At 43.1% G+C, this 72,089-nt stretch overlaps 1 long non-coding RNA gene across 1 annotated transcript; it reads right to left on the reverse strand.

Annotated features, from left to right (window-relative positions):
* Positions 1-22,797: 22,797 nt before the first annotated feature.
* On the reverse strand, positions 22,798-47,820 carry LOC142486575 (uncharacterized). The gene is made up of 14 exons (XR_012799035.1): positions 47,726-47,820; positions 46,380-46,490; positions 43,862-43,981; positions 42,746-42,841; positions 41,198-41,301; positions 39,852-39,962; positions 37,336-37,455; positions 36,220-36,315; positions 34,667-34,778; positions 30,921-31,040; positions 29,837-29,934; positions 28,162-28,272; positions 24,740-24,849; positions 22,798-23,368 (listed from the first exon to the last, which is right to left on the reverse strand). It is a non-coding gene; the product is annotated as an uncharacterized LOC142486575 (long non-coding RNA).
* Between the last annotated feature and the right edge of the window lie 24,269 nt (positions 47,821-72,089).

Raw genomic sequence — 72,089 nt, forward strand, 5'->3', positions numbered from 1 at the left:
TTTTCGTATTCCCCTATAACCCTGGGCCAAACAAAAATAGAAAAATAATCCTAAATGTCAACCCTAACTTTCAACCCTAACTTTCAACCTTAACTTTCAACCCTAACTCTTCTCTGATTGGTTAGTACCCAAATGAGTCACATACCTAAATTTTCGTATTCCCCTATAACCCTGGGCCAAACAAAAATAGAAAAATAATCCTAAGTGTCAACCCTAACTTTCAACCCTAACTTTCAACCCTAACTTTCAACCCTAACTTTCAACCCTAACTTTCAACCCTAACTTTCAACCCTAACTCTTCTCTGATTGGTTAGTACCCAAATGAGTCACATACCTAAATTTTCGTATTCCCCTATAACCCTAACCCTAACCCTAACCCTAACCCTAACCAGTGTCAACCCTAACTTTCAACCCTAACTTTCAACCCTAACGCTTCTCTGATTGGTTAGTACCCAAATGAGTCACATACCTAAATTTTCGTATTCCCCTATAACCCTGGGCCAAACAAAAATAGAAAAATAATCCTAAGTGTCAACCCTAACTTTCAACCCTAACTTTCAACCCTAACTTTCAACCCTAACTTTCAACCCTAACTTTCAACCCTAACTCTTCTCTGATTGGTTAGTACCCAAATGAGTCACATACCTAAATTTTCGTATTCCCCTATAACCCTGGGCCAAACAAAAATAGAAAAATAATCCTAAGTGTCAACCCTAACTTTCAACCCTAACTTTCAACCCTAACTTTCAACCCTAACTCTTCTCTGATTGGTTAGTACCCAAATGAGTCACATACCTAAATTTTCGTATTCCCCTATAACCCTGGGCCAAACAAAAATAGAAAAATAATCCTAAGTGTCAACCCTAACTTTCAACCCTAACTTTCAACCCTAACTTTCAACCCTAACTCTTCTCTGATTGGTTAGTACCCAAATGAGTCACATACCTAAATTTTCGTATTCCCCTATAACCCTGGGCCAAACAAAAATAGAAAAATAATCCTAAGTGTCAACCCTAACTTTCAACCCTAACTTTCAACCCTAACTTTCAACCCTAACTCTTCTCTGATTGGTTAGTACCCAAATGAGTCACATACCTAAATTTTCGTATTCCCCTATAACACTGGGCCAAACAAAAATAGAAAAATAATCCTAACTTTCAACCCTAACTTTCAACCCTAACTTTCAACCCTAACTTTCAACCCTAACTTTCAACCCTAACTCTTCTCTGATTGGTTAGTACCCAAATGAGTCACATACCTAAATTTTCGTATTCCCCTATAACCCTGGGCCAAACAAAAATAGAAAAATAATCCTAAGTGTCAACCCTAACTTTCAACCCTAACTTTCAACCCTAACTTTCAACCCTAACTTTCAACCCTATCTTTCAACCCTAACTCTTCTCTGATTGGTTAGTACCCAAATGAGTCACATACCTAAATTTTCGTATTCCCCTATAACCCTGGGCCAAACAAAAATAGAAAAATAATCCTAAGTGTCAACCCTAACTTTCAACCCTAACTTTCAACCCTAACTCTTCTCTGATTGGTTAGTACCCAAATGAGTCACATACCTAAATTTTCGTATTCCCCTATAACCCTGGGCCAAACAAAAATAGAAAAATAATCCTAAGTGTCAACCCTAACTTTCAACCCTAACTTTCAACCCTAACTTTCAACCCTAACTTTCAACCCTAACTCTTCTCTGATTGGTTAGTACCCAAATGAGTCACATACCTAAATTTTCGTATTCCCCTATAACCCTGGGCCAAACAAAAACAGAAAAATAATCCTAAGTGTCAACCCTAACTTTCAACCCTAACTTTCAACCCTAACTTTCAACCCTAACTTTCAACCCTAACTCTTCTCTGATTGGTTAGTACCCAAATGAGTCACATACCTAAATTTTCATATTCCCCTATAACCCTGGGCCAAACAAAAATAGAAAAATAATCCTAAGTGTCAACCCTAACTTTCAACCCTAACTTTCAACCCTAACTTTCAACCCTAACTTTCAACCCTAACTTTCAACCCTAACTTTCAACCCTAACTCTTCTCTGATTGGTTAGTACCCAAATGAGTCACATACCTAAATTTTCGTATTCCCCTATAACCCTAACCCTAACCCTAACCCTAACCCTCTGATTGGTTAGTACCCAAATGAGTCACATACCTAAATTTTCGTATTCCCCTATAACCCTGGGCCAAACAAAAATAGAAAAATAATCCTAAGTGTCAACCCTAACTTTCAACCCTAACTTTCAACCCTAACTTTCAACCCTAACTTTCAACCCTAACTTTCAACCCTAACTTTCAACCCTAACTTTCAACCCTAACTCTTCTCTGATTGGTTAGTACCCAAATGAGTCACATACCTAAATTTTCGTATTCCCCTATAACCCTAACCCTAACCCTAACCCTAACCCTAACCCTAACCCAAATTTTCGTATTCCCCTATAACCCTAACCCTAACCCTAACCCTAAGTGTCAACCCTAACTTTCAACCCTAACTTTCAACCCTAACTTTCAACCCTAACTCTTCTCTGATTGGTTAGTACCCAAATGAGTCACATACCTAAATTTTCGTATTCCCCTATAACCCTAACCCTAACCCTAACCCTATCCCTGGGCCAAACAAAAATAGAAAAATAATCCTAACTGTCAACCCTAACTTTCAACCCTAACTTTCAACCCTAACTTTCAACCCTAACTTTCAACCCTAACTCTTCTCTGATTGGTTAGTACCCAAATGAGTCACATACCTAAATGTTCGTATTCCCCTATAACCCTGGGCCAAACAAAAATAGAAAAATAATCCTAAGTGTCAACCCTAACTTTCAACCCTAACTTTCAACCCTAACTTTCAACCCTAACTCTTCTCTGATTGGTTAGTAGCCAAATGAGTCACATACCTAAATTTTCGTATTCCCCTATAACCCTGGGCCAAACAAAAATAGAAAAATAATCCTAAGTGTCAACCCTAACTTTCAACCCTAACTTTCAACCCTAACTTTCAACCCTAACTTTCAACCCTAACTCTTCTCTGATTGGTTAGTACCCAAATGAGTCACATACCTAAATTTTCGTATTCCCCTATAACCCTGGGCCAAACAAAAATAGAAAAATAATCCTAAGTGTCAACCCTAACTTTCAACCCTAACTTTCAACCCTAACTTTCAACCCTAACTTTCAACCCTAACTCTTCTCTGATTGGTTAGTACCCAAATGAGTCACATACCTAAATTTTCGTATTCCCCTATAACCCTGGGCCAAACAAAAATAGAAAAATAATCCTAAGTGTCAACCCTAACTTTCAACCCTAACTTTCAACCCTAACTTTCAACCCTAACTTTCAACCCTAACTTTCAACCCTAACTCTTCTCTGATTGGTTAGTACCCAAATGAGTCACATACCTAAATTTTCGTATTCCCCTATAACCCTGGGCCAAACAAAAATAAAAAAATAATCCTAAGTGTCAACCCTAACTTTCAACCCTAACTTTCAACCCTAACTTTCAACCCTAACTTTCAACCCTAACTCTTCTCTGATTGGTTAGTACCCAAATGAGTCACATACCTAAATTTTCGTATTCCCCTATAACCCTAACCCTAACCCTATCCCTAACCCTATCCCTAACCCTAACTTTCAACCCTAACTTTCAACCCTAACTTTCAACCCTAACTCTTCTCTGATTGGTTAGTACCCAAATGAGTCACATACCTAAATTTTCGTATTCCCCTATAACCCTGGGCCAAACAAAAATAGAAAAATAATCCTAAGTGTCAACCCTAACTTTCAACCCTAACTTTCAACCCTAACTTTCAACCCTAACTCTTCTCTGATTGGTTAGTACCCAAATGAGTCACATACCTAAATTTTCGTATTCCCCTATAACCCTGGGCCAAACAAAAATAGAAAAATAATCCTAAGTGTCAACCCTAACTTTCAACCCTAACTTTCAACCCTAACTTTCAACCCTAACTTTCAACCCTAACTTTCAACCCTAACTCTTCTCTGATTGGTTAGTACCCAAATGAGTCACATACCTAAATTTTCGTATTCCCCTATAACCCTAACCCTAACTTTCAACCCTAACTTTCAACCCTAACTTTCAACCCTAACTCTTCTCTGATTGGTTAGTACCCAAATGAGTCACATACCTAAATTTTCGTATTCCCCTATAACCCTGGGCCAAACAAAAATAGAAAAATAATCCTAAGTGTCAACCCTAACTTTCAACCCTAACTTTCAACCCTAACTTTCAACCCTAACTCTTCTCTGATTGGTTAGTACCCAAATGAGTCACATACCTAAATTTTCGTATTCCCCTATAACCCTGGGCCAAACAAAAATAGAAAAATAATCCTAACTTTCAACCCTAACTTTCAACCCTAACTTTCAACCCTAACTTTCAACCCTAACTCTTCTCTGATTGGTTAGTACCCAAATGAGTCACATACCTAAATTTTCGTATTCCCCTATAACCCTGGGCCAAACAAAAATAGAAAAATAATCCTAACTTTCAACCCTAACTTTCAACCCTAACTTTCAACCCTAACTTTCAACCCTAACTCTTCTCTGATTGTTTAGTACCCAAATGAGTCACATACCTAAATTTTCGTATTCCCCTATAACCCTGGGCCAAACAAAAATAGAAAAATAATCCTAACTTTCAACCCTAACTTTCAACCCTAACTTTCAACCCTAACTTTCAACCCTAACTCTTCTCTGATTGTTTAGTACCCAAATGAGTCACATACCTAAATTTTCGTATTCCCCTATAACCCTGGGCCAAACAAAAATAGAAAAATAATCCTAACTTTCAACCCTAACTTTCAACCCTAACTTTCAACCCTAACTTTCAACCCTAACTCTTCTCTGATTGGTTAGTACCCAAATGAGTCACATACCTAAATTTTCGTATTCCCCTATAACCCTGGGCCAAACAAAAATAGAAAAATAATCCTAAGTGTCAACCCTAACTTTCAACCCTAACTTTCAACCCTAACTCTTCTCTGATTGGTTAGTACCCAAATGAGTCACATACCTAAATTTTCGTATTCCCCTATAACCCTGGGCCAAACAAAAATAGAAAAATAATCCTAACTTTCAACCCTAACTTTCAACCCTAACTTTCAACCCTAACTTTCAACCCTAACTTTCAACCCTAACTTTCAACCCTAACTCTTCTCTGATTGGTTAGTACCCAAATGAGTCACATACCTAAATTTTCGTATTCCCCTATAACCCTGGGCCAAACAAAAATAGAAAAATAATCCTAAGTGTCAACCCTAACTTTCAACCCTAACTTTCAACCCTAACTTTCAACCCTAACTTTCAACCCTAACTTTCAACCCTAACTCTTCTCTGATTGGTTAGTACCCAAATGAGTCACATACCTAAATTTTCGTATTCCCCTATAACACTGGGCCAAACAAAAATAGAAAAATAATCCTAAGTGTCAACCCTAACTTTCAACCCTAACTTTCAACCCTAACTTTCAACCCTAACTTTCAACCCTAACTTTCAACCCTAACTTTCAACGCTAACTCTTCTCTGATTGGTTAGTACCCAAATGAGTCTTACCTAAATTTTCGTATTCCCCTATAACCCTGGGCCAAACAAAAATAGAAAAATAATCCTAACTTTCAACCCTAACTTTCAACCCTAATTTTCAACCCTAACTTTCAACCCTAACTTTCAACCCTAACTTTCAACCCTAACTCTTCTCTGATTGATTAGTACCCAAATGAGTCACATACCTAAATTTTCGTATTCCCCTATAACCCTGGGCCAAACAAAAATAGAAAAATAATCCTAAATGTCAACCCTAACTTTCAACCCTAACTTTCAACCTTAACTTTCAACCCTAACTCTTCTCTGATTGGTTAGTACCCAAATGAGTCACATACCTAAATTTTCGTATTCCCCTATAACCCTGGGCCAAACAAAAATAGAAAAATAATCCTAAGTGTCAACCCTATCTTTCAACCCTAACTTTCAACCCTAACTTTCAACCCTAACTTTCAACCCTAACTTTCAACCCTAACTTTCAACCCTAACTCTTCTCTGATTGGTTAGTACCCAAATGAGTCACATACCTAAATTTTCGTATTCCCCTATAACCCTAACCCTAACCCTAACCCTAACCCTAACCCTAACCAGTGTCAACCCTAACTTTCAACCCTAACTTTCAACCCTAACGCTTCTCTGATTGGTTAGTACCCAAATGAGTCACATACCTAAATTTTCGTATTCCCCTATAACCCTGGGCCAAACAAAAATAGAAAAATAATCCTAAGTGTCAACCCTAACTTTCAACCCTAACTTTCAACCCTAACTTTCAACCCTAACTTTCAACCCTAACTTTCAACCCTAACTTTCAACCCTAACTCTTCTCTGATTGGTTAGTACCCAAATGAGTCACATACCTAAATTTTCGTATTCCCCTATAACCCTGGGCCAAACAAAAATAGAAAAATAATCCTAAGTGTCAACCCTAACTTTCAACCCTAACTTTCAACCCTAACTTTCAACCCTAACTCTTCTCTGATTGGTTAGTACCCAAATGAGTCACATACCTAAATTTTCGTATTCCCCTATAACCCTGGGCCAAACAAAAATAGAAAAATAATCCTAAGTGTCAACCCTAACTTTCAACCCTAACTTTCAACCCTAACTTTCAACCCTAACCCTTCTCTGATTGGTTAGTACCCAAATGAGTCACATACCTAAATTTTCGTATTCCCCTATAACCCTGGGCCAAACAAAAATAGAAAAATAATCCTAAGTGTCAACCCTAACTTTCAACCCTAACTTTCAACCCTAACTTTCAACCCTAACTCTTCTCTGATTGGTTAGTACCCAAATGAGTCACATACCTAAATTTTCGTATTCCCCTATAACACTGGGCCAAACAAAAATAGAAAAATAATCCTAACTTTCAACCCTAACTTTCAACCCTAACTTTCAACCCTAACTTTCAACCCTAACTTTCAACCCTAACTCTTCTCTGATTGGTTAGTACCCAAATGAGTCACATACCTAAATTTTCGTATTCCCCTATAACCCTGGGCCAAACAAAAATAGAAAAATAATCCTAAGTGTCAACCCTAACTTTCAACCCTAACTTTCAACCCTAACTTTCAACCCTATCTTTCAACCCTAACTCTTCTCTGATTGGTTAGTACCCAAATGAGTCACATACTGCACCGACACACTTTATTCGAGCAAATACCCAGTATGTACCTGGCAGATACCTGAAATGCGCCGCTCCTCACCTCTGACAAGCCCCGTTGCGTTTGCCTTCCCAGCCTGGGTTCATGCCTGGCTGATGGGCGGCTGATCTGTTAAATGATAATGATTAGGATTTAATAGGCTGCAATGCTTTGCGTGTCTACCAGATGGCATAAATTCATGAATTGTAATGCAGTATATATATATATACTGTGCAGTATTGCAGCCAGCGGGAATAAAATGCTTCAATCCCAGCCTGGAAAATAACCCAATATACTCGGGCAGAAAACAGTCACAAACCTCAATACACCCGGGTATACCCGAATTCGTGGGACTAGCCGAGCTCGAATAAAGTGTGTCGCCAGTGTACCTAAATTTTCGTATTCCCCTATAACCCTGGGCCAAACAAAAATAGAAAAATAATCCTAAGTGTCAACCCTAACTTTCAACCCTAACTTTCAACCCTAACTCTTCTCTGATTGGTTAGTACCCAAATGAGTCACATACCTAAATTTTCGTATTCCCCTATAACCCTGGGCCAAACAAAAATAGAAAAATAATCCTAAGTGTCAACCCTAACTTTCAACCCTAACTTTCAACCCTAACTTTCAACCCTAACTTTCAACCCTAACTCTTCTCTGATTGGTTAGTACCCAAATGAGTCACATACCTAAATTTTCGTATTCCCCTATAACCCTGGGCCAAACAAAAACAGAAAAATAATCCTAAGTGTCAACCCTAACTTTCAACCCTAACTTTCAACCCTAACTTTCAACCCTAACTTTCAACCCTAACTCTTCTCTGATTGGTTAGTACCCAAATGAGTCACATACCTAAATTTTCGTATTCCCCTATAACCCTAACCCTAACCCTAACCCTAAGTGTCAACCCTAACTTTCAACCCTAACTTTCAACCCTAACTTTCAACCCTAACTTTCAACCCTAACTCTTCTCTGATTGGTTAGTACCCAAATGAGTCACATACTTAAATTTTCGTATTCCCCTATAACCCTGGGCCAAACAAAAATAGAAAAATAATCCTAAATTTCAACCCTAACTTTCAACCCTAACTTTCAACCCTAACTTTCAACCCTAACTTTCAACCCTAACTTTCAACCCTAACTCTTCTCTGATTGGTTAGTACCCAAATGAGTCACATACCTAAATTTTCGTATTCCCCTATAACCCTGGGCCAAACAAAAATAGAAAAATAATCCTAAGTGTCAACCCTAACTTTCAACCCTAACTTTCAACCCTAACTTTCAACCCTAACTCTTCTCTGATTGGTTAGTACCCAAATGAGTCACATACCTAAATTTTCGTATTCCCCTATAACCCTGGGCCAAACAAAAATAGAAAAATAATCCTAAGTGTCAACCCTAACTTTCAACCCTAACTTTCAACCCTAACTTTCAACCCTAACTTTCAACCCTAACTTTCAACCCTAACTCTTCTCTGATTGGTTAGTACCCAAATGAGTCACATACCTAAATTTTCGTATTCCCCTATAACCCTAACCCTAACTTTCAACCCTAACTTTCAACCCTAACTTTCAACCCTAACTCTTCTCTGATTGGTTAGTACCCAAATGAGTCACATACCTAAATTTTCGTATTCCCCTATAACCCTGGGCCAAACAAAAATAGAAAAATAATCCTAAGTGTCAACCCTAACTTTCAACCCTAACTTTCAACCCTAACTTTCAACCCTAACTCTTCTCTGATTGGTTAGTACCCAAATGAGTCACATACCTAAATTTTCGTATTCCCCTATAACCCTGGGCCAAACAAAAATAGAAAAATAATCCTAACTTTCAACCCTAACTTTCAACCCTAACTTTCAACCCTAACTCTTCTCTGATTGGTTAGTACCCAAATGAGTCACATACCTAAATTTTCGTATTCCCCTATAACCCTGGGCCAAACAAAAATAGAAAAATAATCCTAACTTTCAACCCTAACTTTCAACCCTAACTTTCAACCCTAACTTTCAACCCTAACTCTTCTCTGATTGTTTAGTACCCAAATGAGTCACATACCTAAATTTTCGTATTCCCCTATAACCCTGGGCCAAACAAAAATAGAAAAATAATCCTAACTTTCAACCCTAACTTTCAACCCTAACTTTCAACCCTAACTTTCAACCCTAACTCTTCTCTGATTGTTTAGTACCCAAATGAGTCACATACCTAAATTTTCGTATTCCCCTATAACCCTGGGCCAAACAAAAATAGAAAAATAATCCTAACTTTCAACCCTAACTTTCAACCCTAACTTTCAACCCTAACTTTCAACCCTAACTCTTCTCTGATTGGTTAGTACCCAAATGAGTCACATACCTAAATTTTCGTATTCCCCTATAACCCTGGGCCAAACAAAAATAGAAAAATAATCCTAAGTGTCAACCCTAACTTTCAACCCTAACTTTCAACCCTAACTCTTCTCTGATTGGTTAGTACCCAAATGAGTCACATACCTAAATTTTCGTATTCCCCTATAACCCTGGGCCAAACAAAAATAGAAAAATAATCCTAACTTTCAACCCTAACTTTCAACCCTAACTTTCAACCCTAACTTTCAACCCTAACTTTCAACCCTAACTTTCAACCCTAACTCTTCTCTGATTGGTTAGTACCCAAATGAGTCACATACCTAAATTTTCGTATTCCCCTATAACCCTGGGCCAAACAAAAATAGAAAAATAATCCTAAGTGTCAACCCTAACTTTCAACCCTAACTTTCAACCCTAACTTTCAACCCTAACTTTCAACCCTAACTTTCAACCCTAACTTTCAACCCTAACTCTTCTCTGATTGGTTAGTACCCAAATGAGTCACATACCTAAATTTTCGTATTCCCCTATAACCCTGGGCCAAACAAAAATAGAAAAATAATCCTAACTTTCAACCCTAACTTTCAACCCTAACTTTCAACCCTAACTTTCAACCCTAACTTTCAACCCTAACTCTTCTCTGATTGGTTAGTACCCAAATGAGTCACATACCTAAATTTTCGTATTCCCCTATAACCCTGGGCCAAACAAAAATAGAAAAATAATCCTAACTTTCAACCCTAACTTTCAACCCTAACTTTCAACCCTAACTTTCAACCCTAACTCTTCTCTGATTGGTTAGTACCCAAATGAGTCACATACCTAAATTTTCGTATTCCCCTATAACCCTGGGCCAAACAAAAATAGAAAAATAATCCTAACTTTCAACCCTAACTTTCAACCCTAACTTTCAACCCTAACTTTCAACCCTAACTCTTCTCTGATTGTTTAGTACCCAAATGAGTCACATACCTAAATTTTCGTATTCCCCTATAACCCTGGGCCAAACAAAAATAGAAAAATAATCCTAACTTTCAACCCTAACTTTCAACCCTAACTTTCAACCCTAACTCTTCTCTGATTGTTTAGTACCCAAATGAGTCACATACCTAAATTTTCGTATTCCCCTATAACCCTGGGCCAAACAAAAATAGAAAAATAATCCTAACTTTCAACCCTAACTTTCAACCCTAACTTTCAACCCTAACTTTCAACCCTAACTCTTCTCTGATTGGTTAGTACCCAAATGAGTCACATACCTAAATTTTCGTATTCCCCTATAACCCTGGGCCAAACAAAAATAGAAAAATAATCCTAAGTGTCAACCCTAACTTTCAACCCTAACTTTCAACCCTAACTTTCAACCCTAACTCTTCTCTGATTGGTTAGTACCCAAATGAGTCACATACCTAAATTTTCGTATTCCCCTATAACCCTAACCCTAACCCTAACCCTAACCCTAACCCTAACCCTAACCCTAACCCTAACCCTAACCCTAACCCTAACTTTCAACCCTAACTTTCAACCCTAACTTTCAACCCTAACTTTCAACCCTAACTCTTCTCTGATTGGTTAGTACCCAAATGAGTCACATACCTAAATTTTCGTATTCCCCTATAACCCTGGGCCAAACAAAAATAGAAAAATAATCCTAAGTGTCAACCCTAACTTTCAACCCTAACTTTCAACCCTAACTTTCAACCCTAACTCTTCTCTGATTGGTTAGTACCCAAATGAGTCACATACCTAAATTTTCGTATTCCCCTATAACCCTGGGCCAAACAAAAATAGAAAAATAATCCTAAATGTCAACCCTAACTTTCAACCCTAACTTTCAACCCTAACTTTCAACCCTAACTTTCAACCCTAACTTTCAACCCTAACTTTCAACCCTAACTCTTCTCTGATTGGTTAGTACCCAAATGAGTCACATACCTAAATTTTCGTATTCCCCTATAACCCTGGGCCAAACAAAAATAGAAAAATAATCCTAAGTGTCAACCCTAACTTTCAACCCTAACTTTCAACCCTAACTTTCAACCCTAACTTTCAACCCTAACTCTTCTCTGATTGGTTAGTACCCAAATGAGTCACATACCTAAATTTTCGTATTCCCCTATAACCCTGGGCCAAAGAAAAATAGAAAAATAATCCTAAGTGTCAACCCTAACTTTCAACCCTAACTTTCAACCCTAACTTTCAACCCTAACTCTTCTCTGATTGGTTAGTACCCAAATGAGTCACATACCTAAATTTTAGTATTCCCTTATAACCCTGGGCCAAACAAAAATAGAAAAATAATCCTAAGTGTCAACCCTAACTTTCAACCCTAACTTTCAACCCTAACTTTCAACCCTAACTCTTCTCTGATTGGTTAGTACCCAAATGAGTCACATACCTAAATTTTCGTATTCCCCTATAACCCTGGGCCAAACAAAAATAGAAAAATAATCCTAAGTGTCAACCCTAACTTTCAACCCTAACTTTCAACCCTAACTTTCAACCCTAACTCTTCTCTGATTGGTTAGTACCCAAATGAGTCACATACCTAAATTTTCGTATTCCCCTATAACCCTGGGCCAAACAAAAATAGAAAAATAATCCTAACTTTCAACCCTAACTTTCAACCCTAACTTTCAACCCTAACTTTCAACCCTAACTCTTCTCTGATTGGTTAGTACCCAAATGAGTCACATACCTAAATTTTCGTATTCCCCTATAACCCTGGGCCAAACAAAAATAGAAAAATAATCCTAAATGTCAACCCTAACTTTCAACCCTAACTTTCAACCCTAACTTTCAACCCTAACTTTCAACCCTAACTTTCAACCCTAACTTTCAACCCTAACTTTCAACCCTAACTCTTCTCTGATTGGTTAGTACCCAAATGAGTCACATACCTAAATTTTCGTATTCCCCTATAACCCTGGGCCAAACAAAAATAGAAAAATAATCCTAAGTGTCAACCCTAACTTTCAACCCTAACTTTCAACCCTAACTCTTCTCTGATTGGTTAGTACCCAAATGAGTCACATACCTAAATTTTCGTATTCCCCTATAACCCTGGGCCAAACAAAAATAGAAAAATAATCCTAAGTGTCAACCCTAACTTTCAACCCTAACTTTGAACCCTAACTTTCAACCCTAACTCTTCTCTGATTGGTTAGTACCCAAATGAGTCACATACCTAAATTTTCGTATTCCCCTATAACCCTAACCCTAACCCTAACCCTAACCCTAACCCTGGGCCAAACAAAAATAGAAAAATAATCCTAACTTTCAACCCTAACTTTCAACCCTAACTTTCAACCCTAACTTTCAACCCTAACTTTCAACCCTAACTTTCAACCCTAACTTTCAACCCTAACTCTTCTCTGATTGGTTAGTACCCAAATGAGTCACATACCTAAATTTTCGTATTCCCCTATAACCCTGGGCCAAACAAAAATAGAAAAATAATCCTAAGTGTCAACCCTAACTTTCAACCCTAACTTTCAACCCTAACTTTCAACCCTAACTTTCAACCCTAACTCTTCTCTGATTGGTTAGTACCCAAATGAGTCACATACCTAAATTTTCGTATTCCCCTATAACCCTGGGCCAAACAAAAATAGAAAAATAATCCTAAATGTCAACCCTAACTTTCAACCCTAACTTTCAACCCTAACTTTCAACCCTAACTTTCAACCCTAACTTTCAACCCTAACTCTTCTCTGATTGGTTAGTACCCAAATGAGTCACATACCTAAATTTTCGTATTCCCCTATAACCCTGGGCCAAACAAAAATAGAAAAATAATCCTAAGTGTCAACCCTAACTTTCAACCCTAACTTTCAACCCTAACTTTCAACCCTAACTTTCAACCCTAACTCTTCTCTGATTGGTTAGTACCCAAATGAGTCACATACCTAAATTTTCGTATTCCCCTATAACCCTGGGCCAAACAAAAATAGAAAAATAATCCTAAATGTCAACCCTAACTTTCAACCCTAACTTTCAACCCTAACTTTCAACCCTAACTTTCAACCCTAACTCTTCTCTGATTGGTTAGTACCCAAATGAGTCACATACCTAAATTTTCGTATTCCCCTATAACCCTGGGCCAAACAAAAATAGAAAAATAATCCTAAGTGTCAACCCTAACTTTCAACCCTAACTTTCAACCCTAACTTTCAACCCTAACTTTCAACCCTAACTCTTCTCTGATTGGTTAGTACCCAAATGAGTCACATACCTAAATTTTCGTATTCCCCTATAACCCTGGGCCAAAGAAAAATAGAAAAATAATCCTAAGTGTCAACCCTAACTTTCAACCCTAACTTTCAACCCTAACTTTCAACCCTAACTCTTCTCTGATTGGTTAGTACCCAAATGAGTCACATACCTAAATTTTCGTATTCCCCTATAACCCTGGGCCAAACAAAAATAGAAAAATAATCCTAACTTTCAACCCTAACTTTCAACCCTAACTTTCAACCCTAACTTTCAACCCTAACTTTCAACCCTAACTCTTCTCTGATTGGTTAGTACCCAAATGAGTCACATACCTAAATTTTCGTATTCCCCTATAACCCTGGGCCAAACAAAAATAGAAAAATAATCCTAACTTTCAACCCTAACTTTCAACCCTAACTTTCAACCCTAACTTTCAACCCTAACTTTCAACCCTAACTTTCAACCCTAACTCTTCTCTGATTGGTTAGTACCCAAATGAGTCACATACCTAAATTTTCGTATTCCCCTATAACCCTGGGCCAAACAAAAATAGAAAAATAATCCTAAGTGTCAACCCTAACTTTCAACCCTAACTTTCAACCCTAACTTTCAACCCTAACTTTCAACCCTAACTCTTCTCTGATTGGTTAGTACCCAAATGAGTCACATACCTAAATTTTAGTATTCCCTTATAACCCTGGGCCAAACAAAAATAGAAAAATAATCCTAAGTGTCAACCCTAACTTTCAACCCTAACTTTCAACCCTAACTTTCAACCCTAACTCTTCTCTGATTGGTTAGTACCCAAATGAGTCACATACCTAAATTTTCGTATTCCCCTATAACCCTGGGCCAAACAAAAATAGAAAAATAATCCTAAGTGTCAACCCTAACTTTCAACCCTAACTTTCAACCCTAACTTTCAACCCTAACTTTCAACCCTAACTCTTCTCTGATTGGTTAGTACCCAAATGAGTCACATACCTAAATTTTCGTATTCCCCTATAACCCTGGGCCAAACAAAAATAGAAAAATAATCCTAACTTTCAACCCTAACTTTCAACCCTAACTTTCAACCCTAACTTTCAACCCTAACTTTCAACCCTAACTCTTCTCTGATTGGTTAGTACCCAAATGAGTCACATACCTAAATTTTCGTATTCCCCTATAACCCTGGGCCAAACAAAAATAGAAAAATAATCCTAAGTGTTAACCCTAACTTTCAACCCTAACTTTCAACCCTAACTCTTCTCTGATTGGTTAGTACCCAAATGAGTCACATACCTAAATTTTCGTATTCCCCTATAACCCTGGGCCAAACAAAAATAGAAAAATAATCCTAAGTGTCAACCCTAACTTTCAACCCTAACTTTCAACCCTAACTTTCAACCCTAACTTTCAACCCTAACTCTTCTCTGATTGGTTAGTACCCAAATGAGTCACATACCTAAATTTTCGTATTCCCCTATAACCCTGGGCCAAACAAAAACAGAAAAATAATCCTAAGTGTCAACCCTAACTTTCAACCCTAACTTTCAACCCTAACTCTTCTCTGATTGGTTAGTACCCAAATGAGTCACATACCTAAATTTTCGTATTCCCCTATAACCCTGGGCCAAACAAAAATAGAAAAATAATCCTAAGTGTCAACCCTAACTTTCAACCCTAACTTTCAACCCTAACTTTCAACCCTAACTTTCAACCTTAACTTTCAACCCTAACTCTTCTCTGATTGGTTAGTGCCCAAATGAGTCACATACCTAAATTTTCGTATTCCCCTATAACCCTAACCCTAACCCTAACGTTTATCTCTATGGCAATGAACAGACCCGCTTATTGCCCCCCGGTCCGACCCCCCAGAGATGGACTCCAACTGGACAAGCACAGTCTCACCAAGTATGTGGAGGGCACTGATCGGATTGACATGTTTCTAAGGAACTTTGAAATGCAGTGCCGGCGGTACGGGGTGCTTCCCCAGCATAGGGTTGCACGCCTGGACCCGCTACTCTCCAGCTTGGCTAAACAGACTTTGATGGCGCTTACAGAGGAGTTTGCTGATGACTATGACCACCTGAAAGAACTTTTGCTGTTTCAGCATGGTTTTACCCCTGAAGCTTACCGGGGTAAGTTCCGGCTGGAGGAGAGGCACCCTCAGGAGAACTATGTCACTTATGTGACCCGCATGGCTTTGTATGGGTTACACTGGGTGGAGGGCTCTGAGGCCAAGACTTACCAACGCCTGCTGGACCTCATCTTTCAGGAGCAGCTCATGCAGCAGTGCCCGCCGGCGGTGAGGGCTTTTGTGTATGATAAAAAGCCCAAGACCTACACCGAGGCGGCGAGGATGGCAGATGACTATGTGGTCAGCCGGTCCCAGATGACCGCCAAGGTACCAGCCAAAGCGGTAACCCCACCGGCGCCGGCCAAGAAAGCTGTGAGTACCCCCCAGTGGACCCAAAAGCCGCCTGCGGGCAGCGGGTCACAGAAGGCGGGAGAGCTCCGGCATGAGCGCCGGTGCTACAATTGCAACAGCACTGGTCACATCAGACCAGATTGCCCGGAACCCCTGCGTTCCAACGGACCCTATCGAGGGCAACGCACCCCAGCTGCAAAGCCGGTAGCCCGCGTGCGGGTGGCTTCCACCAAAGAACCAGGACCGGTCATGGAAACAACTCCCAGCGAGACGTCCCATGTCACCCCTACCCCGGTTTCTTCAGTGCCTACAGCCAGGAGTGAAGGACATCACAGCGCAGACCTGCAGCAGACGGACGGCAGGAGCAAGCATCTCACCCCGGTCACAGTCGGTGACCGGCAAGCAGTTGGCTTACTTGATTCAGGAGCTGCAGTGACCCTGGTCCGACCTGATATGGTCCGGCCAGAGGAATTGATCCCAGGCCCTGGGATACAGATCACTGTGGCTGACGGAGAGCCACGTTTCCTGCAGGTGGCCCGCATTTTTTTGGATTGGGGGGTGGGCAAGGGTGTGCGGGAGATGGGGGTTTTACCAGGTTTGGATGCTGAAATTCTTTTGGGCAATGACCTGGGACCGATGACCTGCACCTACGACCGTGTGCCCCAGCCCGCTGCAGTGGCGGCGGTTACCCGGAGCCAGACCGCGGCAATGTCGGCGGTGGCCACCCCAGTCCCCCAGCCTTTGGGACCAAGGTTAGCGGAGGGCACAGAGGAGCCCAGGGAGGTAAGCCAGGATCAGTTGCAACCACAGGCTGACTTACTGTTCCCCCTTACCGTGTCCCCTTCCCCTGACAATGACATGACTGGGGGGGGGCAGATTTAGGAGCCCAGTTTAGGGAGGCAGTGAAGGCAGACCCTACCCTGGCCGGCGTGAGACTTCGGGCGTCCGAATCTCAGGCAGGGGAGGGCACTGAGCGCTGCCTATGGCATAAGGGACTCCTATACAGAGAAGAAGGGAACCCGAGAATAGAGAAGGGATTGACCGGTAAGCGACAGCTAGTAGTACCCCAGGGGTACCGACAGCAATTGTTATGGGTAGCTCACTCTATTCCGTTAGCGGGACATCAGGGGGTCACCAGAACGCGAGCCCGGTTATTGCAGCGTTATTTCTGGCCGGGGGCATCCAGGGATGCGGCTGATTTCTGCCGCTCCTGTGATGCCTGCCAGCGAGTAGGTAAGGCGGGCGACCGTGTGAAGGCACCCCTGAGACCCCTACCGATAATAGGGGAACCCTTCCAGAAGGTAGCGATGGACCTGATAGGACCCCTCATGATTCCTAGCAGGTCAGGGAAGTGCTACATCCTCACGGTGGTGGATTTTGCCACCCGGTACCCTGAGGCGGTAGCGCTGGGCACCATAAGTGCCAAGACAGTGGCAGCAGCTTTGCTGAACATTTTTGCTAGGGTAGGTTTCCCTAGTGAGATCCTAACTGATCAGGGGTCGCAGTTCATGAGTGAACTGTTACATTGTCTCTGGGATGCCTGCGGTGTACAGCACCAGCGCACTACCCCTTACCATCCCCAAACAAACGGATTATGTGAGAGGTTTAATGGTACCCTGAAGCAGATGCTTCGGACCTTTATAGAGGCGGAGGGGAAAGACTGGGAGATTCACCTGCAGCACTTGCTGTTTGCATACCGAGAGGTACCGCAAGAATCTACAGGCTTCTCCCCCTTCGAGCTACTATATGGCCGCAGGGTACGTGGACCTCTGGACCTCTTCCGTGAGGGATGGGAGGGGAAGACTACTGCTACTGATGCTTCAGTGATCCAGTATGTAGTAGATCTCAGAGACCGGTTAGAGATGCTTATGGGGGTGGCCCAGGACCACCTCAGGGCTGCTCAGACCAAGCAGAAGCAATGGTATGACCAGCAGGCCGTAGCAGAGAATTCATCCCAGGACAGCAGGTGCTTGTTCTCAAACCCACTCGGGAGAACAAGCTGATGGCTGCCTGGTCGGGACCGTACCCGGTTATCCGAAAGGTGAATGAGTGCAACTATGTTGTACAGGTAGCGCCTGAGAGGCACAAGACATATCACATTAATATGTTAAAGGAATACAGAGCACCGAGTATGGGAGCAGTAATGGCCATTTGTAGCCCACTGCTGGAGGATCCGGCGAGCAATGCTCTGCCTGATCTCCTAGGGGAGGCAAAGCAAGGAAACACTGTTGAGCAGGTAGAGATCGGGGCACAGTTGAGTGCTAGGCAGAAGGGAGAAGCCAGGGACATGCTAGCTCAGTATAGCGCCCTCTTCACTGACATGCCAGGGACCACACATCTCACCAAACACCCAGTACACACAGGGGACCTGCAGCCTCTGCATAAGCACGCTTATAGAGTGTCAGCAGAGGTCAAGACAAGTATGGAGAGAGAGATTGAGGAGATGCTGACCCTAGGGGTAATTACTCCGTCCCAGAGCCCTTGGGCAAGTCCAGTAGTCCTAGTGCCTAAGAAGGACAAAACCACCCGGTTTTGTGTGGACTACCGGTTGCTCAACGCTGGGACGGTGTCAGATGCTTACCCCATGCCCCGCATGGATGAGTTACTAGATGAACTCGCGGGGGCAAAGTATCTGACCACCATGGATCTGAGCAAAGGCTACTGGCAGATTCCCCTGACCCTGGAGGCTAGGGAGAAGTCAGCATTCTTCACTCCAAGTGGCCTCTATGAGTTTTTGGTGATGCCATTTGGGATGAAGAATGCCCCGGCTACCTTCCAACGCCTGGTCAATAGGTTACTGGAAGGGATGCAGAGCTATGCCAGGGCTTACTTAGATGACATTGCTGTCTTTAGTAATTCCTGGGAATCCCACATAGGACATGTAGCTGCGGTGCTGGATAGAATCAGGGAGGCTGGGCTTACCTTAAAACCCACTAAGTGTATGGTAGGTATGGCAGAAGTCCTGTACTTAGGGCACAGGGTGGGTGGAGGGCATTTCAAGCCAGAGCCAGCCAAGGTAGAAGCCATAGTTCAGTGGCCTGTTCCAAAAACCAAGAAACAGGTCATGGCCTTTTTGGGCACCGCAGGGTACTACAGGAAATTTGTCCCACAGTACAGCGCCGTGGCCAAACCCCTGACTGATCTGACTAAGAAGCAACTGCCTGTGCTTATTACCTGGTCTCCTGCTGTGAAACTGCTTTCCAGGCACTGAAAGCTGCGCTTGCTGAGGCCCCCATCCTGGCTGCCCCAGATTATACCAAGCATTTTCTTATTCAGACTGATGCCTCAGACTTTGGTGTGGGGGCTGTGTTGAGCCAGGTGGGGGACGACGGCAAAGAGCACCCTGTGGTGTATCTCAGTCGCAAACTGCTCCCCAGGGAGGTGGCATATGCCACCATTGAAAAGGAGTGCTTGGCCATTGTGTGGGCACTCAAAAAGCTCCAGCCCTATGTCTATGGGAGGGCTTTCACGGTCATTACCGACCACAATCCCCTGAGCTGGCTACAGAGGGTATCAGGGGAAAATGCCAAACTGCTGAGATGGAGCTTGGCTTTGCAAGAATTTGAATTCACCATTCAGCACAAAAAGGGTAGTGAAAACAGCAATGCTGATGGACTTTCACGCCAGGACTATCCCTCTGAGACTGAATTCATTAATGGTGCCAGCAGTGCCCCACTCCCCGTCAGGGCCAGTGGGCCACAGGACACGCATTAAGAAGGGGAGGTGTAGAGGGAGAGAGGGGGTGGCCCGGTATTAAAGGGGTTGCACCCCATTTGGCCACCCCTGACCGCACCAGGGAGACAAGGGGTTAACTGGGCTGAGGTCCAGAAATGTGATGTAACCCTTGTTATGACATGTAAATGTATTTTCCCCTGTTCCATTGTAATGTCTGGTTACTCAGTGTTTGCATCACACACACACTAGAATCCATCCGGGAGCACAAGGGTTAATAATTCTTTAATGATTATAGCTCTTTGTGTAAGTTTCCCGCCTTTTCGGGCACCATTTTGCAGGTCCCCATTGGCCGCCATTAGGGCTCAATGCATTTCAATAGGAATTTGTGCTGTTTTCGTCCTGTTTCCTGTAGTAACCAGCAGGTGGCGTCCGAGAGGGAGAGCGGCGGTTTCCCATTGAAAGTCAATGGGCTCATTGACTTCAATGGAGATGCCTCGAGGTAACCTAGTTGGCTGCCGTCCAGACCGCAAACCGCAAAGCGGATACAATGTCCTTCAAAAGAGCTAAAATCACTGGGTCAAGTTCAACGTCAATTAGCGGGGAAATAAACTGTTTTAGGGCACCTAGGGATAAAATTCTTTTTGCCCCTAGTTCCTAAGCGTCCCCCCACTCGACCACCACCGGGTCCCCGAATCCTGGACCCCCGATAAGGGTCGAACCAGATAGAGCGGGTCGCGCCATAGGCTTTGCCGGCGGCGGCAGAAACGGCTCAGAAAAATGACTAAGTGAGAAATGCTGAATTTTAGGAATCCATATCTCCGGTTCCGGAGGGTTCAGCGGATCAGGGTTTGGGGTATCTGTAGCCACTGCTCCGGCATCGCTGCAGAACCATCCTTGACCCGCTTGGACCAACCCGACGGAGTATGGACCCCCTTGAAGTTCGGGACTTTTCCCATAAACTTCAATGGCAGAAAACCCCCATTGACTTCAATGGCGGCGATTTACCATTGAAAGTCTATGGCGGAGCTGCCCGTTGTTTTCAATGGGGATTTAGTGAAAAGCTGAGATTTCTTTTTCAATGGAGATTTTTGTATTAAAATGATTTAATGTGCATTGGTGTAACTCCGGTTTCTTAGGTCGTAGCAAGTCGCTTTTTGGACCATATAGTGTCCCAGTTCTGGCAATGCGAACTGGGAAGTTTGGACCTGCTAAACCTAACGGAACCGGATATTTTAATACGTTTATATTTTATGCTTAATAGTGTATCTTAAGGTATGGACAAAGACCCAGAAGAGATTCTTTTGGGCCATAAGGTAGCAGATGGCCCTGGGGACGCCGCTATGTCTAGGATTTAAGTGCTGTTCAAAGAGTTTTATCACCCTCACTGTTTATCCGAAGCCCAAACCAGGGCAGGTCTTAAGTGTTCCAGTTAACACCTTTCAACAAAGGTTTTCCTGCCAGAACTCCAAATGGTAGACTGTCTGGCATTCCTGACATAAATGTGGGGCTTCAGAAATGAGACCCCCAGAGTTCTACTGCGCATGTGCCAACTAGCAGGGGGGCATGGGTCAGAATGCTTTCCCACGTTAGTGAGTGGCTGGAGGTAATTGTAAACCAATCCCCTGTGCTTAAGGTTAAGAATAGAAGGAGAATGGTTTATAAACTGCTGTCCACCCATATATCCTTTGTCTTCGTTTGCTGATATGGTTACCTGATATCACCTGAATGATTTCCTCACTGCTGAAAGAAATGCTACATCATACTTCTCATTCCCCAACCCTTAAGTAAGTGTACTTCTTGTTCGTTACTGTATTATCTGTTATGTTCACCTATATTCTAAGGAATAAATACAATTTATTATATCTTAAGCCTCGTTCAGTTCAAACCCAATTATTTTTGTGTAATATTAATAAGCCTGTGGAAGCTATCGTCACAAGGAGGTATTATAGTGTGTATTGTGGGGAGAATTAGTGTGTGTGTTGTTTGGGAGTGATATTCGGGAGGATTGTGTGTGCAGAAGGAAGAATGAGTGAGGGGGGAGTAAGGGAGCAGGATTGAATGAGAGGGGGTCATTGAGTGATAGCGGGGAGGGGAGGGAAGAGTGAGGAGAGTGGGTGTAGGAGGGAGCAGTGCAAGAGACCGTCGGGGGCAGAATACATGGTGAGAAGGGAGGCTGCCTAGAAGCATAAAAATCTACTTCACCACTGTTCTGTACTCTCTTCAATACTCTGTGTTACAGATCTCTCTGGCAAGAAATGGGGTCCAATGGCAAAGACTGCTCTAAATAAGATAGTATAAATGAACACAGAGAGAAATTCCAAAGAGTAACCCAAGAAAATACAAGTGAAATCTAATCGTAAGGTAATTAGTCCCATTAAGTGAAATACATAAAGGAATAGTCCATAAAAAAGCACAAAGGAAAAAAATAGGAGTACTTTATTGTGATGTTACATTTCAGAGAATATAAAATTATAGGAAAACAATTCCACTTTGTTCAGAAAACCAGAAAGTCTTGGTCCCAGGTGGACTGAATTTTTATTGCAAATAAGTTCCTTAATACACAAGTAAAGAATATAGTTACTTATTCTATTCTCTACTGTAAGACGTGCCACATTGCCCAATATTTGGGTACAGTGCCCAGATTGTGACCATGCACTACAGAGGTGAGATTCCCCCAACTCCAATTTGCTACACACTCCAAGAGAGATTATTGTGATCAGAGGTGGAATGAGAGGGGTGAGAAGGGTCGCTGCCCAGGGAGTAGCCTGACAGGGGGTACAGAAATCTCTTTTGGTGCATATATTGCGGAGCTGCATTGATTGACTTGTCAATCAGCTCTGCTGCCTATCCCATTGACATCATGATCCGGCACTGTGATCAGCTGCAGCGCTGACCCAGGTGTGTTAGTGCAGCACTTTACAGGGAGGGAACAGAGGTTGTGGATGACAGATGCTGGGGATAGGCCATGAGTACGGGCCAGAGTAAGGTGGAGACTTTCTGTACTCTGCATACAGGACACTGCATGCATGACAGTGTCTGTGTGTGTGTGTGTGTGTGTGTATTCCAAGTGTCAGTGTGCATAAGTAAGTGTGCTCTGTAAGTATGCCTGTGTGGCAGGTATAGGGGGGTGGTTCAGCTGGAGGAACTTATCCAGGCACAAAAGCACATAGATGCCCCAGATTATACCACCCCAAATGCTGATAATATCCTGCTGCACTTTACAGAAGATGATGCAGATGTCAGTGGGTGGTGGGTTCATTAAATCCATCCATCATATCATAGCCACACTGTGCATATGATGTACTGAATCAATCACAGGAAGACATCTCCATGGTAGGGGTAGAAGTTAACAGAATATGTCCAGCACTGTGGTGTGTAGCCCATAAATAATAATTGTGCACATTACAGAACATACTTGCAACTGCAAGATCATTTTGCTGCTTGTAGTGTTTGCTCTTGTCCTGTGCAGTGTTGTCGTAGATCCGTCTCTTCAGTGTTCACTGCAATAAAAGTAAGACATTGCATTAATATTACAGAAGTTTGGGAGCTGAAATCCCACTATGCTGCAGACATTTTCCCTTTGCATAAGATTCTTGTGATTATATCTCAATGATGATCAATAACAACTACATCATAACACAGCCGCTCAATACAAAATATGTATTTGCTATCAATGGTCATGGAGGCCAAACGTCACACAATGTACAGATATACTGCTGTGGCCGAGTTTATTCGAGCATTTGCCCGTTCTTGGCCGCAGCAGTAACCTGGCGCGCGCCGGAGGGTGCCGGGCGCACGCCGAAGCAGCGGAGGAGCGCCCTCCGATCGGGGCTTTCTCCCTTCCGCTGCCGGGTCCGTCGGGTCCCCCGGAACCCCCTGCCGCTGTCCCCCACATCGCGGGACACCAGTGCTCCCTCGGGGAGCCCTGGACGCGCGTGCAGGGGGCGCAGGCACCCGATGACGCGTGACCGTGCATCGGTGATGCGCGGCACGCTGAGGGAGTGCGGCTAGCACGCCGGGGCATCCCCCGGCTTGCGGTGCTAGCCGTGCTTCAATAAAACGTGTCGGTAGTGTAGCAAGGATTATTTCTTCCTCTGGTGCATTATGATGGGATGTGTTGTAAGATTCTGCATTATTAGCATCACTGAATCTTTTGGAAACTGAGTAATATTCTATGTTTTAATGCAATATTATGGATGATCAGCCGGTAAAATAAAGCTTACTGTATCTGTAGCCATGCTCTACCCATGATGTGCTGAATCAATGACTGCAGAGTGATTCAGAGTGGTAAACATGACTGGAACTCATCTCTGAATAGAGGACAGAACAGCAGTGCAGAGTAGGAGGTGAATGTATCTCAAATGGAAGACTTAGTAGCTGTGTGGGGAGTAGACAGTACAGACTGATCAAATAAATAGTTAAAGGAGTATCTTCAACATTACTTGGCTTTGTTATCAACATTGAAGTTTCTCTTGTTTTTTCTGTTCTTTAAATCACTACTACTGATGCCATGTGTAACCTGTACTGAGAGATATACTCTACTGGCCTAGATGAAACCATATGATGCAAACAGGATTCATCCCACTCCAGATTCATATGATTGCACCACTTCAACCTTTAATAAAACACATAGAACTACAGCAGTGCGCTACTGCACATGTTCTTGTTATGAATGGTAGTAGATGTGGTCCTTGGGTCAATACTTCATACAGCAGCCACACTCTACTCATGATGTAATGAATCAACAAAAACCTGCATGGTACAGATCACAGGAAGGGTAGAGTAGAGGGGAATATGTCCAATGCGAAACCCTTAGCAGCTGGATTGTGTGGAGTCAACAAAACGACAAATACTAAATGAGAAATATACACATTGCTTATCTGTCTCTGTGTAGTCATTTTCCTCCTCTTCAACTGTCTTTCAAAATTTCTCTTCTGACAGAAAAGAAACACATGGCTTCAATATTCACTGTTCTTCCCTCCTGAAATAAAAGTTAAGCATTGCATGGTTATGATCATACATACAACGAACCTTGCGCCAAACCATGTGATCCAAAGTAAATCCACCTCCCTCCCATAGCTGTGTTCCTTCTAGAGCTTCTACCACACAAGTCATTAATGTTCGTGACACTGTACTGCAGTCACAGTCTGCACACAAAGTACTGAATCAATTACATCACACTGAAAAGGCAGTCTACATGATGCAATAGTTAACCATAATAACTCTGTCATGCAAATGACAGGAAAACCTATATGTATATCATTAGGGGAGAGGGGAAAAATAATTAAAAAATAAGTGCGACAAATAAAAACAGATTATAGGAAAGTAAATCCTTGCCCTGGGAACTTTACAATCTAATAGAAATGTTAGAAGACTTAAAGAGAGGCAGCAGTTGGGGGAAGAAGTGCAGTAGATGACAATGCTTGTCCTTAATGGTGGGTACAATTAGTAGAAAGCACATCTTGGGAACAATAGTTGTTAGCAGTGACTGTGGGTGTGGGACAGTAGCCACGAGTCAAAGTTTTTTAAATGCTTGATTTAAGTCGTGAATTTTAAGATTGGTCTTACATGTGGGTGGAAGAGGTTATGTTGGCATATACTGAGTGTGAGGAAGTTTCACATGTACGGTGCAGTGATGGAAAATGGTTTCAGGCAAGTGAGAGAACAGTAGAGGTGAAAGAAGTTTACAGGAGACAGTTATGGTTATAGTGCAAGAGACAAGCAAGGGCATAACGAGAGATCAAAGATGATATGCAAGAAGGAGCAGATTAATGGAGAGCCTTAACAAAAAGGTAAGGAGGAGAACTTTGTAGGTGATACAAAAACTTGATGGGATGCCAGGACAGGGATTTAAGGAGATGAGCAGAGACTGTTGTGGGAGAAAGTGAGATAATTCAAGCAGCAGAGTTTTGCATAGGAGAAAGTTGTGAAGCATGGAGGCCTGTTAGTAGTATGTTAAAATACCCTATAGGATAACAGTATACATTGGAGTTTTAGCAGTAGGTTGAGAGGGGAAAGGGAAGATCTTGGCAATATTACAGAGAAAGAGGCAACACATTTTACCCATAGCCGTGCATGTGAATGGAGATGGAATTGAAGAGCCAAATGTTACTCCTATGCAACATGTTTGATGACAAGATAGATGGTAGTACTGTTTACTGTGATGGAGAAAGGGGATAATATGAGCCCAGTGTTAGACATTAAGTTTAAGGCAGTGGAGTGCCATCCATGAGCATATAGCCAGGAGACAACCCAAGAGTAGGGACTGGATTGCAGGAGTGAGAACAGGGGTGGATAGATTTGTGTGTGTATCATCCGCATAGAGATTATATCTAAGGCCAAAAGCATTGATGAAGTCACCAAATGATAGTATGTAGAGAGAAAGAGAGATCTCAGAACAGAGCCCTGATGTATACCCACAGACAGATCAATAGAAGACGAAGACATGTTAGCAACAGAGATGGAGAATGTGTGACAGGAAAGTTATGATGAAAACCAGGATAGAACTTTGTTACTGATACCAAGAGAGAGTTTAGAATATGAAGGAGGAGAGTGATTGAGAGCATCAAACGCAGCCGATAGATCAAGTAGGATTAGTAGGGAAAAACCTTGGGAATTAGCTTTAAGCACAGTCTGTAGAACGTGCTGTACGAAAGGCAGGTTGTAAAGGATCCAGGAGGGCATGTGATTTAAGAATGTTGACACTAGCAATTAGAAGGCAAACAGCATGAGGGATACAGAGCGGTAGTTAGTAAGGCACATAGGGTGTAGTTTGTTTCTGACAAAAGGGTGACCGCTACAGGCTTAAAGTAAGAGGGCAAAAATCCAGAGAATAGGGAGAAATTGAAGATGTGGGTGAGAGTGGGGACTAAGAGATGCAGTAAGGTGTGAGGGGATACGATCTAGAGGGCATGTGGTAGAGGGAGAATAGAAGATGATTAGCTTCCAGCTCTGTAAGAGAAGAAAAGGAGTCAAGTGCAGAAGGAGATTTGGGTAGAAGGAGAGAAGGGGGAAGGGACAGAAGGAATCTCCTTTTGGGTGGCATCCACCTTGCCTCTGAAGTAGTCAAATGCTTGAGGAGAAGTGAAGGAAGGATGGCAAGTGGGAGGAGAAGGTCAGTGGAGGGAGTCAAATACAGAGAAAAAAAACAGCGTAAATTAAATTTGAGTGTTGATGAGTGTGGAAAAAAGTAGTGTATTTAGCCCTAGAGAGCAGCTTTATACAGGACAGGAGACATTTTTACTGTAGAAAAATCAAACAAAGTGTGAGATTTCCTCCGTAGGTATTAAGAACAGCGAGTGGAAGTGTGATGAGTGTGTTTGGGAATTTAGCCAAAGGTGTGGGTTAGAGGGATGAGTGTGTCAGAGCCTATAGGGGGCATATAGATAGGAGGATAGCATTGTAAGAGTTAATAAGATTGTTAGTTTAAGCAGAAAGAAAGAGAGAGAAGAGAGAAGAGAGGTTAGAGTAGATGTCAGAGGAGAGTTTAATTAAGCAGAGGCAAATCAGTGGGACAGGTAAGATGCGGTGAGGGGAATGACTGATTGTGACTGATGAGAGCAGAAGAGGTTATGTACAACTAGAGCCTTGTTAGTAAGAGTGGACATTCCAGAGGGCACAGGAGAAGGGAAGAGAAAAGTAAGGAAAGGAATGTGGATTACATTAGATAGGTTAACACTCTTAGTAGGGAGGCCTGATGTGTATATGAGCCGGTCCAAGATTATAAGAGATATCCCCCAACATCAGCGAGCATAGAAGGAGACACAGAGATAGGTGTAGAGAGAGACAGAGATAGGGATATGTAGAGAGAGAAGGGCGTCAAGAGAATGAGACAGATAGGCGTAGAGAGAGGAGACATAGAGAGAGGGGGCTTTGAGAGGGGGGCGTAGAGAATGAGGGAAGGTGGAAGAGAATAGGATGTGCAGGAGTGCATTTCATTGAGCAGTGCAGAAATAGCTGCAATAGAGGTCTGTACAAATGGTGCTTTGTGTAGACACATGCAAAGGTAGGGGAAGGAAAGTGTATAGAACATGTGGATAAAAGCAGGAGTGTGGAAGTTAGAGAAATTAGAAAAGTTTTACAGAGGAGTGAGGAAACAGTAAACAGAAAGAACAAGAGAGAGGTTACATTGGGATGACGTGCTGTGGTAGAGAGAAATGCTAGGAGAGAGCCTCCAGATATTAGAGGACATGAATTGAGAGAGCAAATGTATAAATCAAAACCGGAGGGGGAGGTATAGCACGAAAGCTTGCACAGCAGACGATGAAGATTATAGTCTTAAAGTTGCGTGTACCTGTCAGGGCACTCAAGAAGGTCAATGCTCACAAGTGCAGAGTTCATGAAGAAATGCTGAATCCAGTTCCCCTCCAATTTAATTTTAATATAACTTTTTCATTCTTCATTACTGCAAAAAGCAAACAAAACAAAACCACATTGCATTACTATTTTCAAAATGGATTGAATGACATATTCAACAGTAACTGTGTGATGCCAATATTGCCTTCTCACTCGTAGGCCAGTACGGTCAGGTACCCAGTACTGATAAAACAATAAGTGCCCGTACTAAGTACCAATATGAATTATAAGGAAATGTAAAATCTCCAGGTCTCTCTCCATCTCTGCAACAGATATATGGATAAGCCCATATTAAGGCATCACGTGACCGGAGCCGTCACTGACTGGGTATACGCAAAGATGCAGGGAGATGCAAAGAAAGGGAGGGAGACAGGGAGAAGATGGGAAACGGAGGGAGGCACGGATGGCAGGCCTCTCTCTTTCACTGGTGCATGCAAGGAGCTGGTCCCAACATCCACAAAGTGTGTGTGTATTATTGGTTGTGTTTTATGGTGGTAGGAGGATAGTGTGTATATTGTGTGTGTGTGTGGGAGTATTATATTGTGTGTAGGGTATTATAGTGTGTATATTATGTTGAGGTGCAGAGGAGAGTGTTAGATTGGGTATCTTGTGTTAGGGGGTATTGTGTATATTGTGTTTAAGACTATAATATTATTGGGGAGATTATTATTGAGGAGGTATTAAAGTGTGTATTGTGGGGAGTATTAGTGTATGTATTATTTGTGGGTGACAGATGCTGTGGGTAGGCCAAGAGTACGGGCCAGACTAAGGTGGAGACTTTCTGTACTCTGCATACAGGACTCTACATGCACTGCAGAGGTGAAATTCCCCCAACTCCAATTTGCTACACTCTCCAAGAGAGAATATTGTGATCAGAGGTGGAAGATGAGCAGGGTCACTGCCCAGGGAGTAGCCTGTCAGGGGGCATGGAAATCTCTTTTGGTGCGTATGTTGCCACGTGGCATTGATTGACCGGTCAATTAGCACTGCTTCCTATCACAGTGACATGATCCGGTGCTGTGATCGGTTGCAGCGCTGACCAAGGTGTGTTAGTGCAGCAATTTACAGGGAGGGAACAGAGGTTGTGGGTGACAGATGCTGGGGGTAGGCCAAGAGTACGGGCCAGAGCAAGGTGGAGATATTCTGTACTCTGCATGCCCATCCTGCATGCCCAGGACTCTGCATGCATGCCAGTGGCTGTGGGGTGTGTGTGTGTAGGTATGCCAAGTGTCAGTGTGCATAAGTAAGTGTGCTGTGTGTGTAAGTAAGTTTGCCTGTGTGGCAGGAGGTGTAGGGGGGTGGGGGGCGGGGGGCGGTTCAGCTGGAGGACTTTACCCAGCACAAAAGCACATAGATGCCTCTGATTATATCACCCCAAATGCTGATAATATCCTGCTGTAGATGCACTTTACAGAAGATGATACAGATGTCATCAGTGTTTGGTGGGTTCATTAAATCAATCCATCATATAATAGCCACACTGTGCATATGATGTACTGAATCAGTAACACCAATCACAGGAAGACATCTCCATGGTAGGGGTAGTGTTGAAGTTAACAAAATATGTCCAGCACTGTGGTGTGGAGCCCATACATAATAATTGTGCACATTACCAGAACAACATATTGTCAACTGCATGATCATTTTGCTGCTTGTAGTGTATACTCTTGTCCTGTGCAGTGTTGTAGTAGATCCGTCTCTTCGGTGTTCACTGCAATAAAAGTAAGACATTGCATTAATATTACAGAAGTTTGGGGGCTGAAATCCCACTATGCTAATGACAGTTTCCCTTTGCATAAGATTCTTGTGATTATATCTCAATGATGATCAATAACAACTACATCATAACACAGCTGCTCTATACAGAATATGTATTTGCCATCAATGGTCATGGAGGCAATATGTCACACAATGTACATATATAGCAAGGATTATTTCTTCCTCTGGTGTATTATGATGGGAGGGTGAGATTCTGCATTATCAGCATCAGTAAATCTGTAGGAAACTGAGTGATATTCTATTTTTTAATGCAATATTAGGGTAAAATAAAGCTTGCTGTATCTATAGCCATGCTCTACCCATGATGTGCTGAATCAATGACTGCAGAGCGATTTAGAGTGGTAAACATGACTTGAACTCATCTCTGAATAGAGGGTAGCACAGTAGTGCAGAGTAGAAGGTGAATGTATCTCAAATGGAAACCCTTAGCAGCTGTGTGGGGAGTAGACAGTACAGACTGACCAAGTAAATAGTAAAAAGTAGTAACTTCAACATTACTTGGTTTTGTTCTCCACTCCTGTTTTTCTGTTCTTTAAATCACTAATACTGATGCCATATGTAACCTGTACTGAGAGTTATATACTCTACTGGCCTAGATCAAATTAAATGATGCAAACAGGATCCCTCCCACTCAAGATTCATATGATTGCACCACCTCAACCTTTCATAGCAATAACATAGAACTGCAGCAGTGCGCTACTGCACATGTTCTTGTTATGAATGGTAGTAGATGTGGTCCTTGGGTCAGTACTTCATACTGTAGCCACACTCTATTCATGATGTATTGAATCAACAAAAATCTGCATGGTACAGATCACAGGAAGGGGTGGAGTAGAGGTGAATATGTCCAATGCGAAACCCTTAGCAGCCGGATTTTTTGGAGTCAATAAAACGACAAATACTAAATGAGAAATATACACATTGCTTATCTGTCTCTGTGTAGTCATTTTCCTCCTCTTCAACTGTCCTTCAATTTTCTATTTTGCAAGAAAATGAACACATGGCTTCAATATTCACTTCTGTTCTGCAGTCTTTCCTCTTGAAATAAAAAAGTTAAGCATTGCATTATTATTATTATAATTATTATTGACGATACATACAATGAACCTTGCTCCAAACCATGTGATACAAAGCAAATCCACCTCCCTCCCACAGCTGTGCTCCTTCTAGAGCTTCTACCACACAAGTTATTCATGTCAGTGAAACTGTACTGCAGTCCCGGTCTGCACACAATCTACTGAATCAATGACATCACACTGTGTCACACAATGTCATGCTAACGACAGGAAACAATCTTTGTATATATCTTTGTATATATAATAATAATAATGATAATAATAATAAAAAAAATAAGACAGGACAGACACTCCTACATTGCAATCAATAGAAAATAACTGGGACAGGCACTTCAAGGATGCATACGGTCCCGGATAAACTGTAGCTACCTATACACGTGTGCCTTGTCTCTAGACTCTGCATATATCTCTATTTATATACCACCCATTGTGTACTCAGCGCTTTACAAGAGAGACCAAAAAGTACAGGAAATTATTATACAATAAGTTCAACAAACAAAAACAGACAATAGGAAAGTAAATCCCTGTCCTGGGTAGTTTACAATCTAAGAGAAATGTAAGGAGACTTACAGAGAGACAACAGGTGGGGGAACAAGTGCAGTAGATGACAATGCTTGTCCTTAATGGTGGGTACTTGTAGTATAAAGCACTTCTTGGGAACAATAGTTAGTGACTGAATGAGTGACAGTAGCAACGAGTAAAAGCTATTGAAATGCTTCATTTAAGTTGTGAATTTTAAGGTTGATCTTAAATGTGGGTGGAAGAGGGTATGTTGGCATATACTGAGTGTGTGTGAGTTTCACAGGTAAATTGATGGGAAAGGGTTTCAGGCAAGAGAGCGAGTGCGCAGTAGAGGTGTAAGAAGTATAATGGAGACAGTTATTAGTAGAGCTTAGGAGACGAGGAAGGGCATAACGAGACCAAAGATGATATGTAGGAAGGAGCAGATGAATAGAGAATAGTGTTGGACTGGGTCCTCAACTATAAAAAAATGGGTAACGGGTACCCGGCCAAAATGAAAGGTTCTACCCGGTCGGGTACACGGTTTGGCACTTACCTTCCGGGTGGCAGTGACATCTAGGATCAGCAGCAGTCCTGTGACGGTGGCAGCATCTGTGGTGTCTTCAGCCGGCGGGGGAGCTGCAGGCTCACAGACACAGCTTACCTGCTTCGGTGCTGTGGAAGTGATTCCTGCAGCTCCCCCCGCCAGGTGAAGACACCTCTGATGCTGCCAACATCAGAGGACTGCTGCTGCTGATCCTAGATGTCTTAGGAAAGGTAAGTATAAAAGATTATTTCCAGCTGCCCTGACATTACCCGACGCCGGGTATTACCCGGCCAAGTCCACTTCTCAGTGGCCGGTTTCGAGTAATGTCCGGGTAGCTGGAAATGTGTCGGGTAACGCCGGGTACTCGGTACACCACTAATAGAGAACCTTAACAAAAAGGTAAGGAGGAGAACTTTGTAGGTGATCTGAAACTTGATGGGAAGCAAGGAGAGGGATTTAAGGAGGAGGAGGAGATGAGCAGATACTGTTGTGGGAGAAAGGGAAATTATTCAAGCAGCAGAGTTTTGGATAGATTGCAAATGAGAAAGTTGTGAAGCAGGGAGCCCTGTTAGCAGTATGTTAACCCATACGATAAGGGCATGCATTGGCGTTTTAGCAGTAGATTGACAGAGAAAAGGGCAAATCTTGGAAATATTACAGAGAAAGAATCGACAAACTTTAGCCAGTGTCGTGAATGAAGATGGAAAGGGAAGAGTCAAATGTTACTCCTAGGCAATGTGCTTTCATGACAGGATGATGGTAGTACTGTTTACTGCGATGGAGAAAGGTGATATTAGGCCAGATTTAGGGGGAAATATGAGGAGCTCAGTTTTAGACATTAGGTTTAAGGCAGAAGAGTGTCATCCATGGAGGATATAGCCAGGAGGCGACCCGAAACTAGGAACTAAATGGCAGGAGTGACGGTAGGGTGGATAGGTGTGTGTATCATCTGCATAGAGATGATATCAAGGGCCAAAATAGTTGATAAGGTCAACTAGTGATAGTATGTAGTGAGAGAGGTCCCAGAACAGAGTCCTGAGGTATACCAACAGACAAAACAACAGGAGACAAAGACACGTTAGCAACAGAGATGGAGAATGTGTGATGGAGAAGTATGATGAAAACCAGGATATAAGTTTGCTGCGGATACGAAGAAAGAGTTTAGAATATGAATGAGAAGAGTGATTGACAGTATCAAAAGCAGACGAGAGATCAAGCAGGATTAGTAAGTAAAATGGACCTTGGGAATTTTCTTTATGTACATAATTGGTTACATTGGGAAAGGCAGATTGTGAAGGGCCCAGAGGAGCATGTGATTTAAGAATGTTGATCAAACGGGAGATCACAAGACGTTCTAGCAATTAGGAGGCAAATGGTAGGACGGATACAGGGCGATAGTTAGAAATTCACACAAGGTCAAGGTTATTTTTGAGAATAGGGGTGACCACTGCATGCTTAAAAGGAAGAGTTGAAAGAGCCAAAGGATATGGAGGAATTGAAGATGTGGGTGAGAGTGAGAATATAGGATTGAGAGGGCATGTGGTAGAGGGAGAAGAGAAGATCAGGTTCCAGCTTTGTGACAGGAGAAAAGGAGTCAAGAGTGCAATGAGATCTAGATAGAAAAAGAGACAGGGGGAAGGGAGAGAACGAATCTACTTGTGGATGGCATCCACCTTGCCTCAAGTGAGCAAAGGCTTGAGGAGAAATAAAGGATGGATGTTAAGTGGGAGGAGAAAGTCAGTGGTGGGACTCAAATACATAGAAGACAGTGTGAATGAAATTGGAGTGTTGATGAGTGAGGAAAAAGTAGTGTTTGACCTTAAAAAAAGGAGCAGAGTTTTACAGAACAGGACAAAGGTTTAGTGTAGAAAATCAGACTGTGAGATTTCCTCCATAGGTGTTAAGAGCAGCAGTGTGATGTGATGAAGTGTGATGAGAGCGTGCTTGTGAATTAAACCAATGCATGGTTTAGGCTGCGTCTATAGTAAGCACACAACAGAAGGCAAAGTTAGCGCATGCCTGTCGCTCCAGCAATCCCCGCACTGAGGTCCGAGGCGACGGGGAGGCCCTGCATCGCTCGCACGCACTGTGGACGACCAAGCGTGTGCCCATGATAATCACGGCCTTAGAGGGATGAGTGTGTCAGAGCCTAGAAGGGGCATATAGATGATGGAGGAGGAGGGAGGAGGAGATGATAGCATTGTAAGAGTTAACAAGATAGTTAGTTTAAGCAGAAAGTGAGGAGAGGTTAGAGATAAGGGTAGATGTCAGAGGAGAGAGTTCAATTAAGCTGAGGTATCGAGTAGGACAGGGGTGAGGGGAATGAGAAGTGGTGGATGATGAGAGCAGAAGAGGTCATGTACAAATAGACCATGTTAGTCGTAGAGCAGACATTCCAGAGGGCACGTGAGAAGGGAAGAGTAAAGTGAGACAAGGAATGTGGATTACATTAGATGGGTTAATACGCTTAGCAGGGAGGTGGAGAGAGAGGCAAGAGGCAGAGGGTGGTGTAGGGGTAGAGGAAGAGATGTTGCATGTACCTTGTCAGAACATTAAAGAACGTCAATTCACACTGGTGCAGAGTTGATGATGAAATGCTGAATCCAGTTCACGTCCAATTCAATTTTAACAGAACTTTTTCATTCTTCATTACTGCAAAAAAAAAGTAAAAAACAATGCATTACTATTTTCAAAATGGATTGAATTCCCCCACCAATGACTATGTGTTACCAATATATCCCTCTCAGTCCCACTGCAGCACATACAGTACCAGTGTGAAAGTAAGAAGGTACACAGTACCGGTAAAACAATACGTGCCGGTACTATGCACCATATGAATTATAAGGGGATGTAAATCTCCCAGTCTCTCTCCATATCCGCAACAGAGCGGGCTCCGGTCAGTGGCATGGATGCCCATATATGGGTATGCTCATATTTGGGCATCCCATGTCACTGACCGGAGCCGGCTCTGAGTATAGGGATATATGCGGAGACGCAGAGGTGCAAGGAAATGGGAGGAGGCACGGTGAGAAACAGGGAGAGACCACAGGAAGATAGAGGGCAACAACTTCCACAAGGTACTTGTATGGGTATAATTGTTTGTATTTTGTGCAGAGGGGGTAATTTCAGATAAAATACAATTCTCCACCCTCTACGAAACAATTCCACTTTGTTCAGTAAGCCAGAAAGTCTTGGTCCCATGTGGACTGAATTTAATGCAAATAAGGTCCTTAATACACAAGTAAAGAATAAAGTTACTTATTCTCTACTGTAAGAAGTGCCACATTGCCCACTATTTGGGTCCTGTGCCCAGATTGTGACCATGCATGGCAGAGGTGAGATTCCCCCAACTCCAATTTGCTACACTCTCCAAGAGAGATAATTGTGATCAGAGGTGGAACTAGGGGAGGGTGTGAGCAGGGTCACTGCCCAGGGAGTAACCTGACTGGGGGCACGGAAATCTCATTTAGTGCATATGTTGCGGCACTGCATTGATTGACCGGTCAATCTGCACTGCTGCCTGTCACAGTGACATCCTGATCGGGCACTGTGATCAGCTATAGCACTGACCCAGGTGAGATAGTTCAGCACTTTACAAGGAGGGAACAGATGTTGTGGGTGACAGATGCTGGAGGTAGGCCAAGACTGTTGGCCAGAGTAACGTGGAGACTTACTGCACTCTGCATGCCCATCCTCTCCCTGACATCAGGGGAAGGAAGTGGCCCTGGGGTGTGTGTAGGTATGCCAGATGTCAGTGTATGCATAAGTAAGTATGCCTGTGTAGTGGGAGGTGTAGGGGCGTTAAGCTGGAGGACTTAAAACAGGCACAAAAGCACATAGATACCTCTGATTATACCGCACCAAATGCTGATAATATCATGCTGTAGCTGCACTTTACAGAAGATGATGCAGATGTCATCATTGGTTGGTGGGTTCATTAAATCAATCCATCATATCATAACCACACTGTGCATATGATGTACTGAATCAGTAACACCAGGAAGACATCTCCATGTTAGGAGTAGAGTTGAAGTTAACAGAATATGTCCAGCACTGTGGTGTGTAGCCCATAAATAATAATTGTGCACATTACCAGAACAACATACTGTCAACTGCAAGATCATTTTGCTGCTTGTAGCGTATGCTCATCCTGTACAGTGTTGTAGTAGATCCGTCTCTTCAGTGTTCACTGCAACAAAAGTAAGACATTGCATTAATATTACAGACGTTTGGGGGCTGAAATCTCACTTCGCTGCGGACAATTTCCCTTTGCATAAGATTCTTGTGATTATGTCAATGATGATCAATAACTGCATCATAACACAGCCGCTCTATACAGAAGATGTACTTGCTCTCAATGGTCATGGAGGTAATACGTCACACAATGTACAGATATAGCAAGGATTATTTCTCCCACTTGTGCATTATGGCATTATGATGGGAAATGTTGTGAGATTCTGCATTATCAGCATCACTGAATCTTTTGGAAATTAAGTGATATTCTATGTTTTAATGCAATATTATGGATGATCAGCCGGTAAAATAATAATAGCTTGCTGTATCTGTAGCCATGCTCTACCCATGATGTGCTGAACCAATGACTGCAGAGAGATTCAGAGTGCTAAACATGACTGGAACGCATCTCTGAATAATGGGCAGCAAAGCAGTGCAGAATAGGAGGTGAAAGTATTTAAAATGGAAGATCCTTAGCAGCTGTGTGGGGAGTAGACAGTACAGACTGACCAAGTAAATGGTAAAAGGAGTAACTTCAACATTACTTGGCTTTGTTCTCCACATTGAAGCTTTCCTCCTCTTTAAATCACTAATACTGATGCCATGTGTAACCTGTACTGAGAGTTATATAATCTACTGGCCTAGATGAAACCATATGATGCAAACAGGATCCATCCCACTCCAGATTCATAGAATTGAACCACCTCAACCTTTCATAACAATCACATAGAACTGCAGCTGTGCGCTACTGCACATGTTCTTGTTATGAATGGTAGTAGATGTGGTCCTTGGGTCTTTACTTCATACTGTAGCCACCCTCTACTCATGATGTATTGAATCAACGAAAACTTGCATGGTTCAGATCACAGGAAGGGGTAGAGTAGAGATGAAAATATTCAATGTGAAACCCGTAGCAGCCGGATTGTGTGGAGTCAATAAAACGACAAATACTAAATGGTAAATGAGAAATATACACATTGCTTATCTGTCTCTGTGTAGTAATTTTCCTTCTCTTCAACTGTCCTTCAAATTTTCTCTTTTGCAAGAAAAGGAACACATGGCTTCAATATTCACTTCTGTTCTGCAGTCATCCCTCCTGAAATAAAAGTTAAGCATTGCATTGTTATTATGATAATACATACAATAAACCTTGCTCCAAACCATTTGATGCAAAGCAAATCCACCTCCCACCCACAGCTGTGCTCCTTCTAGAGCATGCATGTCAAACTCCAGTCCTCGAGGGTCCCAAACAGGCCAGGTTTTCAGTAGGGATATCCTGAAAACCTGGCCTGTTTGCTGCCCTCGAGGACTGGAGTTTGACATCCTTGTTCTTGAGCTTCTACCACGCAAGTCATCCATGTGAGTGACACTGTACTGCAGTCCTGGTCTGCACACAATCTACTGAATCAATGACATCACACTGTAAAGGCAATCTACAAGATGTATTAGTTGTCCACACTTCCGAAATGTTACTTTTATGTCCAAATCACTTATTCCCATGACCTGATATTTGTATTTGTTATTTATAGGATTGTCACAAAGAGTTGATGAGGTCACCAAATGATAGTATGTAGAGAGAAAGAGAGATCTCAGAACAGAGCCCTGATGTATACCCACAGACAGATCAATAGAAGACGAAGACATGTTAGCAACAGAGATGGAGAATGTGTGACAGGAAAGTTATGATGAAAACCAGGATAGAACTGTGTTACGGATACCAAGAGAGAGTTTAGAATATGAAGGAGGAGAGTGATTGAGAGCATCAAACGCAGCAGATAGATCAAGTAGGATTAGTAGGGAAAAGTGACCTTGGGAATTTGCTTTAAGCACAGTCTGTAGAACGAGCTGTACGAAAGGCAGGTTGTAAAGGATCCAGGAGGGCATGTGATTTAAGAATGTTGACATTCTAGCAATTAGGAGACAAACAGCAGAAGGGATACAGGGCGGTAGTTAGTAAGGCACATAGGGTGTAGGTTGTTTCTGAGAAAAGGGTGACCACTACAGGCTTAAAGTAAGAGGGTAAAGAGCCAGAGAATAGGGAGGAATTGAAGATGTGGGTGAGAGTGGGGACTAAGAGATGCAGTAAGGTGTGAGGGGATACGATCTAGAGGGCATGTGGTAGAGGGAGAAGAGAAGATGATTAGCTTCCAGCTCTGTAAGAGAAGAAAAGGAGTCAAATGCAGAAGGAGAATTAGGTAGAAGGAGAGAAGGGGGAAGGGACAGAAGGAATCTCCTTGTGGGTGGCATCCACCTTGCCTCTGAAGTAGTCAAATGCTTGAGGAGAAGTGAAGGAAGGATGGCAAGTGTGAGGAGAAGGTTAGTGGAGGGAGTCAAATACAGGGAAAAAAAGACAGCGTAAATTAAATTTGAGTGTTGATGAATGTGAAAAAAAAGTAGTGTGGTTTGGCCCCAGAGAGCAGCTTTATACAGGACTGGAGACATTTTTACTGTAGAAAAATCAAATATCAATTGTGTGATTTCCTTCATAGGCATTAAGAACAGCGAGTGGAAGTGTGATGAACATGTTTGGGAATTTAGCCAAGGGTGTGGGCTAGAGGGACAAGTGTGTCAGAGCCTAGAGGGGGCATATAGATAGGAGGATAGCATTGTAAGAGTTAATAAGATTGTTAGTTTAAGCGGAAAGAGAGAGAGAGCAGAGAGGTTAGAGTAGATGTCAGAGGAGAGTTTAATTAAGCAGAGGCAAATCAGTGGGACAGGTAAGATGGGGTGAGGGGAATGACTGATTGTGAATGATGAGAGCAGAAGAGGTCATGTACAACTAGAGCCTTGTTAGTCAGAGAACGGACATTCCAGATGGCATAGGAGAAGGGAAGAGAAAAGTAAGGAAAGGAATGTGGATTACATTAGATAGGTTAACACTCTTAGCAGGGAGGCAGAGGCAGGGAGGCCCGATGTGTATATGAGCAGGTTCAAGATTATAAGAGATATCCCACACATCAGCAAACATAGAAGGAGACACAGAGATAGGTGTAGAGAGAGACAGAGATAGCTCTATGTAGAGAGAGGGACGTAGAGAGAATGAGACAGATAGGCGCAGAGAGAGGGGGCGCAGAGAGAGGAGGCGCCAAAAGAGGGGGCGCAGAGAGAGGGGGCACAGAGAATAGGATATTAAAGAGTGCTTTTCATTGAGCAGTGCAGAAATAGCTGCAATAGAGGTCTGTACAAATGGTGCAGTGTGTAGACACATGCAAAGGTAGGGGAAGGAAAGAGGAGAACATGTGGATAAAAGCAGGAGTGTGGAAGTTAGAGAAATTAGAAAAGTTTAACAGAGGAGTGAGGAAACAGCAAGCAGAAAGAACAAGAGAGAGGTTACATTGGGATGACGTTCTGTGGTAAAGAGAAAATGCTAGGAGAGAGCTTTCAAATATTAGAGGACATGAATTGAGGGAGCAAATGTATAAATCAAAACCTGAGGGGGAGGTATAGCACGAAAGCTTGCACAGCAGATTATAGTCTTAATGTTGCGTGTACCTGTCAGGGTATTCAAGAAGTTAAATTCTCACAAGTGCAGAGTTCATGATGAAATGCTGAATCTAGTCCCCCTCCAATTTAATTTTAATATAACTTTTCCATTCTTCATTACTGCAAAAAGCAAACAAAACAAAACCACATTGCATTACTATTTTCAAAATGGATTGAATGGCATATTCAACAGTGACTGTGTGATGCCAATATTCCCCACTCACTCGTAGTGAAGCACATATTGTACTAGTGTTGAAAGTAGGCCGGTAGAGTCAGGTACGCAGTACTGATAAAACAATAAGTGCCCGTCGTAAGTACCAGCTCCGCAACAGTGCGGGCATCACATTAGTGACGTGGATGAACATATATGGATAAGCCCATATTAAGGCATCACGTGACCAGAGCCGTCACTGACTGGGTATACGTAAAGACGCAGGGAGATGCAAGGAAAGGGAGGGAGAGAGACAGGGAGAAGATGTGAAACGGAGGAAGGCACGGATGGAGGGAGTTCTTCCGAGCTTCTGCGGGCCTCTCTCTTTCACTGGTGCATGCCGGGAGCTGGTCCCAACATCCACAAAGTGTGTGTGTATTATTGGTTGTATTTTATGGGGGTAGGAGGGTAGTGTGTATATTGTGTGTGTGGGAGTATTATATTGTGTGTAGAGGTGCAGAGGAGAGTACTAGATTGTGTATCTTGTGTAAGGGTGTTGTGTATATTGTGTTTGGAGCTATAATATTATTGGGGAGATTAGTATTGAGGAGGTATTATAGTGTGTATTGTGGGGAGTATTAGTGTGTGTATTGTTTGTGGGTGACAGATGCTGGGGGTATGCAGCAATCCCTGCACTGAGGTCCGAGGCGGCTCTGCATCGCTCGCACGCACTGTGGACGACCAAGCATGTGCCCATGATAATCATGGCCTTAGAGGGATGAGTGTGTCAGAGCCTAGAAGGGGTATATATATAATGGAGGAGGGAGGAGGAAGGAGGAGGAGGGAGGAGGAGATGATAGCATTGTAAAAGTTAACAAGATAGTTAGTTTAAGCAGAAAGTGAGGAGAGGTTAGAGATAAGGGTAGATGTCAGAGGAGAGAGTTCAATTAAGCTGAGGTATCGAGTAGGACAGGGGTGAGGGGAATGAGAGGTGGTGGATGATGAGAGCAGAAGAGGTCATGTACAAATAGACCTTGTTAGTCAGAGAGCAGTCATTCCAGAGGGCACGTGAGAAGTGAAGAGTAAAGTGAGACATGGAATGTGGATTACATTAGATGGGTTAATACGCTTAGCAGGGAGGTGGAGAGAGAGAGGCAAGAGGCAGAGAGTGGTGCAGGGGTTGAGGAAGAGATGTTGCATGTACCTTATCAGAACATTAAAGAACATCAATTCACACTGGTGCAGAGTTGATGATGAATCCAGTTCACCTCCAATTCAATTTTAACAGAAATGTTTCATTCTTCATTACTGAAAAAAAAGAAAAGTAAAAAACATTTCATTACTATTTTCAAAATGGATTGAATTCCCCCAACAATGACTATGTGTTACCAATATATCCCTCTCAGTCCCACTGCAGCATATACTGTACCAGTGTGAAAGTAGGAAGGTACACAGTACCGGTAAAACAATACGTGCCGGTACTATGCACCATATGAATTATAAGGGGATGTAAATCTCCCAGTCTCTCTCCATATCCGCAACAGAGCGGGCTCCGGTCAGTGGCATGGATGCCCATATATGGGTATGCTCATATTTGGGCATCCCATGTCACTGACCGGAGCCGGCTCTGAGTATAGGGATATATGCGGAGACGCAGAGGTGCAAGGAAATGGGAGGAGGCACGGTGAGAAACAGGGAGAGACCACAGGAAGATAGAGGGCAACAACTTCCACAAGGTACTTGTATGGGTATAATTGTTTGTATTTTGTGCAGAGGGGGTAATTTCAGATAAAATACAATTCTCCACCCTCTACGAAACAATTCCACTTTGTTCAGTAAGCCAGAAAGTCTTGGTCCCATGTGGACTGAATTTAATGCAAATAAGGTCCTTAATACACAAGTAAAGAATAAAGTTACTTATTCTCTACTGTAAGAAGTGCCACATTGCCCACTATTTGGGTCCTGTGCCCAGATTGTGACCATGCATGGCAGAGGTGAGATTCCCCCAACTCCAATTTGCTACACTCTCCAAGAGAGATAATTGTGATCAGAGGTGGAACTAGGGGAGGGTGTGAGCAGGGTCACTGCCCAGGGAGTAACCTGACTGGGGGCACGGAAATCTCATTTAGTGCATATGTTGCGGCACTGCATTGATTGACCGGTCAATCTGCACTGCTGCCTGTCACAGTGACATCCTGATCGGGCACTGTGATCAGCTATAGCACTGACCCAGGTGAGATAGTTCAGCACTTTACAAGGAGGGAACAGATGTTGTGGGTGACAGATGCTGGAGGTAGGCCAAGACTGTTGGCCAGAGTAACGTGGAGACTTACTGCACTCTGCATGCCCATCCTCTCCCTGACATCAGGGGAAGGAAGTGGCCCTGGGGTGTGTGTAGGTATGCCAGATGTCAGTGTATGCATAAGTAAGTATGCCTGTGTAGTGGGAGGTGTAGGGGCGTTAAGCTGGAGGACTTAAAACAGGCACAAAAGCACATAGATACCTCTGATTATACCGCACCAAATGCTGATAATATCATGCTGTAGCTGCACTTTACAGAAGATGATGCAGATGTCATCATTGGTTGGTGGGTTCATTAAATCAATCCATCATATCATAACCACACTGTGCATATGATGTACTGAATCAGTAACACCAGGAAGACATCTCCATGTTAGGAGTAGAGTTGAAGTTAACAGAATATGTCCAGCACTGTGGTGTGTAGCCCATAAATAATAATTGTGCACATTACCAGAACAACATACTGTCAACTGCAAGATCATTTTGCTGCTTGTAGCGTATGCTCATCCTGTACAGTGTTGTAGTAGATCCGTCTCTTCAGTGTTCACTGCAACAAAAGTAAGACATTGCATTAATATTACAGACGTTTGGGGGCTGAAATCTCACTTCGCTGCGGACAATTTCCCTTTGCATAAGATTCTTGTGATTATGTCAATGATGATCAATAACTGCATCATAACACAGCCGCTCTATACAGAAGATGTACTTGCTCTCATTGGTCATGGAGGTAATACGTCACACAATGTACAGATATAGCAAGGATTATTTCTCCCACTTGTGCATTATGGCATTATGATGGGAAATGTTGTGAGATTCTGCATTATCAGCATCACTGAATCTTTTGGAAATTAAGTGATATTCTATGTTTTAATGCAATATTATGGATGATCAGCCGGTAAAATAATAATAGCTTGCTGTATCTGTAGCCATGCTCTACCCATGATGTGCTGAACCAATGACTGCAGAGAGATTCAGAGTGGTAAACATGACTGGAACGCATCTCTGAATAATGGGCAGCAAAGCAGTGCAGAATAGGAGGTGAAAGTATTTAAAATGGAAGATCCTTAGCAGCTGTGTGGAGAGTAGACAGTACAGACTGACCAAGTAAATGGTAAAAGGAGTAACTTCAACATTACTTGGCTTTGTTCTCCACATTGAAGCTTTCCTCCTCTTTAAATCACTAATACTGATGCCATGTGTAACCTGTACTGAGAGTTATATAATCTACTGGCCTAGATGAAACCATATGATGCAAACAGGATCCATCCCACTCCAGATTCATAGAATTGAACCACCTCAACCTTTCATAACAATCACATAGAACTGCAGCTGTGCGCTACTGCACATGTTCTTGTTATGAATGGTAGTAGATGTGGTCCTTGGGTCTTTACTTCATACTGTAGCCACCCTCTACTCATGATGTATTGAATCAACGAAAACTTGCATGGTTCAGATCACAGGAAGGGGTAGAGTAGAGATGAAAATATTCAATGTGAAACCCGTAGCAGCCGGATTGTGTGGAGTCAATAAAACGACAAATACTAAATGGTAAATGAGAAATATACACATTGCTTATCTGTCTCTGTGTAGTAATTTTCCTTCTCTTCAACTGTCCTTCAAATTTTCTCTTTTGCAAGAAAAGGAACACATGGCTTCAATATTCACTTCTGTTCTGCAGTCATCCCTCCTGAAATTAAAGTTAAGCATTGCATTGTTATTATGATAATACATACAATAAACCTTGCTCCAAACCATTTGATGCAAAGCAAATCCACCTCCCACCCACAGCTGTGCTCCTTCTAGAGCATGCATGTCAAACTCCAGTCCTCGAGGGTCCCAAACAGGCCAGGTTTTCAGTAGGGATATCCTGAAAACCTGGCCTGTTTGCTGCCCTCGAGGACTGGAGTTTGACATCCTTGTTCTTGAGCTTCTACCACGCAAGTCATCCATGTGAGTGACACTGTACTGCAGTCCTGGTCTGCACACAATCTACTGAATCAATGACATCACACTGTAAAGGCAATCTACAAGATGTATTAGTTGTCCACACTTCCGAAATGTTACTTTTATGTCCAAATCACTTATTCCCATGACCTGATATTTGTATTTGTTATTTATAGGATTGTCACAAAGAGTTGATGAGGTCACCAAATGATAGTATGTAGAGAGAAAGAGAGATCTCAGAACAGAGCCCTGATGTATACCCACAGACAGATCAATAGAAGACGAAGACATGTTAGCAACAGAGATGGAGAATGTGTGACAGGAAAGTTATGATGAAAACCAGGATAGAACTGTGTTACGGATACCAAGAGAGAGTTTAGAATATGAAGGAGGAGAGTGATTGAGAGCATCAAACGCAGCAGATAGATCAAGTAGGATTAGTAGGGAAAAGTGACCTTGGGAATTTGCTTTAAGCACAGTCTGTAGAACGAGCTGTACGAAAGGCAGGTTGTAAAGGATCCAGGAGGGAATGTGATTTAAGAATGTTGACATTCTAGCAATTAGGAGACAAACAGCAGGAGGGATACAGGGCGGTAGTTAGTAAGGCACATAGGGTGTAGGTTGTTTCTGAGAAAAGGGTGACCACTACAGGCTTAAAGTAAGAGGGTAAAGAGCCAGAGAATAGGGAGGAATTGAAGATGTGGGTGAGAGTGGGGACTAAGAGATGCAGTAAGGTGTGAGGGGATACGATCTAGAGGGCATGTGGTAGAGGGAGAAGAGAAGATGATTAGCTTCCAGCTCTGTAAGAGAAGAAAAGGAGTCAAATGCAGAAGGAGAATTAGGTAGAAGGAGAGAAGGGGGAAGGGACAGAAGGAATCTCCTTGTGGGTGGCATCCACCTTGCCTCTGAAGTAGTCAAATGCTTGAGGAGAAGTGAAGGAAGGATGGCAAGTGTGAGGAGAAGGTTAGTGGAGGGAGTCAAATACAGGGAAAAAAAGACAGCGTAAATTAAATTTGAGTGTTGATGAATGTGAAAAAAAAGTAGTGTGGTTTGGCCCCAGAGAGCAGCTTTATACAGGACTGGAGACATTTTTACTGTAGAAAAATCAAATATCAATTGTGTGATTTCCTTCATAGGCATTAAGAACAGCGAGTGGAAGTGTGATGAACATGTTTGGGAATTTAGCCAAGGGTGTGGGCTAGAGGGACAAGTGTGTCAGAGCCTAGAGGGGGCATATAGATAGGAGGATAGCATTGTAAGAGTTAATAAGATTGTTAGTTTAAGCGGAAAGAGAGAGAGAGCAGAGAGGTTAGAGTAGATGTCAGAGGAGAGTTTAATTAAGCAGAGGCAAATCAGTGGGACAGGTAAGATGGGGTGAGGGGAATGACTGATTGTGAATGATGAGAGCAGAAGAGGTCATGTACAACTAGAGCCTTGTTAGTCAGAGAACGGGCATTCCAGATGGCATAGGAGAAGGGAAGAGAAAAGTAAGGAAAGGAATGTGGATTACATTAGATAGGTTAACACTCTTAGCAGGAAGGCAGAGGCAGGGAGGCCCGATGTGTATATGAGCAGGTTCAAGATTATAAGAGATATCCCACACATCAGCAAACATAGAAGGAGACACAGAGATAGGTGTAGAGAGAGACAGAGATAGCTCTATGTAGAGAGAGAGGGACGTAGAGAGAATGAGACAGATAGGCGCAGAGAGAGGGGGCGCAGAGAGAGGAGGCGCCAAAAGAGGGGGCGCAGAGAGAGGGGGCACAGAGAATAGGATATTAAAGAGTGCTTTTCATTGAGCAGTGCAGAAATAGCTGCAATAGAGGTCTGTACAAATGGTGCAGTGTGTAGACACATGCAAAGGTAGGGGAAGGAAAGAGGAGAACATGTGGATAAAAGCAGGAGTGTGGAAGTTAGAGAAATTAGAAAAGTTTAACAGAGGAGTGAGGAAACAGCAAGCAGAAAGAACAAGAGAGAGGTTACATTGGGATGACGTTCTGTGGTAAAGAGAAAATGCTAGGAGAGAGCTTTCAAATATTAGAGGACATGAATTGAGGGAGCAAATGTATAAATCAAAACCTGAGGGGGAGGTATAGCACGAAAGCTTGCACAGCAGATTATAGTCTTAATGTTGCGTGTACCTGTCAGGGTATTCAAGAAGTTAAATTCTCACAAGTGCAGAGTTCATGATGAAATGCTGAATCTAGTCCCCCTCCAATTTAATTTTAATATAACTTTTCCATTCTTCATTACTGCAAAAAGCAAACAAAACAAAACCACATTGCATTACTATTTTCAAAATGGATTGAATGGCATATTCAACAGTGACTGTGTGATGCCAATATTCCCCACTCACTCGTAGTGAAGCACATATTGTACTAGTGTTGAAAGTAGGCCGGTAGAGTCAGGTACGCAGTACTGATAAAACAATAAGTGCCCGTCGTAAGTACCAGCTCCGCAACAGTGCGGGCATCACATTAGTGACGTGGATGAACATATATGGATAAGCCCATATTAAGGCATCACGTGACCAGAGCCGTCACTGACTGGGTATACGTAAAGACGCAGGGAGATGCAAGGAAAGGGAGGGAGAGAGACAGGGAGAAGATGTGAAACGGAGGAAGGCACGGATGGAGGGAGTTCTTCCGAGCTTCTGCGGGCCTCTCTCTTTCACTGGTGCATGCCGGGAGCTGGTCCCAACATCCACAAAGTGTGTGTGTATTATTGGTTGTATTTTATGGGGGTAGGAGGGTAGTGTGTATATTGTGTGTGTGGGAGTATTATATTGTGTGTAGAGGTGCAGAGGAGAGTACTAGATTGTGTATCTTGTGTAAGGGTGTTGTGTATATTGTGTTTGGAGCTATAATATTATTGGGGAGATTAGTATTGAGGAGGTATTATAGTGTGTATTGTGGGGAGTATTAGTGTGTGTATTGTTTGTGGGTGACAGATGCTGGGGGTATGCAGCAATCCCTGCACTGAGGTCCGAGGCGGCTCTGCATCGCTCGCACGCACTGTGGACGACCAAGCATGTGCCCATGATAATCATGGCCTTAGAGGGATGAGTGTGTCAGAGCCTAGAAGGGGTATATATATAATGGAGGAGGGAGGAGGAAGGAGGAGGAGGGAGGAGGAGATGATAGCATTGTAAAAGTTAACAAGATAGTTAGTTTAAGCAGAAAGTGAGGAGAGGTTAGAGATAAGGGTAGATGTCAGAGGAGAGAGTTCAATTAAGCTGAGGTATCGAGTAGGACAGGGGTGAGGGGAATGAGAGGTGGTGGATGATGAGAGCAGAAGAGGTCATGTACAAATAGACCTTGTTAGTCAGAGAGCAGTCATTCCAGAGGGCACGTGAGAAGTGAAGAGTAAAGTGAGACATGGAATGTGGATTACATTAGATGGGTTAATACGCTTAGCAGGGAGGTGGAGAGAGAGAGGCAAGAGGCAGAGAGTGGTGCAGGGGTTGAGGAAGAGATGTTGCATGTACCTTATCAGAACATTAAAGAACATCAATTCACACTGGTGCAGAGTTGATGATGAATCCAGTTCACCTCCAATTCAATTTTAACAGAAATGTTTCATTCTTCATTACTGAAAAAAAAGAAAAGTAAAAAACATTTCATTACTATTTTCAAAATGGATTGAATTCCCCCCAACAATGACTATGTGTTACCAATATATCCCTCTCAGTCCCACTGCAGCATATACTGTACCAGTGTGAAAGTAGGAAGGTACACAGTACCGGTAAAACAATACGTGCCGGTACTATGCACCATATGAATTATAAGGGGATGTAAATCTCCCAGTCTCTCTCCATATCCGCAACAGAGCGGGCTCCGGTCAGTGGCATGGATGCCCATATATGGGTATGCTCATATTTGGGCATCCCATGTCACTGACCGGAGCCGGCTCTGAGTATAGGGATATATGCGGAGACGCAGAGGTGCAAGGAAATGGGAGGAGGCACGGTGAGAAACAGGGAGAGACCACAGGAAGATAGAGGGCAACAACTTCCACAAGGTACTTGTATGGGTATAATTGTTTGTATTTTGTGCAGAGGGGGTAATTTCAGATAAAATACAATTCTCCACCCTCTACGAAACAATTCCACTTTGTTCAGTAAGCCAGAAAGTCTTGGTCCCATGTGGACTGAATTTAATGCAAATAAGGTCCTTAATACACAAGTAAAGAATAAAGTTACTTATTCTCTACTGTAAGAAGTGCCACATTGCCCACTATTTGGGTCCTGTGCCCAGATTGTGACCATGCATGGCAGAGGTGAGATTCCCCCAACTCCAATTTGCTACACTCTCCAAGAGAGATAATTGTGATCAGAGGTGGAACTAGGGGAGGGTGTGAGCAGGGTCACTGCCCAGGGAGTAACCTGACTGGGGGCACGGAAATCTCATTTAGTGCATATGTTGCGGCACTGCATTGATTGACCGGTCAATCTGCACTGCTGCCTGTCACAGTGACATCCTGATCGGGCACTGTGATCAGCTATAGCACTGACCCAGGTGAGATAGTTCAGCACTTTACAAGGAGGGAACAGATGTTGTGGGTGACAGATGCTGGAGGTAGGCCAAGACTGTTGGCCAGAGTAACGTGGAGACTTACTGCACTCTGCATGCCCATCCTCTCCCTGACATCAGGGGAAGGAAGTGGCCCTGGGGTGTGTGTAGGTATGCCAGATGTCAGTGTATGCATAAGTAAGTATGCCTGTGTAGTGGGAGGTGTAGGGGCGTTAAGCTGGAGGACTTAAAACAGGCACAAAAGCACATAGATACCTCTGATTATACCGCACCAAATGCTGATAATATCATGCTGTAGCTGCACTTTACAGAAGATGATGCAGATGTCATCATTGGTTGGTGGGTTCATTAAATCAATCCATCATATCATAACCACACTGTGCATATGATGTACTGAATCAGTAACACCAGGAAGACATCTCCATGTTAGGAGTAGAGTTGAAGTTAACAGAATATGTCCAGCACTGTGGTGTGTAGCCCATAAATAATAATTGTGCACATTACCAGAACAACATACTGTCAACTGCAAGATCATTTTGCTGCTTGTAGCGTATGCTCATCCTGTACAGTGTTGTAGTAGATCCGTCTCTTCAGTGTTCACTGCAACAAAAGTAAGACATTGCATTAATATTACAGACGTTTGGGGGCTGAAATCTCACTTCGCTGCGGACAATTTCCCTTTGCATAAGATTCTTGTGATTATGTCAATGATGATCAATAACTGCATCATAACACAGCCGCTCTATACAGAAGATGTACTTGCTCTCAATGGTCATGGAGGTAATACGTCACACAATGTACAGATATAGCAAGGATTATTTCTCCCACTGGTGCATTATGGCATTATGATGGGAAATGTTGTGAGATTCTGCATTATCAGCATCACTGAATCTTTTGGAAATTAAGTGATATTCTATGTTTTAATGCAATATTATGGATGATCAGCCGGTAAAATAATAATAGCTTGCTGTATCTGTAGCCATGCTCTACCCATGATGTGCTGAACCAATGACTGCAGAGAGATTCAGAGTGGTAAACATGACTGGAACGCATCTCTGAATAATGGGCAGCAAAGCAGTGCAGAATAGGAGGTGAAAGTATTTAAAATGGAAGATCCTTAGCAGCTGTGTGGGGAGTAGACAGTACAGACTGACCAAGTAAACGGTAAAAGGAGTAACTTCAACATTACTTGGCTTTGTTCTCCACATTGAAGCTTTCCTCCTCTTTAAATCACTAATACTGATGCCATGTGTAACCTGTACTGAGAGTTATATAATCTACTGGCCTAGATGAAACCATATGATGCAAACAGGATCCATCCCACTCCAGATTCATAGAATTGAACCACCTCAACCTTTCATAACAATCACATAGAACTGCAGCTGTGCGCTACTGCACATGTTCTTGTTATGAATGGTAGTAGATGTGGTCCTTGGGTCTTTACTTCATACTGTAGCCACCCTCTACTCATGATGTATTGAATCAACGAAAACTTGCATGGTTCAGATCACAGGAAGGGGTAGAGTAGAGATGAAAATATTCAATGTGAAACCCGTAGCAGCCGGATTGTGTGGAGTCAATAAAACGACAAATACTAAATGGTAAATGAGAAATATACACATTGCTTATCTGTCTCTGTGTAGTAATTTTCCTTCTCTTCAACTGTCCTTCAAATTTTCTCTTTTGCAAGAAAAGGAACACATGGCTTCAATATTCACTTCTGTTCTGCAGTCATCCCTCCTGAAATAAAAGTTAAGCATTGCATTGTTATTATGATAATACATACAATAAACCTTGCTCCAAACCATTTGATGCAAAGCAAATCCACCTCCCACCCACAGCTGTGCTCCTTCTAGAGCATGCATGTCAAACTCCAGTCCTCGAGGGTCCCAAACAGGCCAGGTTTTCAGTAGGGATATCCTGAAAACCTGGCCTGTTTGCTGCCCTCGAGGACTGGAGTTTGACATCCTTGTTCTTGAGCTTCTACCACGCAAGTCATCCATGTGAGTGACACTGTACTGCAGTCCTGGTCTGCACACAATCTACTGAATCAATGACATCACACTGTAAAGGCAATCTACAAGATGTATTAGTTGTCCACACTTCCGAAATGTTACTTTTATGTCCAAATCACTTATTCCCATGACCTGATATTTGTATTTGTTATTTATAGGATTGTCACAAAGAGTTGATGAGGTCACCAAATGATAGTATGTAGAGAGAAAGAGAGATCTCAGAACAGAGCCCTGATGTATACCCACAGACAGATCAATAGAAGACGAAGACATGTTAGCAACAGAGATGGAGAATGTGTGACAGGAAAGTTATGATGAAAACCAGGATAGAACTGTGTTACGGATACCAAGAGAGAGTTTAGAATATGAAGGAGGAGAGTGATTGAGAGCATCAAACGCAGCAGATAGATCAAGTAGGATTAGTAGGGAAAAGTGACCTTGGGAATTTGCTTTAAGCACAGTCTGTAGAACGAGCTGTACGAAAGGCAGGTTGTAAAGGATCCAGGAGGGCATGTGATTTAAGAATGTTGACATTCTAGCAATTAGGAGACAAACAGCAGGAGGGATACAGGGCGGTAGTTAGTAAGGCACATAGGGTGTAGGTTGTTTCTGAGAAAAGGGTGACCACTACAGGCTTAAAGTAAGAGGGTAAAGAGCCAGAGAATAGGGAGGAATTGAAGATGTGGGTGAGAGTGGGGACTAAGAGATGCAGTAAGGTGTGAGGGGATACGATCTAGAGGGCATGTGGTAGAGGGAGAAGAGAAGATGATTAGCTTCCAGCTCTGTAAGAGAAGAAAAGGAGTCAAATGCAGAAGGAGAATTAGGTAGAAGGAGAGAAGGGGGAAGGGACAGAAGGAATCTCCTTGTGGGTGGCATCCACCTTGCCTCTGAAGTAGTCAAATGCTTGAGGAGAAGTGAAGGAAGGATGGCAAGTGTGAGGAGAAGGTTAGTGGAGGGAGTCAAATACAGGGAAAAAAAGACAGCGTAAATTAAATTTGAGTGTTGATGAATGTGAAAAAAAAGTAGTGTGGTTTGGCCCCAGAGAGCAGCTTTATACAGGACTGGAGACATTTTTACTGTAGAAAAATCAAATATCAATTGTGTGATTTCCTTCATAGGCATTAAGAACAGCGAGTGGAAGTGTGATGAACATGTTTGGGAATTTAGCCAAGGGTGTGGGTTAGAGGGACGTGTGTGTCAGAGCTTGAAGGGGCATATAGAGGATAGCATTGTAAGAGTTAATAAGATTGTCAGTTTAAGCAGAAAGAGAGAGAGAGAGCAGAGAGGTTAGAGTAGATGTCAGAGGAGAGTTTAATTAAGCAGAGGAAAATCAGTGGGACAGGTAAGATGGGGTGAGGGGAATGACTGATTGTGAATGATGAGAGCAGAAGAGGTCATGTACAACTAGAGCCTTGTTAGTCAGAGAACGGACATTCCAGAGGGCATAGGAGAAGGGAAGAGAAAAGTAAGGAAAGGAATGTGGATTACATTAGATAGGTTAACACTCTTAGCAGGGAGGCAGAGGCAGGGAGACCCGATGTGTATATGAGCAGGTTCAAGATTATAAGAGATATCCCACACATCAGCAAACATAGAAGGAGACACAGAGATAGGTGTAGAGAGAGACAGAGATAGCTCTATGTAGAGAGAGAGGGACGTAGAGAGAATGAGACAGATAGGCGCAGAGAGAGGGGGTGCAGAGAGAGGGGGCGCAGAGAGAGAGGGGGCGCAGAGAGAGAGGGGGCGCAGAGAGAGAGGGGGCGCAGAGAGAGAGGGGGCGCAGAGAGAGAGGGGGCGCAGAGAGAGAGGGGGCGCAGAGAGAGAGGGGGCGCAGAGAGAGAGGGGGCGCAGAGAGAGAGGGGGCGCAGAGAGAGAGGGGGCGCAGAGAGAGAGGGGGCGCAGAGAGAGAGGGGGCGCAGAGAGAGAGGGGGCGCAGAGAGAGGGGGCGCAGAGAATAGGATGTACATGAGTGCTTTTCATTGAGCAGTGCAGAAATAGCTGCAATAGAGGTCTGTACAAATGGTGCAGTGTGTAGACACATGCAAAGGTAGGGGAAGGAAAGAGGAGAACATGTGGATAAAAGCAGGAGTGTGGAAGTTAGAGAAATTAGAAAAGTTTAACAGAAAAGTGAGGAAACAGCAAGCAGAGAGAACAAGAGAGAGGTTACATTGGGATGACGTTCTGTGGTAGAGAGAAAATGCTAGGAGAGAGCTTTCAAATATTAGAGGACATGACTTGAGGGAGCAAATGTATAAATCAAAACCTGAGGGGGAGGTATAGCACGAAAGCTTGCACAGCAGATTATAGTCTTAAAGTTGCGTGTACCTCTCAGGGCATTCAAGAAGGTAAATTCTCACAAGTGCAGAGTTCATGATGAAATGCTGAATCCAGTTCCCCTCCAATTTAATTTTAATATAACTTATCCATTCTTCATTACTGCAAAAAGCAAACAAAACAAAACCACATTGCATTACTATTTTCAAAATGGATTGAATGGCATATTCAACAGTGACTGTGTGATGCCAATATTCCCCACTCACTCGTAGTGAAGCACTTATTGTACTAGTGTTGAAAGTAGGCCGGTAGAGTCAGGTACGCAGTACTGATAAAACAATAAGTGCGCGTCGTAAGTACCAGCTCCGCAACAGTGCGGGCATCACATTAGTGACGTGGATGAACATATATTGATAAGCCCATATTAAGGCATCACGTGACCAGAGCCGTCACTGACTGGGTATACGTAAAGACGCAGGGAGATGCAAGGAAAGGGAGGGAGAGAGACAGGGAGAAGATGGGAAACGGAGGGAGGCACGGATGGAGAGAGGGAGTTCTTCCGAGCTTCTGCTGGCCTCTCTCTTTCACTGGTGCATGCCGGGAGCTGGTCCCAACATCCACAAAGTGTGTGTGTATTATTGGTTGTATTTTATGGGGGTAGGAGGGTAGTGTGTATATTGTGTGTGTGGGAGTATTATATTGTGTGTAGAGGTGCAGAGGAGAGTACTAGATTGTGTATCTTGTGTAAGGGTGTTGTGTATATTGTGTTTGGAGCTATAATATTATTGGAGAGATTAGTATTGAGGAGGTATTATAGTGTGTATTGTGGGGAGTATTAGTGTGTGTATTGTTTGTGGGTGACAGATGCTGGGGTATGCAGCAATCCCTGCACTGAGGTCCGAGGCGGCTCTGCATCGCTCGCACGCACTGTGGATGACCAAGCATGTGCCCATGATAATCATGGCCTTAGAGGGATGAGTGTGTCAGAGCCTAGAAGGGGCATATAAATATATAATGGAGGAGGGAGGAGGGAGGAGGAGGAGATGATAGCATTGTAAAAGTTAACAAGATAGTTAGTTTAAGCAGAAAGTGAGGAGAGGTTAGAGATAAGGGTAGATGTCAGAGGAGAGAGTTCAATTAAGCTGAGGTATCGAGTAGGACAGGGGTGAGGGGAATGAGAAGTGGTGGATGATGAGAGCAGAAGAGGTCATGTACAAATAGACCTTGTTAGTCAGAGAGCAGACATTCCAGAGGGCACGTGAGAAGTGAAGAGTAAAGTGAGACATGGAATGTGGATTACATTAGATGGGTTAATACGCTTAGCAGGGAGGTGGAGAGAGAGAGGCAAGAGGCAGAGAGTGGTGTAGGGGTTGAGGAAGAGATGTTGCATGTACCTTATCAGAACATTAAAGAACATCAATTCACACTGGTGCAGAGTTGATGATGATTCCAGTTCACCTCCAATTCAATTTTAACAGAACTTTTTCATTCTTCATTACTGCAAAAAAAAAAGTATAAAACATTGCATTACTATTTTCAAAATGGATTGAATTCCCCCAACAATAACTATGTGTTACCAATATATCCCTCTCAGTCCCACTGCAGCACATACTGTACCAGTGTGAAAGTAGGAAGGTACACAGTAACGGTAAAACAATACGTGCCGGTACTATGCACCATATGAATTATAAGGGGATGTAAATCTCCCAGTCTCTCTCCATATCCGCAACAGAGTGGGCTCCGGTCAGTGGCATGGATGCCCATGTATGGATATGCTCATATTTGGGCATCCCATGTCACTGACCGGAGCCGGCTCTGAGTATAGGGATATATGCGGAGACGCAGAGGTGCAAGGAAATGGGAGGAGGCACGGTGAGAAACAGGGAGAGACCACAGGAAGATAGAGGGCAACAACTTCCACAAGGTACATGTATGTGTATAATTGTTTGTATTTTGTGCAGAGGGGGTAATTTCAGATAAAATACAATTCTCCACCCTCTACGAAACAATTCCACTTTGTTCAGTAAGCCAGAAAGTCTTGGTCCCATGGGGACTGAATTTTAATGCAAATAAGGTCCTTAATACACAAGTAAAGAATATAGTTACTTATTCTCTACTGTAAGAAGTGCCACATTGCCCACTATTTGGGTCCTGTGCCCAGATTGTGACCATGCATGGCAGAGGTGAGATTCCACCAACACCAATTTGCTACACTCTCCAAGAGAGATAATTGTGGTCAGAGGTGGAACTAGGGGAGGGGGTGAGCAGGGTCACTGCCCAGGGAGTAACCTGACAGGGGGCACGGAAATCTCATTTAGTGCATATGGTGCGGCACTGCATTGATTGACCGGTCAATCTGCACTGCTGCCTGTCACAGTGACATCATGATCGGGCACTGTGATCAGCTATAGCACTGACCCAGGTGAGATAGTTCAGCACTTTACAAGGAGGGAACAGATGTTGTGGGTGACAGATGCTGGGGGTAGGCCAAGACTGTTGGCCAGAGTAACGTGGAGACTTACTGCACTCTGCATGCCCATCCTCTCCCTGACATCAGGGGAAGGAAGTGGCCCTGGGGTGTGTGTAGGTATGCCAGATGTCAGTGTATGCATAAGTAAGTATGTCTGTGTAGTGGGAGGTGTAGGGGCGTTAAGCTGGAGGACTTAAAACAGGCACACATCTCACTTCGCTGCGGACAATTTCCCTTTGCATAAGATTCTTGTGATTATGTCAATGATGATCAATAACTGCATCATAACACAGCCGCTCTATACAGAAGATGTACTTGCTATCAATGGTCATGGAGGTAATACGTCACACAATGTACAGATATAGCAAGGATTATTTCTTCCTCTGGTGCATTATGGCATTATGATGGGAAATGTTGTGAGATTCTGCATTATCAGCATCACTGCATCTTTTGGAAATTAAGTGATATTCTATGTTTTAATGCAATATTATGGATGATCAGCCGGTAAAATAATAAAAGCTTTCTGTATCTGTAGCCATGCTCTACCCATGATGTGCTGAATCAATGACTGCAGAGAGATTCAGAGTGCTAAACATGACTGGAACGCATCTCTAAATAATGGGCAGCAAAGCAGTGCAGAATAGGAGGTGAAAGTATTTAAAATGGAAGACCCTTAGCAGCTGTGTGGGGAGTAGACAGTACAGACTGACCAAGTAAATGGTAAAAGGAGTAACTTCAACATTACTTGGCTTTGTTCTCCACATTGAAGCTTTCCTCCTCTTTACATCACTAATACTGATGCCATGTGTAACCTGTACTGAGAGTTATATAATCTACTGGCCTAGATGAAACCATGTGATGCAAACAGGATCCATCCCACTCCAGATTCATAGAATTGAACCACCTCAACCTTTCATAACAATCACATAGAACTGCAGCTGTGCGCTACTGCACATGTTCTTGTTATGAATGGTAGTAGATGTGGTCCTTGGGTCTTTACTTCATACTGTAGCCACACTCTACTCATGATGTATTGAATCAATGAAAACTTGCATGGTTCAGATCACAGGAAGGGGTAGAGTAGAGATGAAAATGTTCAATGTGAAACCCGTAGCAGCCGGATTGTGTGGAGTCAATAAAACGACAAATACTAAATGGTAAATGAGAAATATACACATTGCTTATCTGTCTCTGTGTAGTAATTTTCATTCTGTTCAATATTCACTTCTGTTCTGCAGTCATCCCTCCTGAAATAAAAGTTAAGCATTGCATTGTTATTATGATAATACATACAATAAACCTTGCTCCAAACCATTTGATGCAAAGCAAATCCACCTCCCACCCACAGCTGTGCTCCGTCTAGAGCATGCATGTCAAACTCCAGTCCTCGAGGGTCCCAAACAGGCCAGGTTTTCAGTAGGGATATCCTGGAAACCTGGCCTGTTTGCTGCCCTCGAGGACTGGAGTTTGACATCCTTGTTCTTGAGCTTCTACCACGCAAGTCATCCATGTGAGTGACACTGTACTGCAGTCCTGGTCTGCACACAATCTACTGAATCAATGACATCACACTGTAAAGGCAATCTACAAGATGTATTAGTTGTCCACACTTCCGAAATGTTACTTTTATGTCCAAATCACTTATTCCCATGACCTGATATTTGTATTTGTTATTTATAGGATTTTCACATGTATTACTACTGTGAAACGCTATATACATTAATAGTGCTATATAAATAAATACATACACATTTATATATAATAATAATAACAGCATGTTCTTTTAAAGCGCTGCTAGTTTTACGTAGCGCTATACAGAGACATTTTGCAGACACAAGTCCCTGCCCCATAGAGCTTACAATCTATGACATTGGTGCCTGAGGCACAGAGGATATGAAGTGACTTGCCCAAGGTCACACACACACATAAATATATACACACACACACACACACACACACACACACACACACACATATATATATATGAAAACTAACACAGAAAAAAAGAATCCCCTGAATAGCACTCTAACATACACAAATTGTATCAATAAAGGTTTATTAATCACATACACATAAATGGTTAAAATGAGGAGCAGTGGTGACCTACAAAGCTGTTATAAACTGAACCTTAAGGTGTGGGGAAAAATGCTACACTGCAGTAATAAGTACAAAGTATGTAAATAAAGTGTAGAGGCAAGAAATATATGGAAATGAGAACACTCAGACCGGCCGGTCAAGTACTACCTAAGTTGAAGCCCCCTGTGTGAAGTGCTTGTATGAAACTAGTGTATAACTAACAAGCAAATGCTTGTCCGGGGGCTTAACATATAGACAGTTGATAGATGTATTTGAAGTTGCATATTCTGTGCCGTGGATTAATCAGTATACTGAAAGCAACTGAAGATGGTACAGTAGCTGTGATAGGTTGGCCTCATAGCTCCTCCTTCAATGGAGGAATCGGCTCACAGAGCACTTAAATCTCTAAATGCCCAAAGAAAAAAATAAGCATGCAGTACTTAAAGTGAAAGTAAAATGAGAAATGAAATAAACACACACATTGAAAAATCACTCACCCGACTGAGAGCGCCTTCTACAGAGCGCTGTACCACTGCTCAGCTAGCAGCTAAAACTGTCTCATTTTCCCACCATTGAAGTTTACACATGTCCACGCCCCACTCTAACAAGACGCTGTGTACGGAAGCTCGCAGGAGACAAACTAGTGAGAGAAGGTGTAGCTGCTAGCCACACTCCACGAGGTGCATTGTGGGAAATGTAGTTCTTTGCCTGCTAGCTTCTCTGACTGGTTACTGATCAGGTGATGTCACTAGGGGCGGGATTAGTGTGTTGCAATGTAACGGCCCGGCTGTATGATTGTCACAGAAGGGGGGAGCCTGAGAATGTCACGGATTTAATTACACATGTAATGATGTAATAACACAGCCATGAACTAAGTCAGTATACATATGGTCATGTGATATTTATAATGCATTTATTAACATTATTGTGTGGATTTGGGCTGAATTAAACTTGTATGGGATTGTCACTTTAATATCACAGTACCACTACTGTTTTAACACTTATAATGACCTCCTGATTACAGATTATTAGGGACAGACTTAAAAAGGCCTGTGTAAATATTTATTATAGAGTGGCCTCTTTACTTTATAATATCAGGGAGTATCAGACAGGCCTGTGTTTATTTTTAATATACATTAGGGTGACCTGACTCCAGATTATTGGCCTTTCCCTCTGACAAATGCATATTTTCCTATACTGTGTTAATTTTGTTAGAACAAAATAAATATTCATGCGCTAAATGACAGTACCAGTGTGAGTCCCAATAAGAAGTAGTGAGGTAAAAAACCATGGTACCAGCAACATATGTAACTGATGGGGAGGGTGCTAAAATATATGGAGTGTGGCGTCCTGATTGCTAAATGAGGTGTATTATATCATAAGTGCATATAACAATATCCCTCATAGCAATCTATTAAGAACCAACAAGAACTAGGTAGCACAATAATCAGTGCTGCAGTTATAGCCTAATAATAAGTATATATATATATATATATATATATATATATATATATATACTGCTGCGGCCAAGTTTATTCGAGCATTTGCCCGTTCTTGGCCGCAGCAGTAGCCTGGCGCGCGCCCGAGAGTGACGGGCGCGCGCCGAAGCAGCGGAAGAGCGCCCTCCGATCGGGGCGCTCTCCCTACCGCTGCCGGGTCCGCCGGGTCCCCCGGAACCCCCTGCCGCTGTCCCGCGATCGCGGGACACCAGGGCTCCCTCGGGGAGCCGCTGGACGCGCGTGCAGGGGGCGCACGCTCCCGAAGACGCGTGACCGCGCGGCTATGACGCGCGGCACGCCGAGGGGCGGCCACTAGCAAGCCGGGAAATCTCCCGGCTTGCGGTACCGGCCACACTCGAATAAAGTGTGTCGGTACTATATATATATAATATATATATGTAACCCATATTCCCCCACCCAATCGCAGATAGGGTGCATGTGAGGGGAGCTATATGTATTACCAGTGTGGTGCTTTACCTGTGAGGCTCACAGGAGGCCTGAGCCTCCGCCAATGAGAGCCTGGGGTGTATCCTCCTGAACAATACTATATGGTGCAGCGCCTCCACCTGTGATGGCTCCAAGCAGAGCGGGAGTTGTTCCTCACAGGACAATAATATAATATCACGCACACAGCATATAAAAGAACAGTGACTTTTCTAACAGTAACATAACTATGCATGTCATACATTAAGTGTCTCTCTTCTAGGAGACACAGTAACTCACGTGTCTCGCAGGATGCAACCCCTCACCGTGTACCCACACCATGTCCAACTCCCCACACCACAACCCCACCCCCAAAATAAGGTATGTGTGTGTGTGACTGCACAGCCACTATGTACTGATTTATAGTTGGTGCACTTATGGATGTTACCTGCCGAGCGCTCCAGCGCTAGGACCTGCAAACAGACTTCGCAAAGGATCCGACGGTGAAGATACGTCAGGGTTACCTTCCAGGGCGATCCCACCCGGTTGGTTGCTGCTGTGCTTGAAGAGGTCTGATCCTAAACCTCTGTAATGGTGCTGCGACAGTCTCTGCTTCCTTCACTTCTCTCTCTCTCTAAAGTGACAGGTTCCTGTACTAGGGCCTGTCCCTGTGACCACCCACCCTCACTAGTGGGAAGTCAGGGCCTCAACTCTAGCCTGGGGATTTCTGGCCTAGGGCAGAATCTCGCAGCTCTCTGCCCACCTTCTTTCCCCCTTTGTCCCCTAAGTCTCACTCACTCACGTGCTTCCCAGTCTGCTTCCTGACTGCACAAAACAATGTATCAAATTCCCTGCTGCAGAGAATCTGCAAGTCTCAGTGGCTGGTTGGTTGCAGGTGACAGGGAACATAGGGCATTCACCAGAGGCTGCTGGGGGATGTAGTCCACTCAGAACCTCTTTCCTATGGGGACTGTGTGCGCGGTCTCTACTGCACCTGTGCAAAGCTGTAGTGGCCACCGCTACACATAACTGCACCTGCGCAACCTACCAGATCTCCTGTACACTTGTAATGGCCACCACTACCCTTGCCAACCTCTGCGTATTGCGCGAACCTCGCACCAAACACAACATGGCCGCTGTGGCTATCTGCGCATGCTCGAGCATCAGGGCCCCCGACGGCGCCGGCACAGATAGCAGCGCCAACTGGGAAAAGTCGCCATCCCCTTCCCCCACTGCCACAGGGGTAAGGCAAGGGGCAAAGGAACATCAGGGAAGCCGGGAGTGGCCCCCTTACATATATATATATATATATTGTGGTTGACAAATCACCCAAAAATCTACTCGCTGAACAAAAAAATCTACTCATCACCTAGCCCCGCCCCAGGCCCGCTTTAAAAAAAATTGAATAAATTCCTAGTAAGAACAACATTCGTTTTTGACATGTTTATTTATTGTATTACATTATACTACAATTAGTCCTTGTTAAGAGTGTGTGTGTGACACAGAGAGAGTGTGCGTGTGTGTGTGACACAGAGAGTGTGTGAGACACAGAGAGTGTGTGAGACACAGAGAGTGTGTGAGATAGGGTGAGGCAGAGGGTGACAGGGTGAGGCAGAGGGTGACAGGGTGAGACAGAGAATGACAGGGTGATACCGAGAGATACAGAGGTTGACAGGGAGAAAATGGGTGACATGGTGTGACACAGGGTGACAGGGTGAGACAGAGGGTGACAGGGTGAGACAGAGGGTGACAGGGGGAAACAGAGGGTGACAGAAAGTGAGACAGAGGGTGACAGAAAGTGAGACAGAGGGCGACAGAAAGTGAGACAGAGGGAAACAGGGTGGGTGACACACACACACACACACACACACACACACACACACACTCTCCCTCTTACACACACACTCTCTCTCTCCCTCTCACACACACACACACACAGACAGACATCAAACCCCTCCCCTCTGCGAGAGCGAGGGTCCGCCCTCACAAATTCCTCTATGCCTCTTATCAGCGGTGCAGACAGGAGATGAAATACAGCAGTGACCGCACGACCCTTCTTTTGGCGATGTTACATATATATACTGATAATAGTAAAAAGCAGAACAAATAATATAAAAAGGCAATTGCTTGCTTGGGAAGTAGCTTCTGCTGGGCCCAATTTGAGGAATCCCTTGTCAGTAGGGCCGCCAGCAGAAATCTTGGGGCCCAGGACAAATGCAAGGATCAGGCCCCCCTCCCTACCCCATAGCACACCTACCATGACATTTTTTTTAGGGCACAACTTTTACTCAAATGGTAGTGTTGCAAGGCCTATTTCACACCTCGCAAACCCCCCCATTTTACACTTTTTTATATTTTTATATATATATAAAAAGAGAGAGAGAGAGAGAGAGAGAGACAATCAAGTGGTTTCTTCTTCTCTTAGCCAAAGACGTACTACTCTATGTTCCTTTTCTCATTCTCCTATTTTTGTACCTTGGTATAATTGTATATACATACTTCACAGCATATGTTCCACCAAAGTAACTACGTCAGCGATGACAGCGACCAACAGTGGCACTACTGTGTTTAGGGTTCTACAGTGCACAGCCACCCTACACTACCCATCTGGTATTTCCACAGCCCAGATAGTTGAACAAACTGGCTGCGGTCCATATTACCTCTGACTCCAGCAATGCTTGGACAGTTTCCCCTATCTCTTTCTGCTCAATTTATTGGATACATAGCTTTGGATATATTTCAGCATTCTATGACACTCAGGATAGCGCTCATGATGTCATCAACAACCAGGGGACTCCCAATAGTTGCTATTATGTGATCAATTTTTACTGCACGCAGTCCTGAGTATACTATCAGCTTTGCCACAGTTGAGAGTCTGGCACATTTCTCTGCTGTACAAATGTGTCAGAGAACACATCCAGGCATTCAGTATACATCCCAGTTAGGCAGCGCTTATAGTAAGTGCGACGCGACGGGAGTAACGCTGGCGACTCAAAATTTGGAGCTGGGGAAATCAGATTTTTCAGAGGCTGTCGCCACATGTGACAGCCTCTGAACCAATCAATGCCCATGTCGCCAGCGACATCCCCGAAAGTTAAATTATAACTTTCGCAGGTGACGTCACCCGTCACTTCGCCAGTCGCGTTGCTGGCACTATAAGCATGACCTAGGGGAGGGCCCAGGAGACTCCCATACAACTCTGGAGAGTTTCTCTTAATTAAGGTAACTTTCCACTATGTGTCCTGTTCACAGCAATGCAGTACTAACTACATTTAAGCATGTCTGTAAGATACAAAAGTTAACCCATCATGCACCTTGGCCTAGGGAGGATTTGTTCCTATAAAGTACACCCAGTTTGGCAATGATTTTGGATGTCAGATTATCAATATGCAACTCAAATTTTAAATGGGAGTGAAACCAAATGCCAAGATATTTAAAATTAGTGACACTTTAGTTGGCTTCAATTAATTACTGCATTTATAAAATTCTGCAGAGCATCTAGTAACCTTGTAATATTAAGAGATGGCAGCCTTGGTATGTTATGCCTCTTTTTTCCTGTACACCGCAAAGGATTTTGTGGCCTATTCTAGTAACTCTGAAGTGAGGCAAACCACTTCTAAATAGCTCTCTTTATGTGAATTGGCCTACTTTGCTATGCTGTAAGCCAGGCCTGCACAGTTCCAGTCCTCGAGAGCCGCAAACAGGCCAGGTTTTCAGGATACCCTAACCCTAACTTCTTTCACTGCAGCCATTGTAATCAGACACTGCTAATGGAGGGTATGATACATTCTCTACCACTGAAAGAATATACATCTCAGTGGTAGACGGCTGATAAGAAGCTGTTTCAGTCTGGTTCTGCCAATTCGATCGGTTTAAAAAATCCTCCATTTTCAGGTCTATGTATGTTGATCTGATTTCTTAGGCTTTCAAGACGTTATAGCAGTCCTGTTTTTAGTGCTCATTCTCTCCCCCTTTATCTCTCAACTTTTCTCTCTCCCTTTATCACTCACTCCCCCTTTATCTCCTTCTATATGACCCTTGCCTCACTTCCCCTGACTCAAACTAATCAATCTTTAATCACCTCTCTCTACCTCTTCTCCCTCTCCCACTCCCTTCTCGCTCCCTTCTCTCTCACTCTCCCTTCTCTCCATTTTTTCACTCGGACTCCCACTGGTATTAGTATCTCAGATTTATTTTGATTTTTGGTGTGCAACATTTTTCCACATTACATAGCACTTGTGAGCAAGACATCCAGTCCAGCCACTGCTGATGGGACACTGTTCTTTCACTGATCGCTATATCTGAGCTATTGGGAAACAATTTTAAACACTATTACATTCTCTGCTCTTTCTCTCAGCTGCTATCTCGGTCATTGTGCCCAGCATATGGCGTCATCAGGCATATTAATGCTTCCAACATCCCAGGAGAAAATGGTTATATTGTTTTGAACAAGGGGCCTATTTCTGATGACTTATTCCTGCATTAGTAATATGTGTCATATATCTTGGCTCAATCAGAGGCTTGGTTGAAAACTGAGCCCCTGATGGAACCACATGTGCTTAAGGTGGGATATCCTGAAAACCTGACCTGTTGGACAGGCTTGAGTACTGGAGTTGAGAACCCCTGTTCAAACATTTATCTTCCTACCAGTACATAGGTAATTTCAAGAAATTAAACAAAAAAAGGTAGAAAAACTTTAAACAGCAAAATAACCATACAGTAACTTGTAAACCTTGAGAAATGCATCTTAATAGGGTCATGTCACACTGAAAATATAGTATTCCCAGGTTTAACCCTTGCATTCATCAGCCAGATATGTTGAGTCTTTAAGTTGCATTCATTGTTTTGAAATAGACTTGGTATTTTATGTCTCTTTTTTCCTGTACACCGTAAAGGATTTTGCGGCCTAGTCTAGAAACTCTGAAGTGAGACAAATCACTTCGAAAGAGCACTCTAGATGCGAATTGGCATGGTTTGCTATGCTGCAAGCCCTTCTCGCATGTCCAATCTGTATCTAAAAAGGCTTTGTACGAAGCTGTTTCAGTCTGGTTCTGCCAATTCGATCGGTTTTAAAAAATCCTTCATTTTCAGTGTATGTTGATCTGATTTCTTAGGCTTTAAAAACATTAAAGCAGTCCTGTTTTAAGAGCTCATTCTCTCCCCCTTTCTCTCTCCCTTTATCACTCACTCCCCCTTTATCTCTCTCGATATGACCCTTGCCTTACTTCCCCGACTAAAACTGCCCCCTCTTTAAACACCACTCTTTACCTCTGCTCTCTCTCCCTCTCCCTTCTCTCCCCCTCTCCCTTCTCTCTCATTTTCCCTTCTATCTCACATTCCCTTCTCTCTCACTTTCCCTTCTCTCCATTTTTTCACCCTGACTCCCACTCTATTTCTTTCACTCAACCCGTCTCTTGCTCTCACACATACTCCCAAAGAGTAACCCTAGAAAATACAAGAGATATCTAGAAATCTAATTGCAAGGTAATAAGTCACATTAAGTGAAATGCACAATGGAATAGTCCCCCCCTTTTTTAAAAAAAACGGTAGATTCCTTACATTTTAGCTATTTGCACTTCTATATTTGTAACACTGGTAATTGCTATAATAACACTGTTACTTTTTTTTAGTTTGTACATGCACACACACACAATTAAATGACCTACTGTATCTCAGTACCTCAGATAGACACAGACACACACACACGCCTATGCAGTAAGCGTTCATAAGCCACTTATCAAGCACTTAATGCCTACTGCTATTCAGTAAGCAGTGATAGTGGGTGATAAGGCGGGAAGGTTGGAAGAGATCACGTGCCACTACATGGGTATTCTGAAGTATACACAGCGTGAAGTGTTCGAATAAAGGCCACTGCTGCTGCAGCTGTACATTCATATGTGCAATAATGAAAGAAAAATCAATGGCGTCTATCCTCATACAATGAGTTTTGGATTCAAATAAGGCATTTCATAGCACAAGGAGAAAAACATATTAGTTAGTAATTTTGCATTTAAAATGGGAAATGCTCAATAATATAATAATATAATTTATAATAATATAATATAGGTCCCTGCCCCATGGAGCTTACAATCTATGTTTTTGGTGCCTGAGGCACAGGGAGATAAAGTGACTTGCCCAAGGTCACAAGGATCTGACACCAGGAATTGAACCAGGCCCCAGGCTTCAAACTCTCAGTGCCACTCAGTGTCTTTTACTCACTGAGCCACTCCCTCTCCACAAGAGTGCAAGAGTGCAAGAGTGCAAGAGTGCAAGAGTGCAAGAGTGCAAGAGTGCAAGAGAGCAAGAAAGAAAGAAAGCAACTGTCTATACTTCCTAATGTGTGGATTCAGAACCACAAACATGAAAAAATATATAATTAAGCAATAATTAAGAGCGGAGAGAAAAATACTAAAATAATTCAGTCAATTCATAGTGAATTAAAAGAAATTAGAGAATTAGTACATGTAAAATATTTTTATTTGTTAAGAATAGATTGATTTAAGATGACACACACACATACACACACACACACACACAATTAAATGACATACCCCTGGACCTCAGACACACACACTGACATTACAATAAGCAGAATAGATACATTTAGTTTTTGTTACAATTTGTCTCACTCCCAGTTGTAAGACATCAATCATTGTAAACTCTTGAACTCCAGGATGAGTTTGCAGCAAAGCTTCATGGGCACTGTAGTTTTTTTGTCTCTGCTACAAATTCTCTAATTGGTCACTGATCATGTGATGTCAGATGGGCCTGGGCTTCAATTCAAAGTGTTTAACCGAGTGGTGTGTGTCTCAAATACAGTAAGTTGCTTTATTTTTTTATCTCTGGGAATCTTCTGTGATTAAAGAGGGTCTGTTACTGAAAAAGCACAAAGCTGCTGATTACTTTCTGTTTAATAGAGAAATATTCATAAGGTATCAGTGTTTATTTGAGATGTGTCTGTACCTGAAAGGCTCAACCACCCCTGTTTGTGGGGCTCTTGTGTATGAAATAGCCCAGAGCAACTACCCCTAGAGATAATATACACACATACACACCCACATACTGTAATGTGTGTGTGTGTGTGTATTTGTGTGTGTGTGTGTGTGTGTGTGTGTGTGTGTGTGTATATATATCCACTTTTTATTGTCTCTATAAGAGTTCTGATAAAGATTGTAAATACTGTAAATGTTTATCAGTTGATCAAAAAAGATTTGATCAGAAGAGTTGCCCTGTAAATTATCTATTCAGAGCAGCAATACCAGTATATATGTTAGACAGTGATTGTGGTTTGAATGGTGAATTTTGCAAGTATCTATCTGCGAGTTAATAACATACAAAACATTTACAGACCTGCTGTTATTACTCTGTGAGTTATGATATGATCTCAAACTGTGATTTTTGCCAACATTTGTTTGCTAGCTAGCCACATACAAATCAATTACAGACCTGCTGTTATTACTCTGAGAGTCATGATATGATGATATATGGCAAGAGATCCAAATAATCCTCATCCTATTTACATATCAGCCACAAAAAGGGATTTTTAATAATGTATATGTGTTTTTAATTATCTATGTAGAATTAATAAAATGTTATTATTTTCTGATATCCGCAGTGATTCTGGCCAACTTGACAGATCTGCAGTAATATACTGCAAGACCAATTTGTTTGCTAGCTAGCCACATGCAAATCAATTACAGACCTGCTGTTATTACTCTGAGAGTCATGATATGATGATATATGGCAATAGATTCAAATAATCCTCATCCTATTTACATATCAGCCACAAAAAGGGATTTTTAATAATGTATATGTGTTTTTAATTATCTATGTAGAATTAATAAAATTTTATTATTTTCTGATATCCGCAGTGATTCTGGCCAACCTGACAGATCTGCAGTAATATACTGCAAGACCAATTTGTTTGCTAGCTAGCCACATACAAATCAATTACAGACCTGCTGTTATTACTCTGAGAGTCATGATATGATGATATATGGCAATAGATCCAAATAATCCTCATCCTATTTACATATCAGCCACAAAAAGGGATTTTTAATCATGTATATGTGTTTTTAATTATCTATGTAGAATTAATAAAATTTTATTATTTTCTGATATCCGCAGTGATTCTGGCCAACCTGACAGATCTGCAGTAATATACTGCAAGACCAATTGTTGTCTACCTTTACCATACGAATGACAATAGAGTGCTGTATATAAGGTGAACTCTTCTGATCAAATCTTTTTTGATCAACACTGATAAACATTATATCTATACCCCTTGAGCACCTGTCGTTTGATCCTATATACCTATTCATAACGGTGATTGCGGTCACATTCACGTACTTTAAATACTGTACATGTTAATTTTTCTTTGGTTTGAAATATGGTATTCATTGGTTTATCATCAACCAGCCCTGTTTGTGGGTGGCTCTTTGCATAGTTCTGTGTATTCTCTGTGTTTTTTCTGTTAAGTTTGCTGAGTAACCTTGTGATATAAAGAGATGGCAGCCTTAGTTTGTTATGCCTCTTTTTTTCCCTGTAAACCTCAATGGCTTTTGCGGCCTATCCTAGCCACTCTGAAGTGAGACAAACCGCTTCTAAAGAGTACTCTAGATGCAAATGTAAATAAAAAGTATAATAGAATTTGAACACATGGCTGCTCAACTCAAGTCCTTAAGCCACGAAACATGTCTGAATTTCAGGATTTTCCAGCTTCAGCACAAGTGGCTCAAACAGAGGCTTGTTTGAAAACAGAGACCCTGATTGAGCCACCTGTGCTGAAGCAGGGACTGATTAAAGCATCTGTGTTGAAGCTTGGATATCCTGAACACCTGACCTCCCTGCTCTCTCTCCCTTTCCCTTCTCTCTCTTTCCATTCTCAACCTCTCCCGCTCCCTTCTCTCTCTCTCTCCCTCTCCCTTCTCTCTCTCCCCCTCCCTTCTCTCTCCCTCTCCCTTATAACTCCCTCGTCATTCCCTCTCCCTCTCCCTTCTCTCTCTCAACCATTCCTTTCTCTCTCACCCTCTTCCTTCTCTCTGTCTCTCCCTCTCTCTTCTCTCTCTCGCCCTTCTCTCTCCTCTCTCCCTCTCCCTTCTCTCTCCCTCTCCCTTCTCTCTCCCTTTTCCTTGTCACTCCCTCATCACTCTCTCTCTCTCCCTCTCTCTCTCCCTCTCTCTCTCTCTCTATCTCTCTCTCTCTCTCTCTCTCTCTCTCTCTCTCCCTTCTCCATCTTCCTTCTTCTCCATCTCCCTTCTCTCTACATCTACCTTCTCTCTCTCCGTATCCCTTCTCTCTCTCCCTATCCCTTCTCTCTCTCCCTATCCCTTCTCTCTCTCCCTATCCCTTCTCTCTCTCCCTATCCCTTCTCTCTCTCCCTCTTCCTTCTCTCTCCCTATCCCTTGTCGCTCCCTCTCCCTTGTTTCTACCTCTCCCTTGTCTCTCCATTCTCTCTCCCTCTTCCTTCTCTCTCCCTCTTCCTTCTCTCTCCCTCTTCCTTCTCTCTCCCTCTTCCTTCTCTCTCCCTCTTCCTTCTCTCTCCCTCTTCTTTCTCTCTCCCTCTTCCTTCTCTCTCCATCTTCCTTCTCTCTCCCTCTTCCTTCTCTCTCCCTTTCCATTATCTCTCCCTTTTCCTTTCCCCTCCCTTTTCCTTCTCTCTCCCTCTCCCTTCTCTCTCCCTCCTCTCTTCCTTGTCACCCCCTTCTCTCTCCCTATCCCTTCTCTCTCCCTTTCCTTGTCTCTCCCTCTCCCTTGTCTCTCCATTCTCTCTCCCTTTCCTTCTCTCTCCCTTTTCCTTCTCTCTCCCTTTCCCTTCTCTCTCCCTTTTCTTTCTCTCTCCCTTTTCTTTCTCTCTCCCTTCTCCCTCCCTTCTCTCTCCCTTTTCTCACTCCCTTCTCTATCCCTCTGCCTTCTCTCTCCCTTCTCTCTCCCTATCCCTTCTCTCTCCCTCTTCCTTCTCTCTCCCTCTTCCTTCTCTCTCCCTCTTCCTTCTCTCTCCCTTTCCAATCTCTCTCCCTTTTCCTTGTCTCTCCATTCTCTCCCTTTTCCTTTCCCCTCCCCTTTCCTTCGCTCTCCCTCTCCCTTCTCTCTCTCTCCACTCCCTTCTCTCTCTCTCCCCCTCCCTTCTCTCTCCCTCTCCCTTATAACTCCCTCATAATTCCCTCTACCTCTCTCTCTCCCTCTCCCTTCTCTCTCTCTCCCTTTCCATTCTCTCTCACCCTCTTCCTTCTGTCTGTCTCTCCCTCTCCCTTCTCTCTCTCTCCCTTCTCTCTCTCCTCTCTCCCTCTCCCTTCTCTCTCCCTCTCCCTTCTCTCTCCCTTTTCCTTGTCACTCCCTCATCACTCTCTTTCTCTCCCTTCTCTCTCTCTCTCCCTTCTCTCTCTCCCTCTTCCTTCTCTCTCCCTATCCCTTGTCGCTCACTCTCCCTTGTTTCTACCTCTCCCTTGTCTCTCCATTCTCTCTCCCTCTTCCTTCTCTCTCCCTCTTCCTTCTCTCTCCCTCTTCCTTCTCTCTCCCTCTTCCTTCTCTCTCCATCTTCCTTCTCTCTCCATCTTCCTTCTCTCTCCCTTTTCCTTTCCCCTCCCTTTTCCTTCTCTCTCCTTCTCTCTCCCTTCTCTCTCCCTCCTCTCTCCCGTGTCACTCCATTCTCTCTCCCTCTCCCTTCTCTCTCCCTATCCCTTCTCTCTCCCTTTCCTTGTCGCTCCCTCTCCCTTGTTTCTACCTCTCCCTTGTCTCTCCATTCTCTCTTCCTTTTCCTTCTCTCTCCCTTTTCCTTCTATCTCCCTTTCCTTCTCTCTCCCTTTTCCTTCTCTCTCCCTTTCCCTTCTCTCTCCCTTTTCTTTCTCTCTCCCTTCTCCATATCCACATTTATTGACTATAAGAGTTCTGATAAAGATTGTAAGTACTGTAACTTGTAATGTTTATGCGGTTAGAAATATGGTATTCATTGGTTTATCATCAACCAGCCCTGTTTGTGGGTGGCTCTTGTGTATGAAATAGTCCATAGCACCTACCCCTAGAGATAATGTACACATACACACCCACATACTGTAATGTGTGTGTGTGTGTGTGTGTGTGTGTGTGTATATCCACATTTATTGTCTACAAGGGTACTGATAAAGATTGTAAGTACTGTAACTTGTAATGTTTATGCAGTTTGAAATATGGTATTAATTGGTTTATCATCAACCAGCCCTGTTTGTGGGGCTCTTTTGTGTGAAATAGCCCAGAGCACCTACCCCTAGAGATAATGTACACATATACACCCACATACTGTAATGTGTGTGTTTATATCCACATTTATTGTCTATAAGAGTTCTGATAAAGATTGTAAGTACTGTAACTTGTAATGTTTATGTGGTTTTAAATATGGTATTCATTGGTTTATCATCAACCAGCCCTGTTTGTGGGGCTCTTGTGTATGAAATTCCCCAGAGCACCTACCCCCTTTATTGTCTCCATAAGAGTTCTGTTAAAGATTGTAAATACTGTGAATGTTAATGTTTCTGTGGTTTGAAATTTGGTATTCATTGGTTTATCATCAACCAGTTCTGTTTGTGGGTGGCTCTTTGCATTGTTCTGTGTATTCTCTGTGTTTTTCTGTTATGTTTGCTGAGTAACCTTGTGATATAAAGAGATGGCAGCCTTGGTTTGTTATGCCTCTTTTTTCCTGTACACAGCAAAAGATTTTGCGGCCTATTCTAATCACTCTTAAGTGAGACAAACCGCTTCTAAAGAGCACTCTAGATGCAAATGTAAATAATAGGTATCATAGAATTTGAACACATGGCTGCTCAACTCAAGTCCTTAATCCCCCAAACTGGTCTGAATTTCAGGATTTTACAGCTTCAGCACAATTTTACAGCTTCAGCACAAGTGGCTCAAACAGAGGCTTGTTTGAAGACAGAGACCCTGATTGAGCCACCTGTGCTGAAGCAGGGACTGATTAAAGCATCTGTGTTGAAGCTTGGATATCCTGAACACCTGACCTCCCTTCTCTCTCTCCCTTTCCCTTCTCTCTCTCTCCCTTCTCAACCTCTCCCTCTCCCTTCTCTCTCTCTCCCTCTCCCTTCTCTCTCTCTCTCCCTCTCCATTCTCTCTCTCTCCCCCCTCCCTTCTCTCTCCCTCTCCCTTATAACTCCCTCGTCATTCCCTCTCCCTTCTCTCTCTCTCCCTTTCCCTTCTCTCTCACCCTCTTCCTTCTCTCTCCTCTCCCTCTCCCTCTCCCTTCTCTCTCTCTCCCTTCTCTCTCTCCTCTCTCCCTCTCCCTTTTCTCTCCCTCTCCCTTCTCTCTCCCCTTTCCTTGTCACTCCCTCATCACTCTCTCTCTCCCTTCTCTCTCTCTCTCTCTCTCTCTCTCTCTCTCTCTCTCTCTCTCTCTCCCTTCTCTCTCTCTCCCTTCTCCATCTTCCTTCTTTCTCCATCTCCCTTCTCTCTACATCTACCTTCTCTCTCTCCGTATCCCTTCTCTCTCTCCGTATCCCTTCTCTCTCACCCTATCCCTTCTCTCTCTCCCTATCCCTTTTCTCTCTCCCTCTTCCTTCTCTCTCCCTATCCCTTG

The sequence above is a fragment of the Ascaphus truei genome, unplaced genomic scaffold (genome assembly GCF_040206685.1).
Source record: "Ascaphus truei isolate aAscTru1 unplaced genomic scaffold, aAscTru1.hap1 HAP1_SCAFFOLD_958, whole genome shotgun sequence".
NCBI lineage: Eukaryota > Metazoa > Chordata > Amphibia > Anura > Ascaphidae > Ascaphus > Ascaphus truei.